This window comes from Telmatherina bonti, assembly GCF_933228915.1.
Source record: "Telmatherina bonti genome assembly, chromosome: 23".
NCBI lineage: Eukaryota > Metazoa > Chordata > Actinopteri > Atheriniformes > Telmatherinidae > Telmatherina > Telmatherina bonti.
Window position 1 is genome coordinate 22494260 of NC_136632.1, and position 72089 is coordinate 22566348.

The window sequence follows — 72089 nt, forward strand, 5'->3', positions numbered from 1 at the left end:
ATTCTGAAAAGGTCCCCCCACCCCACCCCCCAAAAAAAGAAGACAGGCCTTAAGCATCATCTGCAATTATATTATTCGTTGTCAAATATTTTTGCATATTTAATGTTAAAAAAAAAAAAAAAAAAAAGACCTGCTGGATGTGGCTTAATTTAAGCAGCCTCATAGGCGGCATGCAAACTCTACAACAATGTGCTGGAGAGAGATACCTTATTACCCTTATTATCATTATTCCTCCTGATCAGGCTCCTCCACCAGATTGTTGTCCTTCACCTAACTTTCCTCTTTATCGTGTATACACAGACCAAATACACTCAGCAGACGCCTGTGGCTTTCTGCTCGGTAAGAAAGTTGGTTGGTTCAGAAAATAAAAATGAGACCACTGATGCCAGGACTGACTGAGAGAGCGCGCTACGTTCTGACAGATGTGGTGTCATGTCAACCGAAAGGCAAAGATGTCTGGAATTAATGAAGCCAGGTGATGGAGGAAAAGTAGCAGAGCTGAAGCCAACTCTGTTGCCTGCAGTTTACTAGTGACCTGTGGTGCTTATTTAAATAACCGCCTTGATCTCACTGATCACTTGGCTAAAGGCTACTTAATTAAAACTAACAAGCAGTGCATTAACACCCTGACGGCACGCTGACTCTGTCAACCTGGTTGTGTGTAAGCAGCACCCCGGGGAGATGGGTGCTGTGTTCCGTATGCAGGTGAAGCAGACAGATGATTTAAAATGCCAAACAGAAAGATGGAAGGGTTTTTCAACCTTATTGAAAGCAAAAGCATTTCTCAGTGTTGTAGGGAGGAAAGTGTGTGTACATGTGTGTGTGTGTGTGTGTGTGTGTGTGTGTGTGTGTGTGTGTGTGTGTGAAGGCGGCCTCGAGCTTTATAGACGGGAGCTTTGATCAAAAAGGCTGGCTCACCTTCATCTTCTCATGTGGACGTCGTCACTGGAGACTGATGATGCTGTGCGCTGGATTCTCTATGGAGACACAAAAGATGGAAGGAAATGTTGTAGGTAAGCCTTGGTGTGTCACTTTCACCATGTCTAAACCTTTAACATCCAAATTTCCATCCGAAATATGCATTTCTCTTCCAGATGGATGAAGCTTTCAGAGCTTTATTACATAAATTTCTATTTTTGTCAAACATAACCTTCCTTTTATATATATATATATATATATATATATATATATATATATATATATATATATATATATATATATATATATATATAATGTTACATTTCTCAAAGAAAATAAAGGGAACACTTAAACAACACTATGTAATTCCAAGTCAACCAGACTTCTGTGAAATCAAACCATTTAGGAAGCAACACTGACTGACAATCAGTTCCACATGCTGTTGTGCAAATGGAACAGACAACAGTTGGAAATTAGAGGCAATTGGCAACACACACCCAATAAAGGAGTGGTTCTGCAGGTGGTGACCACAGACCACTTCTCAGTTCTGACGTTTCTGGCTGATGTTTTGGTCACTTTTGAATGCTGGTGGTGATTTCACTCTAGTGGTAGCATGAGACGGAGTCTACAACCCACACAAGTGGCTCAGGTAGTGCAGCTCATCCAGGATGGCACATCAATGCAAGCTGTGGCAAGAAGGTTTGCTGTGTCTGTCAGACAGACCAGTACATCAGGAGATGTGGAGGAGGCCGTGGGAGGGCAACAACCCAGCAGCAGGACCGCTACCTCCTCCTTTGTGCAAGGAGGAACAGGAGGAACGCTTTCAGAGCCCTGCATAATGAGCTGCAGCAGGCCACAAATGTGCATGTGTCTGCTCAGTCAGAAACAGACTCTGTGAGGGTGGTATGAGGGTCCGACATCCACGGGGGGGGTTGTGCTTACAGCCCAACACCGTGCAGGACGTTTGGCATTTGCCAGAGAACACCAAGATTGGCAAATTCACCACTAGCGCCCTGTGCTCTTCACAGATGAAAGCAGGTTCACACTGAGCACATGTGACAGACGTGACAGTCTGGAGAGGCTGTGGAGAACGTTCTGCTGCCTGCAACATCCTCCAACATGAGGGTGGGTCAGTAATGGTGTGGGGTGGCATTTCTTTGGAGGGCCACACAGCCCTCCATGTGCTCACCAGAGGTAGCCTGACTGCCATTAGGTACTGAGATGAGATCCTCAGACCCCTTGTGGGACCATATGCTGGTGCGATTGGCCCTGGGTTCCTCCTAATGCAAGACAATGCTAGACCTCATGTGGCTGGAGTGTGTCAGCAGTTCCTGCAACACGAAGGCACTGATGTTATGGACTGGCCCGCCCGTTCCCCAGACCTGAATCCAGCTGAGCACATCTGGGACATCATGTCTGTCTCCAAGTTGCACCACAGACTGCCCAGGAGTTGGCGGATGCTTTAGTCCAGGTCTGGGAGGAGATCCCTCAGGAGAACATCCACCGTCTCATCAGGAGCATGCCCAGGCATTGTAGGGAGGTCATACGGCACACGGAGGCCACACACACTATTGAGCCTCATTATGACTTGTTTCAAGGACATTACATCAAAGTTGGATCAGCCTGTAGTGTGTTTTTCCACTTTCATTTGGAGTATAACTCCAAATCCAGACCTCCATGGGTTGATACATTTGATTTTCATTGATAATTTTTGTGTGATTTTGTTGTCGGCACATTCAACTATGGAAAGAACAATGTATTTATGAAAAATATTTCACTCATTCAGATCTACAACTTGACACTTTAGTGTTCCCTTTATTGTCTTGAGCAGTGTGTATATTATACACACACATATATATATATATATATATATATATATATATATATATATGTATATGAAATTGTATCTAAAATATTTCTTGAAAAAAGAGACAGAAAGCTTGAGTGTAAAAGTACATCACTGATCCATCGGCTCATTTTGGAGAAAACAGTGAGTGAAACTCTGAAATAAGAACAGTATTTAACTGGACATCATGACTTACATCCCACAAGTCAAATAAATTACTCAAATACTGTTCATAAATATTAGTCTGAAGTAGTGTACTTATCATTTTCCCTCTTTCTGACTACGGATTTGATTTCTTTCTCTATTATATTAAAAAAAGCAAAGAATATTTAGTCAGTGTTTTTAAGCTGAAATAGGCAGAGCTGCTTGATAATGTGAATAAATGAGCTTTTTCTTGCTATGATTGTTTTGCATGTTGTCTTTGTTACTTTTTTTTTCTTTTTTTTTTTTTTTTAAATAACACTACTTTCATTTCTATATCATGTCAGTTAAAGGACACGGATTTGGTTGTTTACCGTTATAAAAAAAAAAAGTAGCTGTGTTTAAAATGTTTTTATCTAATTCATTTTAGGATTTCAAATTATGTACAGATTAATTATATTATTATTTAAATAAAGAGCATATAGTGAAGAAAATATTGAGATACATTTGGATGCCAAATAATTTGAATTTAACTTCACCTCAATGACCTGAAACAACAGACATACTTTGATGCATAATGATAAATATTCTATATATTTTCAATGCAGACCTTTTATTTGTCAGTGTTCCTTTAGGAAAATAATTAATGTAGTTAAAATGTGAATAAATGATTTTAAGATTTGTTGTGCTTTCTTGTTTTTTTTTTTGTTTTTTTTAGCATCATTTAAAAGTAAAGTATGGAGCTTTAAAACGTTCAACAGGTGTAGAAACTATCAAATTTTAATTTATAGAGACTAGAGCAGCCCACAGATGAAGATATTTAGGTTTTATTTAATAGGTTAAACTGATTTAGCTTTCTCTCAGCCACCTGAATCAGGGACATTAAATGCATCTTACTTGAAATAGTACTGACTTATTGAAGGAAACTGAATATTTTTCACTATGTATGTATGTACTAAGTTATTGCTTGTCCAGAGGGATGATTTGGCTTTAGTGGTTCCTGCTTTCACCCCAGAGCCTAAATGGTGTGAATACTTCCTCTGCAGGTATGAATAAAGGATAAAAGCAGTACTCCTGGAAGTAACGTGTAATTTTTTTCCCGTCTGAGTACCAGGGCCCCTCCGCTGTGTTTGTGAATGACTTTGTGACGACCTCTGTTGCAAATGCCCCCTCCTCTCTCTCCCTCTCTCCTTCATTCGCAGAAAATGGAAATGGCTTAGCACTATCACTGTTGCCCTGGCAACCATCTGAGTCCCCCATCTCGTGGTGGAGAAATGAGTTCTGAACAGGCTCGAGAGAGGCAGGGATTAAACATGATCCTGTGGACGGACTGTCAATCAAAATCACAACTCTCCAACCTCTTTCTGTTACCCCCCCCTCCAAAAAAAAAAAGACCTGAAACCTAAAAGGTGCAATTTATTTGGAGGCATCTGCTAGAAAGTTAAATAAATCGAGCAGATAATAGTGCTTTCTTTACTTTTCTCCTTTTTTTTTTTTGCCAGGCTATTAAAGCCAGGGACTCTCCTCATTTTAAAAACAAATTCCTTATCCTGCAGCAGATTTAGTGGTGGTCGTTATATTCCAGTGGCAAGAGGCGATGGATTAATTTAATTAGCCCAGAGAAGATTAATGACAATGCACAGGCCTCTTGTAGATAAGGCTGTACACTGTTAAAAGGATGTGCTATTTCCAAACACGACTGTGTGTCTAATCTGGGAAACTTTGGAGTGTAGCTGAAGGTAATCCCTGCTAAAATTAGTGCCCTAGACTTTAGATTTTATACTCTTCACTTTGCATTTATCAGTGTAGATTAAATCAGTATGCTTCCTGAAATGTGGAGCCTTTTGCAGATTTATGGTTTTCCTTTGTGGATTTTAAACCAACAGTTTTCCAATATGCAAAAATACAGAATATTTATGGATGCCATAATCATAATCAAATAATTATTATAAACAATGAAAATAATCCACCTATAAAGAACAAAATAATCTGAGATATTTCATAAATCCATCATTTTGTTTGTCTGGATATTTTATAAACTCCTCAGATTTTTCCAGTCCACCATGTTGTGTACAAACATAACAGAAATTATTAAATGGATTTTACTCAGTTGAGCTGAATTTAATCTTCTCTTTGTATGTTTGCTAACCCTAACCCTTGTAAACTGTGATGCAAATGAGGAAATGCACATTTCAGTGAGCCTTATGGTAACTTTGAAATTAAATATTATCCATTTTTCTTTGGTTTTATGGCCTGAGTACTTTTACTGAATCTCTAAACCAAATCAGAAATGCTGTAACATTACAGGACCTTCAGCCCACTGTTTATGTAACAGGAAACAAATCAATACAATCAACTCTGTTCATCCCAGTAAAACTTGAACTTTAATGGCATCTTACAAGTCATTTTCTTGTGCCTTTTACTTTTTAGGGATATTATGTTTCAAATAGGCTCAAATTGTGCTGCAAAGTCTGTGCATATCAGTTTCCCCACTGCTGACTGACAGGGAAATTATTAGTCAAGGATCAATAAACTATCATAAAAAAGTCGCGGATTTCCAGATAGTTTTTTGAATAATGTGACCTCTCAGTATTGATGTGACAGCTGCGTTCACACATGTGGAATAAAGAGCCAGTCCCCTGGAAGCCCCTTGGAGGAGTAGTAGCTAATCACGTTACAGTAACGCATTACTGGTGCCAGGCTGGCAGGGTGCGCTCAAAGAGCCAGGGAGGGCGGGGAGCCCCAGACCCCGTGCAATTCGATATTTGCCTCTTTGACAGTCATATGAAGGGGGGTGGGGGGTATGGAGAACCCGATAGCCGGGGACTTACAACCCCTCCAAAGGCTTTCGGGACACTTTAGCCCGGCTCGGCCCGGCCCCGCCGCGCCAGTGAGTCGCCAGGCAGGGTGTAAACGTTAAATGTTAACTATTTGTTCCATAGATTGCAAAGAAAACCAAGCCAGTCTTTCATTCATTCTTTTCCCTCCCCCCCCCCCCCCCCCCCCCTCTCTCCTCTGCTTTCTTTCCATCACCCCACAAACAGCCACTGACTGCAGCAGCTTAAGGGAGCCTCCTAATAACGAATTAAAACGCAGCAGAGAAGTTGGGAGAGTCAGAAGAGGAGGAGAAAGGGACATCTTTAGGAAATGTTGGAGACAAAGGAGTCCTGGCGCTGTGGAACAGGAGGCTATCTGCAATCCTTGCGGTTTCTTATCAGTGGATAAATATTTGTATATCATGGCCAAACGGGGGCTCTGCAGAGCCCCTGTTGTGATTGTTGCGGCGCAGGTGATCTACATGGGAGATAACTGCTGTGTGCGTCCTCTGCAGCGCAGCAGTGCGGCTGCATTGTGGGAGGTCGAGGCGCTCCTGCATGCGGAGCCATTTTCAATTATGAGGTTAAAAGAGTATGTGTGTGTGTGTGTGTGTGTGTGTGTGTGTGCGTGTGTGTTTAATAAACGACTGCTCATTAAAGAGGGAGTACATTCCCCTGCAGATAACAGGCAGGTTGCATTGTGCTGATGTCTCCTGGGAGGACTCCTGAATGGATGTTTGTCCCCCCCACCCTCCCAGAACTCCCCAGCCTTGCATCTCATTAAAGCTCATCTCCACATCTCTATCTTCCATATCTAGGCATCGCAGCCTCCACATCAGCCCTCATATGGCCTATTTCTGCACAAGCAAAAAGAAGAGTAAAAAAAAAAAAAGATTAAGATTTTCTTTCACGGGATTAAATCGGACCCCATTTAAGCAACAGCCAACGTGATCTGGCTGTTTTTACTCCTTTCATATGAAACCCTCACTGGACTCCCAGTGGCCAACCAGTCCAGGATTATTCCGCTCAGCCAGGAGGAGGAAGAGGAGGACGAGGTGGAGGGAGGGGAGGTGGAGAAGGTGGAGGCTTGCCTGGCAACTGCCTGTAAGTGTCCATCCTCGGTTTGTTTGACATGGCAGAGTCCCTGGGTATAAAACCCGATAAACATCTGGTGGCTCTGCCAGGACATTGGGAAATGAGGGACTGGGAGGGGGGGGGGGGGGGGGGGGCAAAAAGCAGAATGAGAAGAAAGATGGGCAGACAGGGAAATAGAGGGGAGACAGAGAGAGATGCTGATCAGCTAATTACAGCTGCAAATAAAATGCAAATTTATCCTGGCACAGTGAGCATGCCCGAGTTTAAACATAGCGCCATCCAAAAACTCAGAGCTGCACTGGCACCGCGCCAGTGATGACTTCCAAACAAAGGCTGATTATCCAATAATAATAAATCTCTATATTACTTTTCCATTTATTAGTGTTATACCTGGCTTCTGCAGACTGCATCCTGGTACTTTTCACACCAGACTACACGTCCAATCCTTCTTAAGAAAACTAAATGAAAAAAAAAGAAAAATACGTGGCATGCGTCCCATTACGCACGATGATGCGCACACGCGCACAATCCAACAATTACAGCTCCCCACGCTGTGGCCGCTATTCACAACAAGCCCCCCCCCCCCTCACCACCACCACCTCCACCATCTTATGTAGTGATTAATGATACATCACCACCCAAAGATTAATCATGGAAAATTAAAGAATGTTGGAGGTGCTCGTGGAGAACTGCAGCAGTGGCCAGATCAGGTGGGATGAAAACGAATTAGCTCCATCGAATCTTTTTAGATGCAAATATTTTGTTATCTCCACTTTGCTGCACAGTGTTTCAGTGTTTATGATTAATTATCTCTTCTTGGTGAAAAATAAATCATGCGAAATTAGGATCTAGCTGACTCCACCGGCGTAAGCAGAGATGGCAGGTCGATGTTGTTAATTCCAGGTTGAAATTGACACACTAATTATAGTGCAGAGTACTGCTGGAACACTAGCAGGCAAGATTATACCTCTGTGCTTCTATTTTTTCCTTTTTTTATATTATTATTATTATTATCAGATCCCCCCCCTTATATTTTACCAATTAAAAATCGTAAAGGCATTTCATTGCCCCAGGATAAAAAAAAAAGAAGGAAAAAAACAGACTCTTTCCTAACATGGCCATCACTTTCCCCCATCAGATTCATTGTGATGTATTAGATGCAATAAATTATCCCATGTAACAAAACATGGCGAGCTGAAAGGCTGATAATCTGCAGAGGGGAGATAAGGATTCATTATTCCAAATCATTATGAATCCAGCGTTGGCTGTGACTTCTTTCTTAATCAGCTTCTGTGATCCTGGATACGTGAAGGGAGCAGATAAGAGCAGAGTCGTTTATAATTCTCCCCACCTCGGCCTAATATTTTAAAATAAAATCGCAGGGAGAAGCCGCCGTGTTACACACACACAAAAAAAAAAAAAAAAAAAAAGAAAAGAAAGAAAGCACACATCCATACACACACACATGCACACACGCACACGCTGGCTTAACGCTTTGGAGGATGCACAGGATGAGAATAATAAAACACATTGAGAAAATAAAGAAGTGAATAGATACGTGCTCCCATCTACTTTTTTTTGGCGTTTTGTCTCAAATTAAGGTCATCTTATTTGACGTCTTCCAGCAAAGAATCGTGTAGGCAGTGAGGAAGGAGGGACATATCCTGCAAGCATTTATTTCACATTTGGAGTGGTAGGTGGGCCAATAAAATGTAGGCTCCGCCGTGAGGCTATAAAAGCGGGTGACCGTAAATGATTAGGTTTGCGCGCAAACGGCGCATTGGATGCGTCATTTTTGGCTTTTTTGACAGCTCAACATTTTGAGTTTGTTAAAAAACAAACAATAACAAAACAAACAAAAAAACCCAAAAAATTATATATATATATATATATATATATATATATATATATATGAAAAAAGGTGTATTCCATCTGCTGTGTTTAATCAGGTTTTAATGTCTCACTTTATTTTTGGGAGGTAGATTATAAACATCAGCTGGTTGCGCCAGAAAAAGGCCGCTTGTGCGCATGGCTCTGCTTGTCATTGTGGTCCAGTGTACCGGAGGAGGTGTGTGTGTGTGTGTGTGTGTGTGTGAGAGAGTAGGGAGTGAGGGTGGGTTGTGCTTCTAGCTGTTGTCAGCTTGTGCTGTCACGCGGGTTTGCTCGCGTCAAATTCTACATTAATCACGCGATTTTACGGTGGCGGATGCGCGCGAGAGGAAAGGAGAAGAGAGGAGAGGCGCGTGACTTTGGACTTGGGCATCACCATTAGAGACCACAACACAGCATGAAAGCACCTCCTAACGTGGCCTAGTAACGCCAAATAAATCCCCCACAACATCCGGGACATCTCCATCTCCGTTTACTGTTAATTAATGAGTGTTTTAATCACAAAACATACCTCCTCTTAGAAAACACACACTCACAAAAAAACAAAAACAAAACAAAACAAATAAAAACGAATGAAAAATGATTTCCTCCTTTATTTACTTGCGCATTATGGACTAAATTGATTCTCCTTATTTCCCCCCAATTAATCTTTTTTATTCCACCTTTAATATCCTTTAAGCATAAATGCAGCTTTAATCAGTGTATCTCATTATATCAAATCCATCAACGCGCGCGCTCGCTTTCACCTTTACATTGAAGTTGAAAGGCTAATAATTCCCTTCCCAAAAATAAGCACTTTATTTGCATCAGAAGCAGATTAATAAATCATTACTATCTGCATGTCTTCTTTTGTAATTGTATTTACTGAAATACTAATTCCCCAAATGAAAAGCTGCGCTCACCCCTGCATGGAAACACTGAATTATTCATTGCTTGGAAAAAAAAAAAAAAGATGCATTTGGCTGGAGTTGCGTTGGTAAGTTTCTACAACGCAGGTTTGCGCCAATTATCTGTAATTTATTACCTTAATTGAATTCCTTCCTCAAAGATAAATTTGGGGTGTGATCAGTTTACATTCTCCTTCTAAAGAGTCGAGGCGCAACATGAGAGATAGCAAAAGCCTGCAGCATCCTCCCCTCTTCTTCTTCCTCCTCTCTTCTCCTCAGTGCATTTCACAGAGAGAAGGATCGGATTTGCTTGCTGCTCCTTTCAATCAACCATGGTGTCAGTAAGCAGGCTAGTAGGCCTCTCTCTATATATATGTGTGTGTGTGTGCGTGCGCGCTCTGGGTTAGCGTTTTGGATGTACCCAACAGACCACAATGCGTAGCTGAGATCACATTATCACACGGTGAGAGATTTCAGATTCGTTTGCCCTACATGTGATTTCTTTTCCCTTTTCTTTTTGAAAACGTGCCTCTAATTTGCTGGGGAGTTTGGCGGCGCATCTTTTTTTTTTTTTTTTTTATGCTGTTGATTAGACACCAGCTATATGGCTTCATCTGTCCTTTGTGACAGAGGAGAGAAAGGGCTCCTCTTCCAAACACAAAAGGACGTGCAACATCCTCTGTCACCGTGAGAGCTTGTGATCTGCACTGAGCACAAACTGCTCAGGCACAACAGCAAAAAAAGGCGACATAATGCCCTTATACAGGAGACTGAAATGTGGATTGCTCAATCGCAAAAATACATCAGTGTTACAAAGAAATATTCACAATAAAATCGTTCAAAAAAACATATTTTTTTCTTCTTAAGGCCGCTAGAGAAAAACATAAAACAAGGCATAAGCATTTAAACTGGCTTACAGCAGGATTGTGATGAAGTGATGCATCTAAGCACATCAGATAAAAGCAACCAGAAGTTGTATGTGATGTTTCAGATGTTTCCAAATGAATGACAACCTGAAAGTGAAATGAATACATTACCTCTGTGTGTTAAGCCTGTAAAGTAGGCCTGTTTCCATTGGTTTACCTTTAGTTTGCTTTCTACTGACACCCGGAAGAGCTGGCAGTACAGTAAGTAAAGAGGCCGCCTTTGGTTGGCCCGTATGGCAGCCTATGTGCGCGCCTGTTTCTCCCTCACGGTGACCGAGGGCGGGCGCGCGCACCATCACCACCAGCACACGCGGTGAGTATGTATGGTGTGTTTTTTTTTTTTTCCTCCTCTTTCCGTCTGCAGCTCTCACTCTCTGTCTTTCTCCCTCCCTCCCTCTCAGCTTGTCTCTAAATGCCATCGGCGCCTCCATCTCTATGTCAGTCTTTCTTAACATCAGCAGCAGCAACGCCACCTCATCCAGCGTCCACTACAGGTCAGTAAATATTTAGATTCGCTGTTGGGGGGGGGGGGGGGGGGGGGGGGGGGGGGGTGAAAGAAAAAGCCCCGCTGCATCCTGAAGCGCTCCGTCCAATAGGCTGCCTCTTCTCTGCAGCCGCTTTGCATTTGATGTTGAGCTGTGAATGATGGGAAACTTTTGGGCTCTACAGCTTCAATGAAAATAAATAAAACAGAAACGAAAATATGAGATTTTTGTTCAAATAAATCAACCTTTTAAATTTGCGATTTTTTCCCACTGGAGTTGATCGGCTGCGCGCCCTTGCCTGTAGTATTGATAGTACATCCACAGCGACCGCCATTGTTGCCTGTGTGTGTGTGTGTTTGTTGCTGACCTGAACCTGATCATGGTCTAACATAAATTGTCTTTTTAATCCGCTGCTTTACGTCTCCTGCTCATCCACCATGCGCCATTTGGACTGAGATGTTTGGGGGAAAAACGTTTCTTTCCTAAAATATGACGCTACCTACCTCAAATCCGAGCCCCAAAATAGCAAAGATGAGGTTTTAAACGACCTATTACCCACCGTTCAGGTTGGTGGTGTGGGCAGAATCCCACGCGAGCGCGTGAAATTGATCTGATTACCTTGCCGGCGGCTCGTTTAAAAAGCAGGGAAAAAGGGAGTTGCTGAGGCTGCGCTTCTCCCTCCTTTATTAGTTTCTTCCATCTCCGGCCGTGGTCGATATGTGTTGATATGGCAGAGAAAGTGTCGCTGTTAGAATGATTAGGTGGCTAAATGAAGAGGCATTGCGCGCGCACTGACACACACCAAAAGGCTGAAACGGTTTTCTGCAGCAGACTTTCTCCTGATACCAGAGGCTATTTTACATCTCATTTATGTTTTCTTTCAACCACTCAAAATTAGCTCGTCTGTTTTTAGTTTTTTTTTTTAAATAAACAGTATGAAATTGTTATTATTATTATTTTTTTTTTTTTAGAAAGATTTAAGGTGGAATGGAAAACTACCACTGGCCCTGAGCAGTGGAAGAAGAAACAAGCAGGTATTTTCTTCACAATGCCACTGTCTGGGTTTCATGTGGTTTTCATGCTTATGGATTAATGTTGGGCTCAAAGTCTATTAATAGGAGATTTTTAAAAAATATTTTAAACTATGGTGAGGTGTTTGAATGGTTCCTGCTTGGAGATACACAGGCTGAAAAGGTGAAAAGGCCCCGCGCGTCAAATGACAGATTACATCAGCGCGTCTGGAGAGATAAGCATCACAAGTCAGTCAATTGTCACACCGTTTTTCTTTTTCTTTTCTTTTTTTTCTTTTCTCGTTTTTGTTGGGAAGAATGACACAGAATACATGGTACAGCTTTTTAAAAACTCTCGAAGAAAAAATTTGTTCTCATTTCAAAATCATTCTTGGAAATCCAGTCGTGTTTTCAAGTTTCGCGGCAGTTGAGCAGAATCTGACGCCCTCGTTTTGTTCTAAGAAGCCGACTTGGTTCACATGCTGAGAGACAGAGCTTCTTTTTCTTGAAAAGACTAGAAAGATGACAAATGACTCAGTGTTGTAACAAACAGCTTATCTGCGGTGCTTTGGCAGTTTCTAAATGTCTATGTAAAAAAAAAAAAAAAACGAGCTTGTACCCAGTAAAATATTGACACCATGTGTCACTGGGCATCTGGCTTTTTCTCTTTTAACTCCACATTAAGCAACAAAAGCGTTTACTCTTTTGAAAATCATTTCAATTTAATGCTACATGTATTTTTTTTAAAAAAAATATATATTTAACGGTGTTATTAATTTGAAGATTAATATTAAGGCGGCATTTGTGTCAGTGTGTTGTGAAAAAAAGAGAAAACATATGACACATTATAAACCCAAATATCAAAGGATTTGATGAAACAGACCTGAATGAAAAGCCAGACACCCACATTTATTTTTTTCCCTTTGCACCTCATGTCTCTTCTATTTATTTCTGGAAATTTATTGTAGCTTTAGGGGGTAAAAAAAAAGAAAGAAAGATAATAAAACAATTCCCCCCCTGATCATTATTTCTATAATTATCATCACTCGTGATGCCATTTGACCAGTCTAATCTATAAAGTCTGAATATTCCTGTCGTGAGATTTTAACTCTCTGACCTGATTAATGAGCTGACGGAAGGAAATTTTATATTTACGAGGGGAAAACAATGATTGCAGTTCCTGATGAGCACACAGGATGTGAAGGGGCAAACACACACACACACACACACACACGCTCAAAGCAAGCACTCACGCAAGCGAGACGTTATCTAAAATATTTGATCCCCCACATTGGCAACAGAATAATCCGTTCACGTCTTTAAATTCTCAGCTGCAGTGTAGAAAGAGAAACTGTGCCATGTCCTGATTTTAATCACAGCCTGGGCTGACATAATCACTCAGAAATTATCTCTGCCATCAAAAGAGCGACTGGACCCTCGCCTGCTTTTATGAATCAACCTTTACGCACAGCAGCGTTGCTGTTTGTCAGCTATTAACCTCCAAAATAGACTACTGGAGGCTGGATTTGCACACACACACACACACACACACACACACACACACACACACACTTTATTTCTCCCTCACATTCACACACACTGAGCGAGTAAAAGCTGAAGCCGCCATTTCTCCCACGGTGACGACAGTTTTTGGATTATAAATGACTTTTTTTTTTTTTAGGAGAGACAGTCTTATTCCATGCTGAATAAGCTCCGGCGTTATTGACACCGAGGCTTGAGAATCAAGCCATGGGATGGCTTCCATGTCCCATTCTCTAAGCTTCCATACATCCAAGTCAAGAGACAAAAAAAACCTAATCGGGATTTTTAGGCTACATTTACCATCATGTGTTGCCTTCCAGCACCTATAACGGCTACTTTGTGGATAATGGTTGCGCGATACTTTTCAAGAGGATAATTACACGAGTCCGCTGACAGCTTGACAATGGCAGCTACAGCAGTTTGCATCCAAGTTCAGGCTCAGGTTTGCCAGTGAGAGACGCTCCCTCCTTTTTCTGTCTCCCTCTCCAGGTAGGGTCTCTCCAGGAGAACAGAAAGTGCGCCACTTTGCCAACTTCCACCTTCAAGTGTGCGCTCCTATATGCGCGCAGGCTGCAGCCTGAATGTGGGGGGTTGGAGGGGTGGAAATTAGGGACGCAGGTGCTGATGGAGACATCACCTCAGGCTGAGGCAATGTTTAAAAACTCACATAAGTGTCTGACTGGTGATCCTGCCAGTTATCACTGGCAGCCAATGGTGCGTTCTTGGTTTCTTCCATGACCGTGGAGGCCCAACATATCAGGCTCACCAGGATAATCCTGATACCTACGTGGTGCAAGGGCGTGCGCGCTCCCGCTAACCAACCTCTGGTGAGAAGGTTCATTTCCTGACTAGTTACACATCACTGACGTCACATCCAGTGGCTTCGACCGCGCTGTCCCCGCCACGCTCGCGCATAAAACCTGATCTGCTATTGTCAATATGAAAGAAAATTCTTCTTCTTCTTCTTCTTATTATTATTATTATTATTATTAATAATAATAATAATAATAATAATATTATTTTCACTTAAAATATGTTTATTCGGTGCATTTGGGCGGTTCTACATGCACGTAACTGGCATATTTTGGAACAAAAAAAAAAAACAACAAATAAACAAATGATTAAAAATGACATTTTTTTTCTATTCTTTAAATATTATTCTATTTTGGAAACAAAATGTGAGATGTCGCGATTGCTTTAAGAAGGCAGTCAGCACAAAAAAAATCACTGAGTTAGGTAACCGAATAACAAAACATGCTTTAAAAGGCCAAAGAAAAAGAAGAGAAAGAAATAGAGAGAAAATGAAGAAGCCCAGGACCCGTGCGTCCTTGTCCGTGCTCGCTTCACTGTGAGGAAACCGGCTGGGTTTGGTTGTGCCATGAGAATGATGTGCCTGTCACCGCGAGAGGACGCACTGTCACAATTTTAAGAGCATAAAATGTCCCACAGTCTGCCATTTGCCCAGAGCAACAGGCAGCGCCGCAGCTTCTCACTCAATCTCTCGTTCAATGTGCTCAAAAAGTACAACTAAACACACAGTAAGAAATCCTTTCATCTGGATTATTACTGCAGGTTATTTTTGGAAATTTCCTTAACTTGAAATTTGATATTTAAACTGTTTTTTGTTTTTTTTTAAAATTATATATATATATATATATATATATATATATATATACTTTTTTTTATTTTATTTTTTTTAAATCAAGATCAAGTTAAGGAAATATCTAAAATAATCTACATATATTTAAGGTGAAACAGGAGCTTTTTGCCTCATTGTGGGGCTTTTAACCTTTTTTAAAATAAAACATTTAGCATTTATTTATCCAGCCAGGAAGAAGATTTAAAAATCTTGCAGTACTTCTGCATGTCTCCTGACCCAAGTTAATTTCAATTAGGGCAGGCCCCTCCCCTTAACTGATGACACTGACAGACCCTCCTTAAGTTGCGTCGCGCCACAGCTGTCTGCAAGCATTGAGCTGCCTGGCGCCATCCTGAAAGAATGCCTTCACTGTAAAAAAAAAAAAAAAAAAAAAACAGAAAGAAAAGAAAAAAGGACTAGAGTGAGTGAGAGAGAGCAAAAGAGAGGTAGAACAAGGGTGAGTGCGCACGAGCCGCACAGCACGACGGGGTGAAGAGAGAGAGAGTTAGAGAGAGAGAGAGAGAGAGGGGAGCGGAGTTAATGGAGAGGGCTACACAACTGCGCACAAACAGATTTGATCAGTGACTTTAACTTGCTGTTGCTGGTCAGTGCGCAGTGAAGTCGCCCCGTGCGCCGACCTCAAACCTTCACCTTCTTTCTCTCTTTCTGAAAGGAAGAAGTTCAGGAACTCTGCGAGGGACTGGATTCCATTTTGGACGTATTTCTGTGACAACACCTTTGTTGCATGTGTAATGCAGGGTATGTGTCGTGTTTAAATCTCTCTCGTTCTAAAAAAATAATAATAATAATAATAATAATAAAAAAAATCCAGAGATCAATACAGTAAAACCGTGACGCCACCAGCTTCTTTTCCTTCTGCTTGTTCTGCTTTTAAAGGTGCTGCATGTAAACTCAGCTGAGAAAACCAAGACATTAAATTCTCCTTTCTGTCTCCAGGTGATCGGAAGCAAGCGCGGAACCTGTGGATTTAACGCAAACGGATTTGGGACTGATTATTTCTTATCTTTTGACTTGTGCCGCTTTGCTTCGGCGTGCATGAACATTTGTTAAAAGAGAAAAAAAACTAAAAGCAAAGCGATGGAAGTAAGTCCGGATCAGCCACGATGGATGAGCCATCATCCCGCGGTGTTGAACGAGCAGCATCCCGGCTCACATCACCCGGGCCTCGGTCACTCGTACATGGACCCTTCGCAGTACCCCCTGCCCGAAGATGTGGATGTACTCTTTAATATCGATGGACAGGGGAACCACGTCTCTCCATACTATGGAAACTCTGTCCGAGCCGTCCAGAGGTACCCTCCTCCTCCACACAGTAAGTAAACGGCCTCTTTAGGCCTTTTATTTAATAATGTGCACTTTATCCTCTTCAGATGCCCGCGCGTAATTTCAGACTACAGGGAAGACTCCATTACTCTTGTTGTTCCTGGAATTATTTGGAGACAGGCTTTCAGTTTTGTCCCGATTTGTGTGAAACAGCAGATATATGTTGTAAAGGAACACCGTACAGAAGTAGAATATACCTCCACAGTTTATTTGGGCTTCTCTGTGTCGCTCACTTCGCAGCCAGTTCCCGTCTGAACCCAACCACGAGCTGACTCATATGTCACAGAAGTTTTCTTTTAACAAGAAAGAGACATGTTGCATTATTTATTTTCTGCATCACTCTCGTGTTTCGTGTCATATTAAAACAAATGTCTACGATGGCAGAGGATTAATGGACGCAGCTGTATTTTTTTTCAGTGACAATCTTTGTTTTTACTTCTGGTTGTGTGAGCATTTAGATTTATTCTAATTAGGCTGCGCCTGGTTTCCTATGTTACATGGTAACTTCCTGAAAAAGCCAATCCATACAGCCTAAATGTTCTATAAGGCTGTTTGAGTCTTATCAAGGCCTGTTTGAAGGGGAAGGTGAAGGCTAAAATGATTCACGTGCGCGCTGACATGAAACCTGCTTCTTTACGCACAGCAAAGGAGTGAAACTGCTCCGGCGTGGTGACGGCATCTCTGAAGCTAAATTTGCCAGTAATCAGGATAACGATTTGATGATTTTTTTTCCTCATATATATATATTTAAATATGTTTGAAGGAAAATACCAGTAGAATTATTTAGTGAGGTGTGTATGAACTAGTTCCATCATGTTTAGGCCTAACCGTGACGCCAGGTTGTAATCTTGTTTTGTTTTTCCTCAGGTAGCCAGGTGTGCCGTCCTTCCTTACTGCACGGCTCTCTGCCCTGGCTGGAGGGGAGCAAAGGCATCACCCCACACCACAGCAGCTCTCCGTGGAACCTGAGCCCCTTCCCCAAGAACCCCCTGCACCACGGCTCTCCAGCCGGTCTGTCCGTCTACCCCCCTGCTTCCTCCACCTCCCTGTCCACCGGTCACTCCAGTCCTCACCTCTTCACGTTCCCCCCGACCCCTCCAAAAGACGTCTCTCCGGATCCGGGCATATCCACCCCGGGCTCCAGCAGCTCCGGGCGGCAGGAGGATAAAGAGTGTATAAAGTACCAGGTGACCCTGGCCGACAGTATGAAACTTGAATCAGCTCACAGCCGGAGCGTGGCATCAATCGGAGCAGGGTCAACCTCTGCCCACCACCCCATCGCCACATACCCACCCTATGAATACGGCCCAGGCCTCTTCCCACCAAGTAGCCTGATAGGTGGGTCATCTTCTAGTTATGGTTCCAAAACAAGACCAAAAACAAGGTCCTGTTCAGGTAGGCGTGCGCTTTATTACATTCCCTTTTGATCTAACATTATTCCCCAGATTTGCAGCCTTAATGATCAGCCATGTGGAATCTCACTGTCTAAACAAACAAATAAAACAAATAAATAAAGCCCACAATCAAAACATTTATCCCACACATTAAAATAAAGACCAGACAGATTGAAAACAATTAGTCAAATTCTAAACAGGCACACCGAAGCGCCCCAAAAACCGCTTCCTCCCTCAACATAATAATAATAATAATAATAATAATAATAATAATAATAATAATACATTTTAAACATTTAATTGCTGGAAAAAAAACTGGATTTAAAAAAAATTCAGACCAAATAAAATCGTTAGTTCAGAATTTTTTGGATTAATTCAGGTCTACCCCCCATTCTTATCTTCTACACTAGAGAGGGGGCAGCCAGACCGAGCTGAAGCCAGCTCCATGGGCTGTGTCGCCCCATTTATATGTTTAAGATAATCCCATTACTGTCAGACCAGTGCACGCCACAGTTGCGTTGTTTACCCAGCAGTAGCGCACCGGATGCTGCGCGTTCATTCACGGGGAAGAAGCGGCTGTACCACCGCCGTGGCAGCCTGCATGAACCATGGAGGGGAGGGGAGGGGAGGGGAGGAGAAAGTAACCGAGTAAAGAGGAGAGGGAGATTTCGAAATTATGAAAGGGGGTGTAATTATTTGAAAAGGTTATTGCAGCGCAGCTGAAAAGCAGTTTTCTGTAATGAGATTAATATCTGCGTCTTTGACGGGAGGATAGAAAACAGTGGATTAGTTGATACATATCACCGGGATTATTCAGCATCATAAAGCAAATAAAAGATTTTTAATTCGAGGATCATGTGAGATAATGTGCATTTAAAGATATTTCGTGATTTGAAGAGTATTCCGATTTTTTTTAATGAGGTTATCAGAGCAACGCGCTTCATCCGAACTCAGCAGTAAAAGCTGTGCAGCGCGCGCCGTGCGCTGCAGAGGCCTGCTCTTTTTCTTCTCTGCTCATATGCACTGGATCCGACGCAGTTCCTGTTTGATTTCAGCAAACTCTTCTCATGCCAAAAGAGAAACACACACACACACACACACACACACACACACACACACACACACACACACACACACACACACACACACACTTTCCCAGGTGCATGTCACACATCTAAACAACCCGGCTTGTCTCTCTCTCTCTCCGCGAACACGTCGAGCTCTCTGTGTTTCTTTTGCAGAATGAAAAAAGGGGAAGTGTGGCTGCATGAGAAAGCAAAAGGTTCTCGTTGTTGTTCAGAAAACCCTGCGTAAATCTGCTTTCAAACAATTTGAAAGAGACTGAAGCTCCCTTGTTTCAGTTTCAGGCGTCTCACCTGTCGGTGTCACTAACGTGCCAGTCAAAGCTGAACACCCCCCCCCCCCAATCAGAGAAAAACAAAAGGATACACCCTGTTTCAAACCCATTCCCCTCCATGTGCAGATTAATTACTTTTTAATTTTAGAAATACGACCAATTATTATTAGATGAGAGATTTGTTACCCTGTTTTTTTCCATAATGAGCCAAAGTGTGAGAAATGTATCCAGGGACTCTAGCTGGAGGACTGAGTGGTTTTAATGGACCTTAACACACTGAAATGTTTAATGTATGTGGATGTGATAAATACACTGTGCTAATGTTTTATTTTTCATTGTTAATATTTGTTTTAACATGAACCCTGCAGCTTTTTTTTTTTTTTTTTTTTTTTTTTTTTTAATAATATACATTTTAAACTAAAAACAAATCTTGTAACCATTTTCTTTCAGCACTAAATAAATTCATCAGTTTTTCCATTTTGACATTTTAAGGACCTACTGACCCGGACTCTGTCTCCATGTTTTGTGTGCGTGTGTGTGCATGCATGCGTGTGTTTGTGTGTGTGTTGGCGTTGCTTTTTGCAGAAGGTAGAGAGTGTGTGAACTGCGGGGCCACGTCGACTCCGCTGTGGAGGCGGGACGGTACGGGCCACTATCTGTGTAACGCCTGCGGACTCTATCACAAGATGAACGGGCAGAATCGCCCTCTCATCAAACCCAAGCGGCGGCTGGTACGTCTCCACCACATTTCTCTGTTGATGACATTTCCGTCTCTCTCTCTGTTTTTCCCCTATCCAGGAAGAAGTAGGCCTATTAGCTGCAGGAAATTGACTCGACAAGTGCAGGTCTCTGTTTTCAGATACTACCATAGAAAAAAAAACTGCACCGTTTTTTTTCCCTCATTAAAAAAAAATGCAATGACATGCTATTCTCTTAATTTGCTAAATTTGTCATTGATTCAGAGGATTCTGTTTGAAATGCCTCCTTTAAAGAGCTTCTGCTCCAGCTTGTTAAAGCAGCTGCAGCAATGAGTTCCTTAACAACAACAAAAAAAGCATTGTTGCAGTTGCATTGTTAGCCTTTTTTTTTGCAACTGGAGCTATTTTTTGCAGTTATTTCAGGGAAAATCCCCTCTCATCAAAGCATCCTGAGCTTTAGAGGAGTTCCCCTTGGCTTTGGGAGAAAAAAAAGATCTTTCGAGGCAAAGATGGCCGTCCAGTCTGGTTCTGTTTGTGCTCTCTGGACTTCTTGCCTGTAATGTGAAAAGCCGACATCTCAGGAAAGGGCTGCCGGATGTCTGAGCAGCGCAGATAAGTCTGCTTTTAACAACACAATCCCGCTTCCCAGTCAAAACATGCAGGCTGCGGCGCAGTCAGGCCAGGACCAGGGCCAGGACCAGGGCCAGGGCCAGCACAGGAGTCACGGCTTGAGATTGTTTAGTCAGAATCTTCCAGGATGGTCAAGTCTGGCCACATTCAACTTTTAGTTTTATTTTATTTATTTGCTAATCTATGTAGGCCAAAGATCGGGAGGAACTGCTGGCCTATGATTGGTCAGATCTGATCCCACGGAGCATGCGTTGCTTCCATTAATAAAGTTCTGGATTAAGAATTTGGGGAGTCAGTTTAAAAAAAATGAAGGTGAAAAAGGTGAGAAAACATTTAAACATCCCTTTATCCTGATTGGTTATTCACAGCAGGCAGCAGTAGGGGTTATTAGGCCACCGCATGTGTATAATTGGAAATCCCTCCGCGAGATAATGTAGTCCTTTACGTTAGCGTGTCCTCTGCGGTCACCTGTCTATTGATTGTTTTTAGAGATTAGAACATCAATGTCAAGCGGCGGCAGCAAAGTGAGCTGTGGGGCAGGAAGGCAGCTAAAATCCACTGGAAGACATGACTGTGATGATTTAAGTGTGTTAGCAGCCTGCAGCGGAGCCAGAAAGACCTTCTATCTTCACTTTGCTCTAAGTGACGTGCCATTATTGCCATATGGTTTGATTTCACCACATCATATTTTTTTTTTTTTAATCCAAAGTGCATATACTGGGGAAAAAAAATCTAAAGCATATACTCATACTCTAAAAGATTTTTTTCTCAGTTTAATCAATGCCAAATCTGTATTTGCTTCCCCTCTTTGCGTCTCAATTGTTTGACGTCAGGAGGTCGACATTTAAAACAAGGCTTCGTGACACAAACATGCACTTTAAGGGGAAATTTAATCAGATTTAATAGCTCTCCCGTTTCAAGGCACTGCTTTTATGTCCTCTGTAAATATTTATTCTCTCCGAGGTATGCGCTCCATGACGCTATTTTTAACCTCGACTGAAAGCTCTGTTTTTTTTTCGTTTGTTTTTTTTTTTTCATTTCTGGCTCTATTTTTAAACTTTAAGTTGTACAAAATGTAAAGAAAAAAAAAGAATTCCATTGGGTGGAGATTATATATATATATATATATATATATATATATATATATATATATACACGTATACACACTGAACATGAAGCTGTTTAAACTGTAAATTACTGTTCCCAGTTTCTTCTGTAATTAAACAGAATTGCAGTCATGAAAATGTGAACTACTATTAAATTCTAGATATTTTTATGCTGACATAGTTTTCTGTCCTTTACATTGCAGATTCTTTACTTCTTCTTTTAAAATGTATCCAAGGCTTGCCTTGGGGCCTTTATGTCTCGCATAAGAAATCTTCCTGTTGATTGGTCATTATGGGTCATATGACTTAATTTTCTTTTCTCTCTTTTGCCCTCCCTCCCCCCCTCCCCTCTTCTTTATGTACATTTTTGTTTGTTTGATGGCGCAGTCCGCCGCCAGGCGCGCGGGAACGTCATGCGCGAACTGTCAAACGACAACGACGACGCTGTGGCGAAGAAATGCCAACGGGGACCCGGTGTGCAACGCCTGCGGCCTCTACTTTAAACTGCACAATGTAAGTAATAAACCTTCACATGATATCACCCCAAAACCATCTAGATCATATCATATATATATATATATATATATATATATATATATATATATATATATATATATATATATATATATATGCTGGCATATGTATGAATATGATGTGTGTTTGGGTCCCCATCTTTACAGTCATCATGTCCTGCTTGGCAACCCCCCTCCCAATATTTCTATCTGACTTGTCCCTGCAGAGAATTTCCGGGGCCACTGCGATAACAAATACTGTAGAATTAATATGATTTATTGGCAGTCAGTGTGAATCTAAAATGTAGAAGACCTAAGTGAACTAAGCCCGCAGCTGCTTTGCTGCAGAATATTAAAGAAGGAGGCTTAATTAAAATTCGATTAATTTCAGGCCGTTTTTTTTTTCTTGGTATTTCTAGCCTTTTGGTTCCACACGCGCCAGGGACTTGGAGTCCCCCCTCTGACCACCAATCCGTCTGATTCGTTTTGGGTTGGTTAGTGCCTCGCCACATCATTTCACATCCTCAATCTGAAAACCCCAGGGACTCGTTTATCTCCCCTTCTCTCTCCTCTCCTGTGCACAAAGCTGTCACTTTTAATCAAACAGCCATTGTAGCTCAAACTAATAATAATAATCAGCGGGCTAACTGCTCTCAGGCCACATGTAGGTAATTTCTCCCCCTCCTCTCCGAGACAACAGATGGAAGGAGAAGAGTATCCTGCTCTGCTGCCCTGCTTGTCACGCAAGCGAGCTCTGTTAAATCATTTTCCCATGTTACTTTTGGCAGATAGTTCGGTGCTGTGGAGACAGATCCAGATCAAGGTTAAATGGAGAGAAGAATAATATTGTTTAGTTACATGTTACCATCTGAACTGACCCTCACCTGGGTGTAATTGTCAAATTAGTGTACTTTGGTAAATCCAGACTTCTGTTGAGGCTCGCTCCCTCTGAATCTAATCTACATTCTTCATGGAGAGTTCAGCAGAGTTCCTGCTGGCCGGCATGTGCTCCCACTGTCCCAAACACACCTGATGGCAGCGCTTTGTTGTCCCGTAAGCTTCAGCTCGGATAAGAAGCTTGTGAACACGGAGAGGTTGCCACAAAACATGAGACTGTGTTAAAACCCAAAACATAGACGACCTCTTTTGAGTAATCGGGGGTTTTTCTCAGTGTGCTGAGCGCTGACACCTCCGTTCGCAGACTGAGGTTTCAGGTGATTATTGGAAGGATGTGAGATGTGCTGTGTAGACTGCGGTGGTCATTGATTGAGAGGTTTTGCCTCTAATTTTGTTTGATGTTGTGGGGTGGCAGCGGAGTACAGGTCAGAGCCCGAGGCTTCTTCTGCTAAACATCTCAGCATCAAAGAGCACACGCCTGACTGACTTATGGTGGGCGTAGCAACATCTCTGAGCTGGAGAAAGTCACCCAGTGTAGAGCAACAGCTTAGAGAATAAAACCACATCACTGAGGGTGAGAACAGATCTCTGCCCTCCGTTAATCATCCAGTTCTCTCTGTTTAGTCAGCAGAAAACAGTCTATGACAGCTTGAGAGAAAAAGGAAGGAATCCCTGTTCTCGTTTCTGCGGGAAGTCGAGATCAGAAAGCCAGTCGGCTTCATCCACCTCCTCTCATAATCCGGCCCGTAGCCGGCATTCCATCATCCTGCTCTCATTCCCAGCTAAACCTATGCTGGAAAATGGCAGCTGGGACCATTTTGGCCAAGAGATGGCCACACGGTTGTGGAGGAGGGTGGAGAGAAGGACTTGGCCGACGCCAACGGTCGTCATGGCCATGAGTCTCTGTGGTCGACAGGCTGAGCATCAGCTGCCAGGACTTCTCTGTCTCAGCTTCCATTCCCTCCATCTCACTCCATCTTTCTTTTCTTTTTGGCACTCTTCACATGCAGTCCAGCTTAAAGGAATCAAAATTTTAAATCCAGACACACAGTGAATGTATAAACAATCTTCTGTTTGGAAAAAGAGACAGTCAGATTTTCCTCCTAATGGGACACCATTCCGGATCTTCATGTCCGTCCAAACGGCAAACTTAAAAGCTCCATGTGAGCCGCATTCTTCCCATTTTAAAACTTGGGTACACTCCTCGCTTAAAACTTGCTTTTTATTTGACGCATGAACATTTTCATGATGCAACTGATCCATTCTGAGTTTTCTATCTTCTGCAAACAAAATACTAATCTGCCGTCTTCTCTGTGTCCTTTCGAGAGCAGATCAACCGACCTCTGACCATGAAGAAGGAAGGCATCCAGACCAGGAACAGGAAGATGTCCAGCAAGTCCAAGAAGAGCAAAAAGTCCCAAGACAGCATGGATGACTTCTCCAAGAGTCTGATGGACAAGAGCAGCTCGTTCAGCCCGGCCGCCCTGTCCCGCCACATGACCTCCTTCCCTCCCTTCTCGCACTCCAGTCACATGCTGACCACCCCCACACCCATGCATCCTTCTTCGAGTCTCCCCTTTGCCCCCCACCACCCTTCCAGTATGGTGACGGCGATGGGTTAAGGCCCCTTTACGTCGGCATGGAGCACCACTCCTGAACCCTTTGGCCTCGCCACCACCACACCCCTTCGGTACCTCTGCTGACCTGCTTCCTCACCCCAAAAGACAAACAGACTGCTCCTCAGTTTTATCTCCAGCTCCTCTGTCTCCCCGCCGAGCCATGACATGAGAGTGGCAGGCTCCTTTTCCCCTCGGTTGTCTCTTTATTTTTATAAAATCGAAGCGTACCTCTGCGACGTGCTCTGCAGACTGTGACTTGACTTTGGCACACTGACCTCCAGGGGGAAAAGTTTTCCTTCCCCCCCCTCCAACCCAGGAGAGCGAGAACATTTCTCCCCGAGTCGCCACCACTTTGAGGCTGTCCTCCCAGCCAATCCACACAACAAGGAGCTCCATTTGTGTACAAAAAGCCATTTTCCACTCATACCATCACCAAAAACAGATACTACAAGAACCTTTACGGTACCCTCTCCCATACAAACCCGCCTCTCTTCACCTTTCACCTGTATAACAGGAACCCTTTGCTCCCCTTCTTCTGCCGAAGATGAGGGGAGGCTGAATATATTTGTACAAATTGTATGAAATACAGTACATTTAATGAAGACTTTTTAATTAAGTAAGAAAAAAAAAAAGGAGACATGCCCATGGGGCAGCTACACGACGAGAAGGGTACGAGTCGCAGCAGGTGGAGAGACTCGCCGCGGGAGGAGAGGAGAAGATGCCTCCGAGCTGGGAGGAAAGAAAAGAGTGGAGGAAGAAGAGGTGAGAAGACGAGAGGGAAAGACTTTTGAGAAACGGCAGGCCTCCAATTTTGCCTGCATGAATTTTGTTGCATTAAGTTTGCAGAGAGTCAACATCTCCAGCCGCTGGTGGCTCTCTTCAGTTTTTTTTTTTTGTTAGTTTTTTTCCTGTTTATTTTTTTTTTCTCCCGTTTCTTTTGGATGTGCTATAGGTCTCGGGCAGTTGGTTTCTATTGAAGCAAACACACACTTACACACACACACACACACACACACACACACACACACACGCACACACAAACGCATCCATACACATTCGATCTCCTGAAAGACTTTCTTCTTGCCCACAGATTATATGCATTGTGAAAAAAAAAAGTTCCTGTATTTGTTATTTGTATGTATAAATCAGAGTACCAAAAATACGAAAGAAACAAAGATGTAGAATTATTTCTTTATGTTATGCAGACTGAATGGTTGTAAAAATTTAATAATAATCACTAGTGTAAAATATGACTGCTTTTTTGTTTCGTAATTTTTTTTCCTCTTTGAAAATAATAAACTAGTTTAATCTCTGTTGACATGTTAGCGCTGTGGTCGAGAGCCATCTCTTCTGTCTGTTTCTGAACCCACTGATCTCTGCCACTTTGCACATACACCCCCACCCTTTTACTCACCCACAATAACCACAAACAGTGATGTGCCGTTTCTCTCGTTTTCTCTTTTTTTGTACTTGTTTTATTTTTTGGGCAGTTTTTAACCTGGATTCTTGGGAACAGCTCGGCAGCAGAGCACTAACAGGAAGAGAAGAATTAAAGAGTAGCAATGGAGGAACAAATCAAAGAGCAGGGTCAGGCAGGTCAGGTCACACCAGGTGCAGTTGAAGGGCTTTTTATCCTGTCATTTTTATTTAAAAAAAAAAAAAAAAAAAAGACACCAAAATCAATCTGCAAATATGTATCATTCATTAGGAAAGGATTTAGTTATTTCTTTTATCTGATCACTGCAAGAATCATATAAAACATTGTCCTGGCATTGAGGTGTAAGCTAATAAATACTGAAAATACACAACAAACAGTCAAGTTTTTGCATGATTTAAAAAAAAAAAAAAAAAAAAAAAAAGAAAAATTATCATTCTGTCACCCATTCACATTGTAGAAAAACAAGAGGTATTATTTGCTGGTTTGACCACCAGTTGAACACATTTTGCAGCCGAGAAGTTATCAGCTTAGCTCAAAGTTCTCCGTCTCCGCAGGTCAAATGCATCCAGGTTTTCATAATTCAAAACAAAAAACCGTGGAGAATATTCTGCATCTGTGATGCAAGACGGGAGAAGGGAAAATGAGTAAATCAGCAGTTGAAACACAATATAATCGGTGAACACGGTTAGAACAGCCCTGCAAATACTGTTTAAATAAAATCTAAAAACGCAGTCCTTATTTGATTCAAATTCATTCTTCGAAATTCTTGCTCTAACCTTTCATGACTAAAACACAGTATCACCTCCTGCTGCCCCCAGAAACCAGAATTCAAGCGCTAAAACCACTGTAACCTTTTGACATCATTATCATTCCAGGAATTCACACACAACGCCTTCTGTGCATTAAAGTACAAACAGTTTCTCACACAAACATGGCCATCAGACTCGTCTCGGTTTTCTGTGCTAGCTCGCAGGTCAGCTCATAACCTCAATGGTTTTAATCAAACCCTGCTGTGTGTGGGGTTTGAATGGGAGTTCAGTTCACAAGGCTTTACAGGTGACTGTAGAATGGTGATGGAAGACCACCAAAAATGTAGATTTACTACCATAGTAGGTGACAAAATGTAAAAATAACGGGGGAAAAAAACCAAATAAAATCAAGTATTTAGCAAGAAGACATGTATTTGAACACAAGGAAAAGTTCCTTTTTCCTCACAATCACTTCGACCTCAGACTGTTGCGTACTCCTTCCATTTATCATGTGTGTACATCTCCTGTGAAGGACTAACAAGACATGCACTAAAAGCTTGTGCATGCCTTTGTGCATCTCACTTAAACTTTTTCTGAAATTCAACTGTGTGGCTTTGTAGGCTGCCATCACATGCCTTCAACCTCATCAACTGTTTTCTTTAAATCTGCTAATAACCACAAAAACAAGAGAGAACTAACACTCATGTAGATCTGTGTGATCCTTAACATCCTGGTAAATACTAACGAATCTCTAATAACATACAAAAGCTGCATAATTTTCTCTGGCTTGAAGCTTCTTTTATGTTCATTAAAAGTGATGTTAGATTCAGTGCCCTCATATGCACAACATACCACCTCAAATAAATCCCTCCCTCCTGAAAATGTTTGCAAACCACATTTCCTATATTGGAATATATTTGGTGGAATGTCAAACGCAGCGGCTGCACCCCTCTCATGCCTTCCTGCAGAAAAGGCCATACAGGAGTCAGGTATTTGGCAACATTTGTTTCTGAGCCAGTGTGACCAATGGGGAGATTTGCTACTGTGTTTTAATAGTGAGGTCAAAGGAGCATTTGGAATGAGAATGGGAATACGGTATGTGTGTGTGAGATCGTGTGTTAAGGGATTGAGGAGAACTTTGCCCCGTGGTAGGACCCCATGGCCTCTGGCTGACCTTTTCTCCCGGGTGTTTGGCTGTGGACGTCGGCCAAGGGTGACTGGAGTCGCATCCACAGGCTCAGGTGAGGATGGAACTCTCTATGATCTCTTCTTGAACTCCTCATCGTTGTCACGAACCACTTATTTCTGGCCCGTTCTCCCTCCGTCTCCCTCTCTTCCTGTGTCTGCCTCTCGTCTTTCAGGTGAGGATGATGATAGATTTGTGGGTGTAATCGGCTCTCAGGAATAGTCCATCTTCATCAGGCCTGGGCTGCTGTCATCGTCAGCAGAGGTCAGGTCAAGCTTGGGGTCACAATTGTCAAGGAATTTTGGGATGCAAAGCTCATTGACAAGATATGGAAATGCAAACTTTGTTGCATGAAATCAAACGGTGATGCTGATTCTCAAAATATAAAGTGAAGAAAAATCTTCCCAGAGCTAAAAAGGATCAACTTCACACCACAGGAAGTAGGAGCTTATTTGTACAGGAGGTGTTAGCTGTTGCATTGCACCTTTCTGACAATTTCAGGCAGTACGGTTTCAGTAAAACCTTTGATCTCATGTTTTACGAGCACTGCTTTCTTTTCATGTACAAAATGCAGTCTTGCATCAGTAATTTTGGTTTGATGGGGCAGTGGGACAGTCTGTGTCAATGTGGTCACACGTGATGAAGCAGGTCGTGTGTTGTGGCCAAATGATTCCCCTTCTGTCCCACATTTCAAACAAATACTAAATCATAAGTCACATAATGTGTGTCTATATCAGACTTTTTCCTGATTTGATGTGGTGGTCTGAAACCAAATAGCTCTATCATTTTTATTTTATATTTTCACCATTTCTCACCTAATTTTTTAAATTTTTAGCAAATTTGGTTAAAAGTAAGTCAAATCTGTAGAGAAATAATCAAATTAGAACCATTGGAAGATAACTTCTTTTCTAGGAAGAACAACAGATTTAAAATTTTCACCCCATGGCCTCTGGCTGACCTTTTCTCCCCAGTGTTTGGCTGTGACGTCGGCCAAGGGTGACTGGAGTCGCATCCACAGGCTCAGGTGAGGATGGAACTCTCTATGATCTCTTCTTGAACTCCTCATCGTTGTCACGAACCACTTATTTCTGGCCAGTTCTAAATTACTGAGCATATCTAACGCAAACCTATGTTTGAAAAGGTGACATAAACATAAGATGTACCTGTCACTTTGTTTTAGGAGCCGATATGAACTTCATCTAAAACCCAGACAGAGGAAGAAAAGAAACTTGTCCCAAATATGACTAAAATGTGTGGTTTTTTTTTTCCTTTTTGCAAATTTTGGCCTAGACTGATGACGTTAGCTGAATGTGAGTGCGGCTGCCAAAACCCAGCCACATGACCACCACATGTGGCCCACAAGGAATTTGTCATAATCTATGTTCAGGCAGGTTTCCTGTGTTTGGACCAATTGTGGCCCACAAAACTCTTGCTGTAATCCACATCTAGGCCAACAGTGAACATCTGGACCACATGTGGTTCACACGACACTTACTATGATTACATTACACGATCCACATTCGTCAAATTCGTAATAACGGTGTTCATTTAACCCCTTAATGTTCCTGCGGTCCTGCAGGAACACTGAAATTGTCTTGTTGTGACCAAGTGGAATACAGAAGGCAAATGATATAAATAAATACTTTACTAAAAGAAACAATGGATTGTATCAAATATTATCTTCGATCTAATCCCCCATCCTGATCATGAGCAGGGTGGTGGGCGACAGAAGAGATGAAAAACTGGTGGATTTAAACAGTAGAATCAGACTCAGGTTGAGCAGCCATCGGCCTCAGCTGGGTTTGCTTCGACAGTTGCACAAATCTGAGTCATTAAATAAGATTCCTCCACAGCTGCCGCTTTAGTGGCCTATTCATCACTGGGATTCAACTTGTGGAATATACTAACATAAATAATGTATATAGATACTGGGAATGGCAACACTCAAGGCCAAGCAGAAAACATGTCCTCTCAATACTTCCCAGGTCAATCATCCCAATCACAAGAAGAAGAGGGTTTTTCCAATCTCATGATATACTGACATTTTCTTTGAGATAATTTCTTGAATTTTAACTAACATATTTACAGTCTTCATCAAACTACTTTATTGTCCGACCCAATCAGTTGCATTGCCTAAACCTAAACCAGTAAGCGAGAGAAGGATAAAACTGTAGCGCTAGTTTCAATCCACACCCCCACAAACTTGGGTCTCTTTTGCAAAGTCTGCGAAACTATAGCATGACTTTTCTTTTATCTTGATATTTTAAATAAAACTTTAAACTCCACCTACTTACACATGTTTAAATGATCCTATCCCAGTATAAAGCTGAAGTTAGCCACAACTGCTACCAGTATGATAGACTTTTGGCCAACAATGAGATTTAGTTTATTTTCCTTTATTGGCCAAAACAGATGACATGGTGATTTCATTGTCCATCTCAAGGGCACTCATCACTACTTTTGGTCTAATAAGTCTTGCACATTGTCCTATTGACTGTTAAAAGAAAAGTGAAACGTCTTTGTGGTTTCCAGGACTGTAAAATGACCACATTGTTTCCACCCAAATGATGGACTTACAGAGTTGGGCCTCCTTAACTGACAGGTGAACTAACTTATGTTTATCCATGGTGCCTTAGTTTAGTAACCATCTTTTTGGATCCAAAAAGCAAAGATAGATGCTTTACTTGAGGCTTCAAAGTGAAAGGAAAAAAAATAACATCACTATAATAATGAGTTTTGGACACAGTTTGTGGTTGACATGAAAGGCTAGACTTACGTTTAATATCTATCTATATACTGCATCACACTCTTTATTGAATACTATAAACTGACAACAAATTTACTTGATGCACTTTTAAAATCCAATATGACTGAAGATAACAGAGCTACCGCGTGTTCTACTTTTGCTAAATGTTTTGTACTTTTAGGTTTTCTTACAGTTTTTGAAAGTTGATCATCTACTTTATGATTATTACAGAAGTCCTGCTGTTCTTGTTGTTCCAACTAATATTTTGCCCCAGCAATGTTAGCAGTATAAAAACTATCAAATACTGTCAGAATTATGCTGAAAATCCACTGTTGCAATGCAAATAACATATAAAAACTTCTCTTTTCATCACAGATCAGTGTGAAACCCCTACAAGATATGCAGTCTACTGCATCGTGTCATCGGAATGTTGTTATAGGATTTGTATAGTGATTTTTTTCAAAGTAAAATGCTCTTGTTCTTTTTTTCCTTTTGTTTGCAAAGACCTCAAGCCTAAACATGAAGGATGAGCTTTTGTGACATTGTGGGAGTTCTCTCACATGTTCGAGACCCCCTCGCCACTTTCAAAAGAGCAGCCCCGTGTCGTATTGTCTCCTTAACAATCGTAAATTTGAACCATAATCTCCCGTCACAACATAGCAGATAAAAGATAATTATCTCTTTTACTGAGTTACCCTGGGGCTTCTTGGACGGCCCTAGCAGACAACATGCCTAAACCCTCATCCCACACACACACACACACACACACACACACACACACACACACACACACACACACACACACACACACACACACACACACACACACACACACACACACACACACATATAAACACTCACAGTGAAGGAAACCATTCTCCCTCATGCACACATTTGCAACAGGCTTTGGAGCTTGTTGCAACTGTGTTGAAAATCACCAATAAAATGCACAAAATGAAGTCTTTATGAGCTGTATGCACATAAAGACCTTCTTCACTGGCTTAGAATAAACTGTCTAATTTATACAAACTGCTTGGGGGAAAAATGCAGGGGGGGTTTCCACCATTTTAAATTCAGAAATGGATTTTACTTCATGAAGAGGCACTGGAGTTCACCGTTTTATTTAGGAGGAAGCTAACATGGTCAGTCTCGTCTGCAGCAGAGTCAGAGGGAATGAATTATGACTTGAGAGGGCAGAAACAAGTCAGAGGTGAAATGTTTTGAGGAAAAGTTGGGGTGCGGCATGAAGAATTTGGGTTAAACAGAGGTGGAGAGGAGAATGTTCGTTTTAGGGATGGTTGCATATTTGAAATATTGCATCACCAGAGTAGATCCAATCTCCTTGATTACTGTAGGTGTAAAAACATTGGAAAAACTATAGAACTAAAGTTTTTTTCTTTTTTTTCTTTTTTAACCTTCAGTTTGTTACATAACAGTTTCTGGAGATGAAAAATGCCTTAAACAGCCTGAGCTTATCTCACTTCACTTAATGTTGTGAAGTATTTGCATTTTATGCATCGTAACTACTTAGGGATTATAGTTAAATGCCTCAAAAATGGAATAACTGGGTTTCATGCCTGCCTTTTTTTTTAGCCAATCAGCTGACCTGATTAGAGCAGACTTTCTGTCATTGACATTAGAAGGGGTGAAAGATTAAACAATAACAAGAATAAAACAAACAATGGTTAAACTTGGCTATGATTGCTTGAATTATTGTTATACATTGTTGCAAGAGTGAACATTTGGCGTACACCAGTTCATAAAACCCACTCGACTGAGCAGATATACACATCGGAAGTCTCTGCCGACTTAACATCACACGTCAACCAAAAAATTGGCAAGGTCAAAGTGGTGTTCGGCATTGAGGGCCCCTGTCCTGCAGGATTTCAACACACCTGCCTCACTATAAATGGATCTAACAGCCTATCAAGTTCTGCACAATAACTGATTAATATGAGTCAGGTGTGTTGGAGCAGGTGTAAGGCAAGGCAAGTTTATTTATATGCCACAATCCAACAACAGGGTGATTCAAAGGGCTTTACAGAGATGAAATAACATTAGAAAATATGAAATTAAAACTATAAAGTAAGGAAAATGAAATAGCATTCAGTGAAGACCATTAGAATCATGATCAGTTCTCGCTTTACAGAAACGTGCAGATTTGCACTTAAAATAAAGTCAAAACAGCTTTGAATAAAAACTACTGAAAAGCAGCAGAGAACTGGACGGTCTTTAACATAGATTTAAATCAAATCAAAAGTGTTTCAGCTGGTCTGAGGCTTTCTCTGAGTTTGTTCCAGACATGTAGAGCATAGAAGCTGAATGCAGCTTCTCCATGTCTCATTTGGACTCTGGGACCTGATCCAGATGACCTGAGGAGTCTGATAGGTTCATAATGGGACAGGAGGTCTCTGATGTACTTTGGTCCTAAACCATTCAGAGCTTTACAGACCAGCAACAGAACTTTAAAGTCTATTCTCTGATGGACAGGCAGCCAGTGTAAAGACCTCAGAACTGGATTAACTACTGGAGCTGGGGTACATAGAAAACCTGCAGGATTGTGGCCATTGAAGACCGGAACTGGGCACCCCTTGTCAAAGGTAACTGAATGATCTCATTTGTACTGATTTATTGCTAAAGTTCACAAACTTCTGGCATGGTTTAAAGGCCAAACTTAATTGCAAATAAGGTGTCAGACTATTTTAATAAGATTAAAAATTGATGTCAAAAGATGCATTTTTCGTGTGCTGTTTAGTTATCAATCTTGACTTTTTTTTTTTCCCAAATTAAAAGTAGAAATGGTCAATTTTAAAAAGTTTGTTTAAACATGCAGTAAATGAATGTTTGTTACATCTAACTGAATCAGTTAGCATTAAACCGAAAAGTTCACTTTAACAATGGCTCATCTCCTAACCGTGTCAAACCCAGCTTATACATGTCAAGATATTTACACTCCAAGAAGGTACCATTTCAATTCAACAATGATAAAACAATACAAACCTTTACTTTTAAAGAGAAAGGGAGACTGATATTAACGTTGAAATTGAACAGAATACAGATAAATAGATGGTTTCACAGATCCCAAAAGACATTTACTTCAAATGTGTAAGTTAGCTTAGCTTAGCACAAGTTAAACAAATGGAAAAGGTTTCGAGCATCTGACAGGATTACAAATTGGAGAAGAGGAGGAGCTACAGCAGGGTCCAGGTTTTCATTGGCTGATTTGTTTGGGGAGAGCAAGTCTACACAAAACAGAAATGTGTCTTTGTTTATTTTACCTGTTTTCTGAGAAAGGGGCTGTAAAGATTTAACAGTTACCCTCAATTTTACCTGTCATGTCAGAATTTTTCCACCAGCTTCCCCCATCAACATGTTTCAACTGCATTTCCATGCATTCTGCTGACCTCTGAGGCCTGGAGGACATGTTTTACAGCCCTATCCACTGCCTGGCATGTAACGGACAGCCGTCTCTCCCAACCCTCAGGCAAAACTGAACGTCACCTGTTAAAACCTCTGTGGTGGCAGCACATTTGCATGGGCCTGCATCCACTAACTGTCAACTGGGTTTACCCAACCCAGTATGAAGCCTTCTCTGCTCCTCACAGAGAACAAACACACAGCCAAATCACCTGAGCTGTGAGACAACAAACTGATAGCTGACTGGCACATCTTAGCTGCATCACAAATCCACAGAAAAGTGGAGCAGACAGGTGTTTGTATTCTGTTCATTTGGATCCAGTGTCAGGGGACATGCATTAGCTAAGCTAAGCTTGATGACAAGATCTTGGCACCATCCGCAAAGGACTGCTGGAAGAGCATGTGCTGAATACCTTTCAGTTTATATCTGGGCCTTGTCATGCACTAATCACCTTTTAATAAACTGGCTAAGAAGTTGATATCTCAGGACAGATGAAGCAGCTTTACATCTGTAAATACTTTTTAAAGTGAAGTTTCTATTAATGTAGTTTAATTTCAAAGCAGTAATTTACTAGTTTCTTCTACTTTTACAAAACTAAGTTCAGCAGTGTCTTGGCACAAAAAATCCAATCTGAAGATGCAGAATTTTACAACAAGACATTTTTCTTTCTGTGTACTTTATGTTACAGACAACTTTCCTGAACATATCATATGCTTTGTAAAACATTACAAGCACTAAAAGGGAAAAGAGTCACAATCAAAAATGCAAAGTCATGAATACTTATGTTGAACTTGTGGATAAGATTTGGTTTAATATGTAGGGGAAAAAATTGTATTTAACGTATGAAAAAAAAACTGTTAGAGATGTGACGTCCATTCGGTTTTAAGCAGCGACCAAAAAGCATGAAGAAAAAACTCATGAATCTGAAACAGATTCAAATGTAGGCAAAACACAGCTTGGATAGGAGTTGGTAGCAAAGCCATTAGCTCTGCAGGTGTATCAGCTGTGCAAGTTTTGAGACAAAAAAAGAAAAAAAAAAAAAGAAACAATGAATCAAATGACATTAGAGATACAAACAGCAATACTCCAGTGTTTCCCTTTTAGTGTCAACATTTGATCATTTCCAAGGCATCAAATATCAGGGTAATACCCATAGTATCCAAACAAGATGATTATGCTTCAGTGCCCCTGTGCATGGGCCACAGAAACATTAGTCAAACATTAGTCAGAAATAAAACCTCACTTCAAAAACAACAAGGTGCTCACAAGATGGCTGGAAAAGGGGTGTAAAAAAGCCACAAGCACTCAGAGCACAAGACAAGAGCAGGAGATATCTGTTGAAAACATTATTTTGTATTTGGTGGTGTTGGTTTGTCTGTTAGCTTCATAAACCAAAAGGTTATGGTTGGAGTTCGATTAAATTTAAGAGAAATCTGACAAATGGAAGAAGGAAGAAGTGATTACGCCATTTAAGCTAAGAAGCCATTTAAGCTTCAGCTTTGGCTTGGGGGAAGTTTTTCACTTTCTGAGTGTTTCTAGATTTTCCAGTGAAACGGTTTGTTTAGGAACCAAAAGTACTACATTAAGTTTCTGTCTGGTTTAAATTATGGAATCTTAATCCATAATGCCAGTATAAAGGCCATATTAATGTTTATAACTGCAACCTCAAACTAAAGGACATCTTCTGCTCAAAATCAATTACACCATAATCTGGAAACCAATAATGTCCAAACAGGACAATGTACTAACTGATTCACTCGGTAGAAAGTTTACTGAAGATATAAAGTATGAGCTCATTCTTATTACCTCCGCCATCCTCGTTACTTTTCCAGTGTTTAACTGTTTGTTTGTTTGTGTTCAGGATAATTAAAAAAATTATGGACAGATTTTTGTGACATTTTCAGGAGTTGTTGGAAATGTGAAAAGGAAGAACTGATTTAATTTTGGTGATGATCCAGATCACATATTTGAATCCAGGAATATTTTAGAACTATGGCCCTTGGCGGTGGTTTGCGCTCTCCGAGTGCTTTTCTAGTTCCCAGTGCATCTTGATGATATAAACAAGGTTCTCTTTCATTTACATTTTAACCATGATCAGTAAAAGTTATGAAGAGTCTGGGTCATTCTCCAAGATACCAAGGTAAGACTGCAAAGCTGTCATCTAATTGCAACGTCCATAAGTAGCATGCCTATGTGGGCACTTTTCACATAATATATAAACATTTGATGCTTTTGACAAGTGATTTTCTTTAATTAAAATGACACATAACATAGCAAGTGTTAGGCGTTAGGTTAGGGTAAAGGCACAGAGCTGGATGTCATTGTCTCACAGCTTGAAATGCTACCAAACTGTGCCCTAACACCACCTGACTTGACTTGACTCCACACAAAAGGCAACCTTGTGTTAATAGTTAAACAGCAACATATAATTCCCATTGACAGAAAAAAACTTTGATAAGGTGCAACTACATGAAACATAAGTATCTCCTGCATTTTCTGAATGGATTAAACTTTAGAATTTCTTTTCTCTGTGATAACTTCGCAAGTCTTCTTTGTCTTCCCTGTTTTGTAAATGAAGTAGTTTCTTGGAGATGAATCGGGGGTTGTAGCTTTGATTGCAATACATAGCTAACTATGACATGAAGAATCTTGAATCTTTCCGGCACCAAAGTGAATGAACTCCTGATACTGGTCACCTTTTAATAAAAAGTTGCATACTGATACAGGTGAGTGATCACTGGCCGATTTGCCCCAAAAACTCTGGTTCCACAATAGACAGCAAAACCTAATTTAAGTCCAACTCTAACTGCAACCAGTGAGTGTGTGATCATGCATGAGTCAACAGCCAATAGTTAGAGGAGCTACCTAAATAACAAAGGGACTGCTGTGTTGAGCTATCCAGGGCCCTGGGGCTGTTTATACATGCCATTGTCTCCTGTGGGCCAATCAGACAAGCCTTATTAGGCAAAAGCTTGTAGCAGCCAATCACTGGCAAACACAGCAGGATCTGGGCTGGTTATCTACAGCACCCCAGGAAGTGGTTGAAATGATGAGGGAAATAACAAAGCACATTAATGCAACTTCCTAACTCCTCCCCTTCGACTATCTACCTCATATCTTGTTAAAGGCTTAATTCAAGTAGCTGTCTCTGTTCCGATTGGGTAGGTGATATCTCTGCTCGCTCATTGTCTGTGGCCGATGGATTTCATAGAGCACTTTAATTACCACTGATAATAAATAAACTGTTTGGAGTAGGGGGACATTTCCAGATTTCCAGAAGCGTTTACCAACACAGAAAAGTTTAATTTGAGTATGGTTTGATGTCAGCTACACAGAGGCCAAGCTGACATTTGCATTAGGTGTTTGCAAGCATTGTTGTGAACTTCCAAAATGTGGGTTGGCTGATGAATATCGTTGCTTTTACAAGCCACTGTATTTTGCCAAAAGCCTTAATGCAAAAGCCAACAGATAAACACATGTCCTGCGGCTTGGAAAAAGCAATTAAATACTATTTCTTTGTGTTTAACAGGCTACTAACATGACATAGAGGTAAAGTTAAAGGTATTTGACCATGTTTTTGCAAATAAAAACGATGGGATGTGTTTGCGGTACTTATTGTCATGAGTTAGATCTGTTGCATCCATGGCATAAATTATAAATGTTTGGTAACCTGAAATTGGAATGATTTATATGGAACATTAAAATATTGTGTCAAGTCTGATAAAACTAAAAACAAAACAAAACCAAGGAGTTCCACCACATTTACCAAGAAGTTGAGTAACCAGGCAGCTGTTGTGGTGAAGATCCCACGCCATTGCATCTAGTTAATTTCCTTGTTACTGCACCTGTGTTCTTTTGCATTGTCCTATAAAAAAACAAAAAAAACCAAGATTAAGTATGACACACTACACTGAAATGAATCCGAAACTATGAGATCATTTGACCTAGTAGCCTTACTTTCTGTTATCATTGTATTCAGGTTCAATCAATCCTTCTACAAGTTTCCAAAGTGTTCAGAAATACTAATCTGACTCTCCTAATCATTCAGCGATATGAGAAAAAAATGTGATCAGAAGTTTGATAATGACGAAGAAAAGTTTGCTTAATTTTTGACAAAGATGTTTGTTTTCCAGTCAGCTGCTTCCAGCAGTTATGTTCGTCAGCTAAAGCCAGAGGGTTGCCAAAGACGCAAAATTACTGCCTGGGTCTGATTAGAATGTACAGATGGAGATATTAAAGTGCTATATGAGCCTTTTACAAATTTTTAGTCAGCCACAGTAGTTGGATCATCAGCCATGTTTCCTGCAAAGCATACTGGAGGAATCTACACTCTTCTGAATGGAACTGTCCCCATGTCGCTGCTCCCAGCCCCCCCCAGCCCCTCTCTACCCCCTCTGCCACCCAACCTCCCTCTGGGAGCCCTGGGACTGTTTGTACTGGAGGCAGCCAGAGGAGACGGCGGGTGTTGTCATAGCAAAATCTCTTTCCTGAGGTAATGCTGGCCTGAGTTGACCACTGCAACACGTACAGACACGCAGCAGCTAAGGCAAGAGGTCACGGATGGCCTGCGATCACATACGCATGCAGCTTTAAAGTTTCATGTTTATCAACTGATATTTGGCTATGACTTGACTTCACAAGCATGTCTGTACACACAGATTTATTGGCTGGAGATGCATGACAATATGAAACCATTGTGAGTCCAAAACATGAAAGAAAAGTTTTTATTATTACACAAAGTTGTGTTTAGGTCTGATTTAAGCAATGAATGATTCATTGTGGTTCTACTGACAGTTGTAAAATAGATGGCCCATCTGCAAACAATAAACAACCCTGACATAATAATTTATAGATTTATAATTGAGAGACTGTTTAGCCTCCCTCAGTGTATTGTTGCCTGAAGCAGCCTCAAATATTTCAGTCTGTCAGTCTTACCTTCAGCATTGGCAGGCTACACAAGTCATGTTAGCACGTGAACTTAAGTCAGTTAAAAACAATCACTCTACACTCAAAGAACAAAGCTTTGTTGGGACACATGCAAAAGCAAAGCAGAAAGACTGAAAGTCTCACTTTGGGTACATTTTTGGGTTAAAAAGTTTTTAGCTGCTATTAGTTGTAACTTTTTAAAGCTAATTCAAAAGCTACCTGAGCAGTTTCATCTGTTTGTTATAAACAGGTTTAGTTTTAAAATGTCCAAATACCCAACAACACAGCTTAACAACATCAAGAGATGAAAGCAGAAGGGAAGTCTGTCCATGTTTTTACTGCTGCTATTTTGGTTTGTATATTTTTAGTTTTTCTCTAATTTAGTAGTTATTATGCTAAGGGTAATATTTTATATTTTTGAGAATTTTCCTGGTAGGAACCTTTGTTCGCTAGGTGAGTTCCATAGGTGCGCTAATAATGATGCATGCCCCAGCACAAGTAAAGCGTGGCCGCTGAGAGGTCAGCTAAAAGTATAAGTTTAAAGATATAAAACGTTTCATTTCTGCCTCAAAGTGTGGTCAATCAGCGAGGTACGTTTTTGTTTATGTCTGTCTTTATTTTTATGCATTATTTGTACTTTATTGTATTTTATTTGTGCCTTTTAGTTTGACGGTGGCTAAGGTGGCTATTGTGATAAATGGCAATGGTGAAATCGATGGCAACAAGTGCCTCATAAAGTCATGTCATGTCAAGTCAAGTCCAAAATTAAAGTCCAAGTATGCCATCAGTGAAAGAACTCTTTTATTGACTAAATCAAACAAGACGGAGGTAGAAGTGATACATGTGATTAATAGATATCAGGACAAAACAATGACAGAATATCTGACATTTCCTCCAGACTGTAACTGCCATGGAGGAACAAAAACTGAGACATGTTAAGGTATATGAGAGGATTTATTGGTAAATCCTAGCCTAGTGTAGGCTTGGTTGGAAGTACCATGTACTACTAAGTTTTTAAAGCAGAGCTACATATAAAGTGTCACACTTGTAGATTTTACACATGATGTTTTCCAATTACTGCTTTTGGAACAGCGTCTGTAGATGAATAAAAGTAACATACAGCATCAGGAAGTGTTGCTGAATGGGTTAGGGTATGTACAAGGTCAATGTGAGAATGCATTGACTGATCATGTACTGATCTTTTGAATGTATTTTTCTTCAGAGTTGACTGAACCAAATGATCACAATGAATTAGCTTGAATTGTTTCTGTAAGGTAGCCTGAGATTACTTTGTTGTAAATTGGCACGATACAAATATAGTTGAGGTAAAATATTAAATACATGCAACAAAGTTCTGTAAAATGTTACCAGAATTGTTTGATTGAAACAGAAGCACATTTGAATTAAAAATCAAGACGACATAGCCATAGCCCACCCACCTCACCACCATGTTTTGACATGTTTCAGACTTGCAGATATCACAAGTATATTTGAATAAAATCACATTACAATGTTGACCAGCTCAGATCCATTCATCACAACAACTTCATCAATGAATCCAAACTGGACCAGAGCTTCCTTCATCTTAACCTGAGCTGGACGGGTCAAACTTTGGCTCACTTTGATACTGCTAAATCAAATAAATGAGCCACAAATCAAATACAGTATGCTGCTGGGTTTTCTTCTATCCTCAGCCATAGAGTGCATTTTCTGCAAACCAGTTCAATAGAAAGGTTGAGGGGGATAAATTTAGCTAAAGGAGGAGTAAGTCTGTCCACCAAGGCCTCTAATTTGTGTAAGTGCAGTCTAAACGGTGAGGAAGAGATAAGAATGCCGCTAATAGACCTTGACCTCTAATGACAGTCACACAAAGCAAGCAGACAATAAAACCTCTATAAGTTCTTCTGACGATGTATCTTCTCAATGTATCTTCTCCAGATTAAATTGGGGACAGAAAACATGAGCCTTCCTTGGGACTACTCTTTAAACATTCTTTAAAGTCATTAGTGATTTTGATTTGTAGGCTCTCCAGGGCCCTCAGGCTCTAATCCCTTTGATGATTCACCTTAGCTACCTTGATGTTTACTCAGTTCAGAGAAAAATCTTCCATCAGGGCCTTTTTCACAATATAACAGTAGGTGTGGTTTATATATATCAACATTTAATCTCATTCCACTAAATAGTGCCTTCAGAAGCAACGTTTAAAAGGCAGAATAAGACTCTCACACATGCTTTAGGAGCAGTGAGGGAGAACAGCCTGTCATAAAAGCATTGCAGTGTGCCTGTGCAGTTTGGAGTTGTGTAAGAGAAGGAGATGAAAAGTCGGAATGTCTTGCTGTCAACACCTGAACCAAACGAGACAGTTTGTTTATCTGAACGCCTCCTGATCACCGGTGAGGAACCAGGAAGAAGCAGGTGCCTCGCTCCAACGGCAGGCCCTGTATTGTTGACAGTGGATAAACAGGTTGGGAACAGGATGAGGTAGTTAAAGAGAAAGAGGAAAGGGGTTAGTGTGGGGGTTGGTGTTTTCCCCCTAAACACTGGAGTAGGAATTAGCTCTGACTAGTTCAGTGTAAAATTCAAAAGTGTAAGCTATTTGTTGTTTTCCCCCAGCTGGCGTTTATTAGTGTTGTCTTATTGCGGCTCTGCTGAACAAGCCTGGCCTGCGTAGTCGTCTGGCAGGGGCGACAGTGGGATAAAACAGCCAGCGAGGGGAGATGGCTGGCACTGGGGGAAGGAGAGTCTCCATTGTGTTTCCATTGTGGCTCTGTCACTCTCTACTGCCCTGGCTGGATGTCCCCTTTAAGCAGCCCGTCCATGTCAGCAGAAATGAGCTTTTTCCTCCTCATTCATCCCGTCCCTTTTCTTTTCTTTCTCTGCTATTCACTCGGCTGTTTCTTCAACTGTCTCAGAAAAAAAAAAAAAAAGAGGAAAAAGGAAAAGACGATCAAACAGTCTTAGCACATTAACACATCTGCAGCTTAACCTTGAGAGCTAGCCTGCTGTTGCAAAGCGTCAAGAGCGGCGGGACAAACAAAACTTTGGATTGTCTAAGGCATACATGGCTTCACTTTGGAACAATGTTGCTGTAATTCCTTGAGAAAACAAAGTTTTTTCATATAGAACTTTGGCTCAACAGTACAGGCATTGTTTTATGTAATGTTTCATCTGTGCAGAATGCTGTGTAGCACTCTGGTGGGTTTTCTCTCTTCTTACTCATTGCGCCAGATGGAGGGGGAGGTTTGCCTCAGGGCAGGTGAGCAAAAGGGGAGATGGAGGTGGGGTAAGATGAAGGGGAGGACTCGGGTGACCAGTTTTACCTGGGCCTGACTCGAGCCCGTCCGGACATGCAAGAGAGAGATCTGCCTGAAGGAAAGAAAGAGCGAGAGACTAAAGAAAAGGGCAGCAAGTGAGTCTTGACAAAAAGGAAATCACCTCCTTTCTTTTTTTTTTTGTTTGGCTTCAGTGATTTTTTTCCCCTTGCTTGTCTTTATCGTATCGATCTCCATCACTCCAATAGATTGCCGCTCCACCCAAAAGTAGGGCTTTTCCTCTCCAGACATGCTTCTCCATAATGCACTCCTTTTTGAGCTGTTTCTTTGAAATTCCAAAGAAATGAAAATGTTCCTGGTATTGTTGGCCCATGAGAAAGAACCAGAAAAAAATCCCACATACCAAGAGAAGTCTGATAAATAGAGCTGTGAAAAGGGAGATGTTTTAAAAAGCAATGTCGTTGCCCTGTCTGGGCACAGCGGCAGGCTGTTTATTAACGTCTCTGTTTTTCCACACTTGGCATTTAATCAAGTTTTCGAGCTGAGTGGTTCGACAATATCAGTCAATGAAACATAATTCTGATAAACCAAACCTGACGTAGCCTGTGGGGGCTATTGTCTTGAAATGAGAACTGTTTCTCTAATCTTCTCAAGCAAAAATGTGTTGAGTTTGGACTGTATCTCACTTCTGAACTTCATTCTTAGCAGCTATTTAAGTGCACATTAATGGTAAAACATCTATAAAGGATTTTTTGTCTTATCCGGTGTAGTTAGCCAAAGCCGAAGTCACTGACAGGTTTGTATAGAAAAGTTGTTTTGAAACAGTTGTTCATTTCTGCCATCACCACTTACTTAACTAATGCTTTTCAAGTGATTAACAAAAAAGAGAAAAATTTCCCACTTTTTACCTAAAACTAGCATAAATTCAGTTCTAATTCAGATGCAAAACAATAAAATCACAATGCGCAGCAACTTTTCAACTTTCCAAATCCTCTGATCAAGACAAACTTTGAGACAAGTCATAATGGTACTCTGAGAAACGTCACTTCTGCGAGTTGCAGGTTGGAACACAAATGATCATCAACAGTTTCTTTTAGGAAAGAAGAGGAGAGGTAAAGGACGTGCAGGGCATTCAATCCATCTGAGACCAACACATTTGGTGGTGTTTGACGGTTCAGTTCATAAGACAACACAAAGAACATTGCAAAATCTTGGAATGCATGGCAACGGGATTGGTTTTGCTTCCCACTGTTGCCATTGAATTAACATCCGGGGAGTTTGGAGGCCAGTTGGTCCTGTTGGGGCAGACTGTTACTGTAGGGGAATGTGGTGGCAACACTGGTAAGTATTGGGGTGGGTGAGACTGGTCTGCAAACATGTTTAGGTTGGTGGGAAGTGTCAGCTACAATGTGTGTGTCAGCATGCAAGTTTTCTCAGCAAAATTTTGTAACAAAATGAGCAGTGTTACTTTACCTGTCAGTGCTCATAGTGTTATAGCTGATCAGTGCAAGTCCATGCAGGTATTGTAAGAGGACCACTCATGCAAATGCCAAGCAGAGGAAAGGATAGGAAGGTGTCCTAAAACACCACTAATATATACTGGAAGTTACAGCAGTCATATTAATTTAAAAAAGGTTCAAAATGCTTCACTTTGATGGTTAGTAATATTTTTCATTATAAATTTTGAATAACATCGATTCTATCAACCTTTTTAATGCAATTTATTTATGTTTATATTTATTTGTGAAAGGTACCAATTAATGCAATTCCAGAAAATCTCAGAAATTTGACATTATGTTTAAGTTATTCCTGACTAATGAGGCTTTGAGCCTCAAATTTTATTTTGCTAAATAGAAAAGATCTGGGTTTTTTTTTTAAGCTAATTTATTATCATACTTAAAGTTTTTTTCTGTCATGTTCACTCAGTACTTTAACTTTTAATGGTTAATTGTTTTATTGTATAAAGAAACTTAACTCAAACCATATACCTTCTCGTCAGACCAGTTTTAAGAGACATTTTTCACTGGGTTTACCTGAGAAAGATGACATGAAAAAGAAGTAATAACAGATCCCTGTAGTTTGTTTGATGAGAAAGCCTATCGACTGTCCTTCGGTGCATGCACTGATTAAATCTATACAAGATGTTTGCATTCCATGTGCAGCGTGTGTTTTCCTTGCATGCTGTAAGAAAAGGAAAAAGAGCCCATCTGAACTTTCCTTCACCCGGACATTGATGCCTTGTGGCAAATATCCTGGTGACGACTGAAAAAGGATGGGTTGGGATATTTATGGCTTATTAACACATGTCATACAGGAACTGTACTAGAGGTGTTCTCCCACTAGAATCCCTGCAGATCTTTCTTACAGTCATTCCACCTCTTAAAAACTATTTCTGATTTAGTCTTTTCTCTTGTTTACTGCTCTGAAGCATGTTGAGCATTCACCAACACTCAGTCACACTTTAACTGAACGCTGTCAGAGGTTATGGTAATTACAGGCCTGTCAACAGAAACTCTGGTCAGTTCTTTCCCTCCAGTTTCTGTTTTCAGTACCACCCTTGTTCTTTACTTTAATATTCCATAAAACAAGGAAGTTAAAGGACAATGGGACTAGATGATGTTCCGCGTTGCCTGATAATAAGAATGAACTCCAGCAACCTCTAACAAAAGCAACAAACTTTGCTTTCCTTTCCTTAAAATCCACTTTTTTAGATGAAGAAGTGGTTGAAACAACATTCAGTTCCAAGTCCCAATTTCATTTTTTAAGAAATAAAATTCCCACCTCAAAGCTGCTGCTTTGACTACCTGCTAATGTTACCTAATTAAAAACAAACAAACAAATCCAACAAAGACAAAACAAAAGACTTCGCCTCCATTTGATTTGTTTGTCATGTAAGTTTTTCTGATAATTAGAAACTCTTACACAAACAGTTCAAATCGAGCCACTGGTGTGCACATGCAGGTCTGTATTTGTCTTATGCGGAACAAAATGTTGCAACATCATAACCAGCTCCATTCCACCTGCTCCCCCTCCCTTCAGGTGAATGACAGTTGCTAAAGTGTGCCTTTCAATAGAAACATTACTCAATCCCAGCCGACTGAACACCCTCAGTGTTTTAACTATCTAACTGCTCTCTCCAGATTCACACAAACCTGATGGACCACTTACCCTGAAATGTGGATGAAACTACTTTAAGAGTGGTTCTGGGAAACTTCATGCCCAAACAACTATATTAGATGTTTTCTTTTTTTCTTTTTTTTTTTTTTAAAGCAGGATACATTTTTCTTTCTTTTCTGTGTTTGTCCCACTTTCTTGGACTAATATTTTTTTTTTTACATTTTTATTTTTTTATTTGCCATTTGAAGCTTTCAAGCAGCAACCCTGCTTGCTCTAACTTGTCCTGCCACTTGTAAAACATACAAGGCCTCTATGACCATACGCAGATGGTAATGGCCTCTCAAATCAGTGTCAGCGCATGTTTAGATTTAATTAGTGGCCTTAGAACAGGTTCTCTGTATGAGAGCATCCACTTAGAGGCCCCTCATTGGATTTTCACATTCACAATGGAGAGACTAAAGCATCAATTCTAGTAATCCTATATCTGCACTTGCTCTCCTGTCCCTTGAGGGCAATGCAAGCGCAGTGCTCTCTGTGTGCTGTGTGTTTTTCATTCATTTGTCATAAAACATATTTGTTGCATTTAAATGTGCCTTAAGTGTGTGTGAGTCTTAGCGTGCGTGTCTGCTTGCACAGCGGTTAGATTGATTGAGCAGTGAATTGTGAGTCCCCTGGGTGTTTTTTGAGCAGCTTGTTGTTTCTGTTTTGTGGCTTCACAATGGGCCTGTGTGTATTGGGGAGGGATTTGTATGCATGTGGGTGGGAAGTGCGTGAGTTTCTGAATGTATACGTGTGTACGTGTGCGTGATGAATGGTTGGTATGAAAATGTAGCATGCTCAAGCACTGCCAAGCTCTTGTGCAACCTGGAATCAAAAGTATATTCTTGTTCCTCTACCTCTGCTTTGGGTAATTCCTGTTGTAGTGTAGTGAAAGAAAAGCAGAATGACGTAGCGGGCACAACGGTATATTTTGAAGTACCATGGAAGTGGTACTCTCGTTTTACTTGAAGACATATTGCAAAACATCTATACATGCCGGGAACTTGGACATACATTCCTGACATCTTTTCCAAACTTCCAGGTATGTCTTAACTTCTATGGAAAGCCCACTCAAGATATGAGCTCTATTAAGATAAAAAATAAGATTTAAATCCTCTCTATGAAACACCACTGCTCGAATTCCCTCTCTCTCTGCTTGACCAACCCAGTGTGACTCAAAGGTCTGGGCCAGTGGAGGGTTGAGGTGGATCTGGGATGAAAGCTGGGATTGTTGCAGGGTGGGACAGTTTCCCCGGCAGCACCTGGCCATCTGGACATTACATCCCCCTGAGCCGTAATGGATGCCCTCCTCCCCTCCTGGCTGAAGACCCATAATGGACGCCCCGCCAACCCTTAAGGGGATCCCCTCTGGGACTTCAGTTTGGGAGGTTCAGCAACTGAATAATGGGATTCATTTAAAGCTCCATTCATGGCAAGAACATAGACGGCTCCGAGGAGCTGTGAACTGCAGTGGAGGGGTCAGTAGGGGTTACGACAAGGTTCACAAGGCCTCGACCACCAGCCGAAGGTTAAAATTCTATCGCTGCTGACAGCTCATACCATTACTTGCACTTCTGCTGCTGTGGCAGCAGGTGTAAAGGGGAGGAGCTTATGGTACAGGTGTGTGAGCCTGCTTCGGGTTACTTGTACAGCCATGGTAAGCAGTAGTGATATCCATATGAAAACCTGAGTAAACATGATTAAATCTAAGGGCCAACGCATTCAGCTGAACAAGGAAAAGGAAATTAGCCGTGGTATGTTATGACCTCTTTTGTAGAGCAACAGAAAGACAGGAACACCTGGTAAGGCTCAAGACAGGTGTGTGTATTATGTGTGCAGAAGTGAGACTGCACTAGAGAATCCTGAAATACTTCTGTTCATTAACAGAGAAGTCAGTTGATTTTGGTTACTTCACTCTTGTGAAACATGTGACATTACGATTGTTTATTTCCAGTGTGAAGTCACAGCAACACACACACACAACATGTGCACATGTTCAGACTACCTGAAAGGCGAGACACTGGTTATAATTCATACTGAAAGGTGAAAAGAAGTGTGTGAGAGATTTATAGCTTTTGACAGTTAAAAAAAAAAGAGCTTTACATTACAATTCATTTGTTTCTTTATACCATTAAGTGTGTTCTTTTTGACAATGTGTCTTTAAAGTGTTTCAGCTGAGATTTCAGTAGTTAAACTACCGAATCTTGGGTTGAAAATCTTAAAATGTGTCATTCACATTCCTCAAATAAAAAAAACACGAAGTAAGATTTGACATGAAAGGTTGAGAATGTGGCTTGTTCTGTCTCCAAATAAAAGCTACTTTACTTAATACATTTTTGACACTCTTCTACATCCAAGTCTGTGAAAAAGAAGCAAGGAGAGATTTTCTGCAGTTGCCTGTTGTCTATGGGTGTCATCACACCACCACTTGCTCACAGACAAAAATAGGTTGGGTGCAGTTGGACAGGTGAGAAAGATATTCTAATTAGACTTAAAGTATTAGAATAAAGTTTCCCCCTTATTTCATTTCATTACATGGCAGCACTTCTGAGTGACGCTGACAGGAAAGCAGCTGGATGGAAGGCTTTGTTTAATGGGGCCTTGGCTAAGAAGATGGAATGCACCACAACACAGCCTGAAGTGAAGTTGGAGCCTTTCAGGAAAACCTTTCAGCTTCAATCATTTTCAGGTTGAATGACATTTTTAAAATCTCATTATGTTTAATGTAATGAATGAGGATTGGGCAGTAAAATGTTGCTATAGTGTACTGTACTCACATCATTTATGGTGAACACTCATAAACTGCAGTCAGATGAGACGAGACGAGAGACGAGAGATGAGAGATGAGATGCTTATATTGTCTTTTTCTTATACTGACTTGATACCCGACCTCTGAATCTGTCCATGAATGAACTACAGCTCTTACAGCCCATGGTTCCAATCACATCTCCTGACTCCATAAAGCTTTTTGGGCCAAATGTCCCACATTTACTTCTGAATTCAAATACAGAAATACCCAACATATGTCAAGAATGAACTAGCCATTTGCTCTCTGGAGAAGTTACCACCCAGGAGAAAAACATTTGTCTCCTCATTGCCGAACTAATATAAAACCTCTGAGCAATAAAAAATAAATTGCATGAACAGAAGCAGACAATGTAAAATATGAGAAAAAATTGGCTCTCCATGGCTAATGCAAAGATTTCTCATGTTAAGAGTTCACAGATTTGACCTTGTCTGTGCATGGGGGCATTAAGGTTTGGAGGTCAGGTAGTTAGCTTGATTTTAGTGATGAAGTCCTGGCCTATGTGTGTGTAGGTGTGTACCAAAACCTATGCAGAAAAAGTGGTTAGTATTTTAAGGACAAGAAAATCATTATCCTAAGATATTGTTGCTAATTGCAGATGTAGAGTACTACATTATATCAGAACTGAATGTTCTCAGTGACTAAACACACCTTCTACAGGTTCAAACTTTTCAGCCAATTGATGCAAATTTATTCTGCAAGCACAGTTAAGTGGTCTTGGTAATCTTTAATCGCAGTGCAGGGCAGTCAAGGTGTCTTATTCTTGGTTGTTACAGGTCAGAACTGGTTTCTGTTTTAATGAATGAACTTCTAATTATTTTTCATCAAAACTTTGTTGTAGCTTTTCTAAGTTTGCCCCTTCATGCATTTGCTAATTTCAACTTTTCCTCTCAAAGAGTCTTGGGTTTTTCTCAAACACCACTGAGATTTATGCTGTGGATATACAAACACTCCCCATAATTGTTTCCCAAAACTTACTGAATCCTCATGTGAGCCCAGGCCTACCATTACCAGCATGCTGAGATAAACAATACAATTTCAAACATAGTGCGTAAAAATGGAAATCTGTTTCACAAGAGATGATTGAACATGCCATAAATGCAACTACAAGACTTTTACAGGTTTAATTTCATCAAAAAATAATATGCAAAGCATGCACATTTTATTCATAGGAGGAATTGCGAAATTAATGGCAGTTATTTATCACAATTCTGTTTCATAACAACAAACTTCTATTTCCTTGCAAAAGAGAATGAAAAAAGGAAGAAAAAAAGAGAATGTAACAACTCCAAGGCGAGATTCATTATCAGTCCAGCTGTAGAAGAACCATTAAGCTACTTCCTTCAAACAGTCTAGCATGACATGTTGCCATGTTTTTTTCAAAACTCCCAGAGTATGCTTTGATAGTTTTTCCCAACATATTTTGTCGACCTTTTCTGGGGCAAGGTGATGCTATCAGCACAAGGGATCTTATCAGCTGTGTAATGTGTAATAAGTGGTAATGTAACTGATGGAGATGTGTGTGTGTGTGTGTGTGTGTGTGTCTTCTTGTACGCTGGGTCGGGCAGATGTGTGGTGATGCGATGGTGATGTAGATAAGTGTGATAAACGTGCCGATGTGCCAGTCATTTCTGATACACCTGGTGGCCTGGGGGAGGGGGAAGAGGGGATGCAGAGAGGAGAAGATGGACTGTATTTGATAAATATGTGAGAGATTCCATCTGCAAACAAGCAAAACGTTAGATATGTGATTAGGTTTACATGTCTGACGGCTGCTCTGAGTTTGGAGAACTGAGATTTGTGATTCTTGCTTCGTGACAACTCTGTCAAGCAGCAGAGATAGTGAGAACAGGAAGTTGGTTTTATAACGGGTATTAGCAAGTGGGCACTAAGATGGAGATGTAGCGTGCGTGATAACGTATGCAAAATATTCACAAGCAAGTTGCAGAAGCAGAGCTTGGCTATGTGGCATGTAAGCAGCGCTGTCTTCTCCACACCCCCTGTTCCTCTCTGTTAATGTGGGACCACGTGGAATGTTTCTCTACCTGCATCAACAGGTTGTGCAGCTCTTCTTCTCTACCTGTCAAACCCGCAGGGCTCGGTCAGAACTCAATTTATGTCTCACAGGCCTTCATGTGCACGTGTGATGGGGCTGATGGGTGTGTTTTGAGGGGGCTTCTCGCGTTTACTGGACAACCCAAAGACTATGTGTAAGTGTGGCAATGTGTGTGTCCGATTTCTGCTCCGTGCAAACTCATTTCTACAGTTACTAAGCTTTTATTTGGCAAAACGTGACCAAACATGCTGTCATTTATGATTATTCAATACATTGCATCAGAAACAGAAAGTAACACTCTTCTAAGATATTTAAAGTATCCTGCAGAGTAATTTTCTTTTCAGTGTGTGTGGGTTTAAAACTACTAACGCTACCAGTGTATTGTCACCAAGATGGTGGAACGGCAATGAAAAATATAAGTTGGAGAGATTCACAGAAGCATAAAATCTCAGGAATCAGAGCCATAGGAAGTGAGAAAATTATGATCAACAACTGCAATGCTTTAATACAGTTTAAATTATTATCATAATCTGCCAACAACATTATGAGAATGAGCTCTAGATAAACAAACCTCTTAACGGTTAACGGTTACAAAGTGGGATGTAATGCCATCTCTTTTAGAGAAAGCTGCCAAGGTGTAGCACAGAATTCTGGGCATGACATGCAAAACATTGTTGGGAAATATGAAGATGTGATCAGCAAACTTTTCTCATCTTATAAGACAAAGATAATAAATATAAGATTAACCTCCAAAGAGCAAAATGGCTTCTCTGACCATCGACCGTACTCAGCACTGTTCCTCTTCTTCCTCTCCGTTTCTTCACTTCACTGTTCTTCACTTGCATCTTCATATTTCACTCTCTGCTACAAAGAAGACAGACCCCAAGCTACATACAAACAAGCATGAACTACAACAAACTAAAAAGATACTAGATGTAAGTGTTACTGAGATTCTTTCATCTGAACCAGCTGCAGATGGCTGATTGTAAACTGAATAACTTTGTTACCTATATTTAACCACCTTGTCTCAGATCTTCATCTGGACTTATGACTGAGACTGAGCACCATGTGGTTCACTATGTTAACCTTTGTTTATACTGACATATTGCAAAGTTTAAGTGGTTAGAAAAGGTTCGAGATATCTTTATCTTATACAATGAACCATTTACTATGTTATAATGATAAACTCACATCATGATTTGTAACGTATTTCTGGTCTGACTGTATCTTTTTACTCTGTATCCTGTAACATGCAGGCTGGACAGCTCCCTTATTTTCTTGTATTTGAACTGAATGCAGTAATTAAGTAATTTTTTTAAGACAGAAAGTTTTCAAGTTCAGATGTTTGTAAAAGATGTTACATCTGACTCAAGAGCATCAATAGTAGGTGGCTTAATTTTTAGATTGTCTTATTTATAGTTTATTGCAGTCTTTTGTGGCCTAATTTCCCTCGTTTATTAATTTTTAAAAATAATTCAGACATTTTGATGGATCATTTCTTATCAACTTTACAGATTTTCCGATCTTTTGCATGCTAGTGGCATCTCAACAATCCTGAAATGACAAGACATCCATTCCAAATATGTCATGATTAATCACTGGGGATGGGCTAAAATGTCATCACACAGTTGAACTGTGAGGTCTATGAACATCAAATGATTTGTGGTAATAATTTGAATAATTTTCAGACAGTAATTAATCTGTGTTGTCCCAAAATAAATCCTGACATGCTGCCTTCATTCAAGACGCATGCTGCTGGCACCAGCTCCAACTGTTCATTTGGGTGCTACTCACCTCTGTTCCCACACTTCAGCTTCTTACCCTGTTTTTTCTCTCCTTTTCCTGATAACAAGACTTCACTTTCTTCTAGATATACAAGACTTTCTCTTCTGGCTGTATAGCTGCATTGTATGTAATACTCTGCTGAACTGACCGGTGCAAACTAAACCCTTTTGCACAATTTTAGACTGATAAGGTCCTCAAAGAACATCTGTTATTATTGTTTATGTAACGTTCATTCTCTCTGCACTATCATTTAGGCAAAATTACTTTGATTTTTATATCAATTATTTAGAAATTTTAAAATTACAAAGCAAAATATTTTCATTCCAAGATTTTCATGGGCCTTCATCCTACCTTTCACTACACACCCACCCCCCCCGACTGACACCACTGGACAGCTGTTTGTCAATGTCTGAGACTAACTGTTATCTGTCCCCACCTACCAACTCCTAATACTTATCAATGGACAAGGATCGTGTAGAATAAATACAGTGCAAAAAATGAAATCTAAATAAGATTAAAAATCTTAAATTGAGTACACATGTGCTTATTTTTTTTTTTTATCAAAGGTAAGATAATTCTTAGTTGTTATGCCAGAGAATTCCTCTTGTTTTAAGAGTATTTTTTACTTGTTTTAGGAAGTCTTGACAAGCCAAATTTTCTTGTTCTGTTGGCAGATAATTTATCTTATTTTAAGCAACATTTACTTAATTTTTTTAAAAATAATTTTTTCTTGTTTTTTTAAGGCTGAGTTTTTGCAGTGTATGATCTCATGACAAATTTGTAAAATGCATGCCTTGGTTTCAGGAAACATATCAAGCATTTTCACAAAATAAGATTTTAATATGTCATGTACCTTTACTTTCTTTGTGCAGTTGTTGACTGCAGTACTGCTCCTGTTCTACAAGTGAGATGTTTCAACATGTTCTTGTCTCAGACATGACATTAATGTGGGAACTTTCTGGAGTCCTGCCCTTCATCGCATTTCCCTCAATCTGTTCACTTTATTAACTTTCCCCAACTAATGACTACTGTTAGGAGTAGGGGAAAAACATGGTTGCTGTTTGTAAAATACACACTAGCATGACTACAAAGTTTCATACTCATGGGTTGCACTTTCATTCACATTATATGGTGCTATCCTCTACAAACGTCACCTCACAACTTTGACGCCTAGAATGTGAAACTACTATGTTTCTATTATGTAGAAAACCATTAATGTTTGACACTTTCTGGTGAGACAAGGCCGATAGATTACATTTAATGACACTTTCACAAATTTCCTTAAGACTATAGTTTTCATAGATGAAGTTGTACGTGCCTATGTGTGAGTAGGGGTGTTCAGATGGGCATGGTAACCAAGGAAACGGGGCTGCAACCTGAAAAGGACTGTTACTTTTATGGTTTCCGATATGCATCCAAAGGTTATGTTTTGTAGACAGTTTGAGAGAAAATAAGGAGAGCTTATTAAAGGAAGCTTGACAAGCCCAAATAAGCATCTAAACTTTAGAAAATATGCTCAAAAACCTGCACCCCGCATCTGACAATTATTAAAAGTGACTTTATAGACAAAGCCGAAAGTTGTTTATAATAAGCTGACATGGCAACGCTGGTACTGACATGGCCATAAAAGGTAGAGCTTGACACACTTCTGTTTGTTGGTTGGTTGAAAGAATCGCTGCTTCCTGTGTGAGTCAGCAATAAGAACAAAGTGGGAACAGGAATTTTTTTGTTATTTAAAGCCACATGCCAAACAGAACACAAACTGATGGATGTCTATCGTTCTTGTCCACAGTTTATGGGTCATAGATGGCTGTAGAAAAGCGACAGAAATCAGAGTTTACTCTTCCAAAATCCACCAACCTGTTCTGTCCCGACTTGGATCTGTTGGTGGAAAAAGGGTTTATGCTATCTGATGCTATCTGACTGTTTCTGAGAGAAAGTTTTTTTTTTTACTCTTCTTCTGAGTATCAGGAGTATATTAGATCAGTGTATCAATATGGAAATATGAACAGTTTGGACAAAACAGTATAAAAAGAGATACAGAGCCCTCTCAGTTGGTAACACCAATGACAACTTAATGCTAAAAGACAATAAAAAGGTTTAATATAAAGTAAGTTACATGTAAAACGCTGGGCCGCAATTTAAGCGGCGGAGACTCCATTTGATAAAGGCTTAAAAACCTGACAAAACACACAAATTCAGCCATTATCTCCCATTATGGTTAAAACAAACCACTATAAGGATGTATGCATACTTGATTGCACACAGTAGGATAATAACATGCTATGCTAGCCAGTAATGCTATTAGCTTTGAGCACAGTGACAGGTAGAGAGTGAGCACAGAAGGGGTAGAAATTAGATTTCTAATTCTGCTTCAACCACCCTGCGTTTTGGAGTGTTTTTCTTTCAGGGATACTGTGTCGCTTGCTCTATGGAGGGCCTTGTTCCTGGGCCTGTATTGTTTTACCGGATCGCCCATTGTGCTCACAGACAGAGCAGGGACAGGGATGGGGGGTGGCCCAGTGCCAGTCATGGCTACACTGGCTGCCAGCCTCCTGCTAGCACACACACTGACGGAGAGGAATTGAGAAGCCCTGGATGCGAATGCGGGCCATGGATGGATCAGAACCAATAAGACCCGGCCAGGGATCTGTTACACATGCATTCAAGGACACACACATCTATGTGTACACACACACACACACACAACACAGCATTGGGTACAAGCTTGCAGGGCTGTCCAAAATGCAAAAAGCTAAAGATTCAAAATTGTATTTTATTTTTTTTAAGCCAAAATGTAAAACAGCATTGTTAAGCAGAAAACTGAATCAATCAAGTCATAAGGGAATTCATATCTTTTGCAACTAAATCAGTTGCTTTTGATTGAGCTACATACAGTATTTTGGCTTTTAGAAGTGCTCTTATTGATAGTAAAGAGGCTGTTACTCATTTCCTGTACACCACAAATAGAAAAAAAGAACATCTTGGAGTTCATAGCTGCTGATGACTATTTTTAGAATGTGGTTAGTAAATTTTGCATCCAAAGACACTTCGCTGGGTGCAGCACTGTGTTTACTGTTAAAGGAAGTTCATCGACAGCTCTGTTATGATGGATACATTAAACAAGTTCTTAGGAACTGTTTCAAACTCCTTATCTCTTCTAAAAGTTCACAGCAAACATGTTTTCATAAGATATCAAGCTAATGCTAAGATTTATAAGTGGCAGAGTGGTGACTTTGAAATTTTACACCTTTTGACCTTTTATTCATGAGCTCATTTACATAAACGTTATTAAATTTTTCAATTATGCGCCTCTTCGAACTTTTATTAGGATGACACTGCAGTGTGAGCATACTGAAATATTCTATACATTAATGTCTGCGAGAACCGCTTTATTTATATTTAAATAAAATAAATAAATTGTTTCTGATCAAAAAGCTAGATAACCTGCACAAGCATTAAGGAGGAGTATGAAACGTGGTATTGTGTTAAAACTATTAGCAGGAAAGGTGAGAGAGAACAGTTTTGTTGCTGCTTTTATCTTTATAGTTTTAAATGTTTGCATGTTTTTACAGTTTCACGTCATTGCAAATCAAATGTTTAGTTTGTTTTAGCCATTTCATGAAACTTTTAATAATTCAGTGTACAAATGGCAATGTAAAAATAGCAAACACATACAATCTAAAAGACATGAACTAGTTGCTACAAGTATCACATATACAGACCGTATAATCCAAACAAAACAGCTGGTTCTAGTTTGATTGACTTTCACTTGAAGAATGATAGATTATGTGTCTGGCTGGATGTGTGGGAGGTCTGACTCATCCAATCACACTTGCCAGGTTTCATTAGGATTAATGAAGATATAATGATAGTCCTCCTGTGATTGTAAAATACACGGACTTGGAAATGCTCCAAGTCTGACAAATTATTGTTGAGTTACAGGCAGCAATCTGTCTGTCCTCCCTCTACAAACTATTTTTTTTTCCTCCAAAGGACTTTGATCTGCCTGTCATTCTATCTTTAAGATTACTGTCTCAGGATGACGGCATCAGCTTAACCAGACTGGATGGTGATTAGATTTTGCAAAAACTCAAGAGAAGCCATGAATGAGTTCTGTGTGTTACTTCTGCTTTTCACCCTTTTCTTTATGACTTTTGCTCTTTTCTCTCTCTATTCTCAACATCAAACCAAAGCAAAGCGTTTTTATACTTAACAGCTCCATTTTAGCACCAGAATATGTTACTATAGGTGATCGTAGCTCTGATGGTGCTCTTTGCACATGCCTTTTTTTTCATTTTAGTAAAAGTACTTCAACAGAGATGCAAATAAATCTGTCTAGATAGATCAAACCTGACCGCAGAAACAAGCTCGGGCTGGCTGTTTTCTTTTGAGGTGACTAAATGTTCTGATGATGTTGAAATATTACAACCTGCAAAAGAAAATGTCAGAGGAGAACTGAAACCTCAAGTGTGAATGTGTGCTTAAATGGAAGCTAAAGTTGGCATAGTTAAAATAGTCTGTGTATGAGGGTAGTGCTGCGGAAACAACGTCGACAGTTGCAGATGATGAATGACAACACTGCACTTTTAATTTAAGCAACAACTTAAACCAAGAAAGAAATTTAACTTCAAACAACTGACTATTAAATATGAAGTTCAAATGAGCCACTACTTTATTTAAATCCAAGTCTTTTTTTCTGAGCCTTGTCTTCTTCGCCTCAGTCAAACTTAGAATATGATGATCACGACTAATGGAAATTCATACTTTAACCCCTGAACTAGTGGGGCCTGCGCCTGGACGAAGACAATGACGCAGTTTTTGTGCTAAAAAATGTTTTTTTCCCCTGTTTGTCTGTTTTAAAGACCCAGAATAGAAGTCTCTCCCTGCCCTTGAGGATAATGAACATATTGATACCTTCCCAGATACATTGGCCTACCAGTGATACCATCTTTCTTTTAATACTACCAACAGTTGTCTTGAAATATGAAACGTCTATCAGATTGTACAATTTTTAAAACAAAAATATATAAAAATGGTCCAGGGGCCGGGCTGCTGGTTAAGGGGTTAAACATAATACTCATCTCAAGGCCCACTTTTATTCTTTAGCTTTTAACACTGTGAGAGTTGTGTGGACCTCTGTGTCTTTTATTTGTTTTATTGTTCCTTTTAATTATTTTATTGGGTATTTATTTATTTATAATTCTTTTACCTGTTTTTATTATTTTAACAACATTAATATTTTGTGTTATTTTTACATTGTGATATTCAACTTTGTGCAGCACTTTGGCGACATTGTTTTTAAAATGTGCTTTATAAATAAAGTGGATTGGATTGGATAATACATACGTCTGAAGCCAAGAATATGTTTTTTTTTTTATAAATGATAAATGGACTTGTACTTATACAACACTTACCCAGTGATGTTGACCACTCAAAGCACTTTTCAATACATTCGCCCTTTCACACACACACATATACCCTGATAGGGCACAATGAACACTTTGGCATGTAGTCAGGGGAAACCTGGAATTGATCTCCTGGTGGAAAGATGGCTGCTCTTCCTTGTTGCTGCGTCAACATAGATTGTTTTCATTTTTACCATTTTTGCTAAAATACCAACATTCCAGTCACGTTTCTAAATCTGCATCTTGCATATCCAAAATGCAACTTTTCTCATGTGCTTCTATTGCAAATTCAGTGTCACCATTTTGCTTTTCAATGCAAACACTGCAAAACAGCTGGGCTGTTTGATTTGACTGGGACAAAGAGCCATCAGTGAGAACATGTCTACACCTTAAGGGCTGTGTAAGATTAAGGACGACACCTTAAGCTCATCTTTTTCAGGAACATGCAGCATTTAAGCTGGACATTTTCAAATTAGCTGTAACCTGTAGCTGTTAACAGCATTTACTTGGGTACTGCAGGCATTTCACAAACAACATCGTTGTGCTGGTTTTGTGTATCTCCTTTGGTGGTAAACTACAGTGGTAATGAAGAAATCTCCTCTCTAATGCCTGAGAACCGAGTGAATGGTTTCTGAGTGGGACAATAAACATGTGAAATGCCTGCACAATAAAGGACGTCTAAATCTGCGCTTGGGGGCAATGAGGAGGTGCAAGAAGCTTGGCAGACTCTTCTTATGTCTCATCTTTCCCACTTCTTCCGTCTCCCTCTCCTCTCTCTTCATACGAAGTAGGGGTGATAGATGAGCCTGAACAGAGAACGTAGCCCTCTTATAAAAAACACATGGGGGGTGAGCACCCTGGAAAGGTTTGCAAGTCCCTGTGCATATGTTATGTGCTTTACTGTGTCAATAATATCCCATATGGAGAGGACTTTCACTTCATTCACATTTCATGTTGGCCTTTATTCATTGCTATATTGACAAGGTTTGAATTCCTTGCAAAATTACTGAAATTTTAGTTTTTTCCCTTTAACATTTAGCTTAAGTTCAGTGTAGGCAAAATTAAATAGAAAAAAAAACGAAGCAAACAAAACAAACAAATAAATGAAAAAAAAAAACAAAACAACATTAACAAAGCCTTATTGATTCAAAGGAGAGGGGAAAAAAAGTCACGGTTCAACTTAATACTCCCTTTGCCATGTTAAACATGCATGTTGAAGAATTTACTGATACATGAGCCAGTGTGTTACAGTCACAACTACGCTCTTTTTGGTAATACAAGCTAGCTATGTGACCACAACAATTAGCAAACCCGAATGGTTTTCCAACGTTAACTGGAACTTTATCAACTTGGCTGTGGGGTTGCTCCTATATGTGAATTCTGAATACTTGACATACAAAATTAGGCAAACGTTTATTGAATAAGGGTCAAGATATGATTAGTCAGGACTGAGATTGTTATTTTTTTAATTTTACATAACCTGGTTGAGATTTGTATGAACTGAAATAGTTCTCTTCAGTATTTACGGACTGATTCAATGTCTCCTCGCTAGCTAAAGGGCTACTTTTTCATCTCTTTCTGGTCATTAAATTTCTGCCATAAAAAGCAACATGCTTTAAAACAACTATCCTAAATATTTTTCTTGATCTGGGTTCAAAGTGATCAAATTAAAACATGCCCACAAGCACACATTCAAACACACAGACAACTACATGGTTTCTTGGCATTCACTGCCTGATGCCAGAATGGCTAATTACAGGTGTGGATGTTTAAGTGATTGGTGTGCATTTCTCCCGGAGAGTTTGTGAGTGAGGGATCAGCCTGACACTTAAGCACTCTTGTTGCCTTTCACCCATCCTCTTTGATGATCCAGCAGGCCCAAATGCCTAAAACTGTCACTCAGTAACCATCAAATGCACCAAACGGTTTCAATTGTTCCTTGTGCAAAAGCATTTCAAGTCATTTAGATCTTGTCTTTGTTTTATAGCTCAAATAACAGATATATAAAGTGAAAAAATAAAATAAAATGAGAAAATACACAGATTTGGAGCCATTTTTTAATAGATTTTGGTGTTTTAAAGCTGACTGCTTAAGCCATGAATCAGTGTGCATTCATTCCTCAGCCCTTTGTTGTGAATGACCCATGGTGTCAGCTTCCATAAACAGTACCTGGCTTTAAGACTCAAGCAGGCTTCTCTGTGTGGTAACACAACACAACCTAATCATACCAGCCTTCACCAGCTCTAACAATATAGATCATTCCTGTAGACCCATTATATAATTTATTAACAAGCCTCCCGCTATGAAAGGCCTACATGCTTGTGTGTGATGGAGAGAAGAGAGAATGGTCTCCTCTCAAATAACTGTTTGTTTATGCTGGCTAATCTCAAAGGTTTAATGATTGTGGATAGAGTCATTGTGTTCACTTGAGGGAAAAAAAAAAAAAAAAGGGGCACTCAATGTAAATGAATGGGGGAATCAGGGTTAACCCCTCTAGGGAGAGTTAGAGAATGTGGTGTATATGACTGCATGTGTCTGTGAATCTACTTCAGCCATCTTAATCCAGCACCCAGACTCTTGGCTCCTTGGCTCATCAAAGTGAGAGGCCAGCAGTAGCCAGCCCAGATTTAATCTCTGTGTGTTTGTTTGTATGAGCATGTGTGTTTGTTAGGGTGCTGTGCATTGTGGCCCCTTCATACGCTCAAGGGCTTTGTGGTGTGATCGCAGAGCTAAGCTAATGTTTGCATCATTTCTATCTCTTGGTCAACTGCAAGCCGAGATACATCCATTGTTGCATGCATGTACTGGGAGCTGTACAGACGGCGCGATGCTGTCAGCGGAAGATAATCTGAAATATGTCTAAGTTTGCGCCTCTCAGTGAGAGCAAACACGTGGTGTGTGTCAGAAGTAAAGAGGGTTGGACAGTTTTTTAATCAGCAGGGAAATCTCAGTTTAATCAACATCATTCAGCAAAGACAAATAATGAAGTTTATCTGTAGGGTTTAGAAACTGGCAAATAGAGCTGCTATAAAGGATGCCTTCCTTGTTTGGCAACTTATTGGCCTTTTTTTTGGGTTAAATTTATTGATTAACTTTTCGATAAAGGTTTTTCATGAATTTGAAGATCTTTCAGATGCATCATAAATCTCTTTAGTCTTTTCTGTTTTACTATTTTGATGTATTTTATCAGTTTTGCATGTTTTCCGGTGTTTCCTGAGAGGGAGTTCTCTGCTTCAGGTGTCATGTTGGTCATGGCTGCAGGGGAGACTTTCACGGCAGTGGTCTTTTGACTTGCGCCCATGTTGCTATGGTCAGGTCGACTCCTGGTGCAGAGGGCTCCTGTGACAGTGTTTCCTTACGGGGCTCCTCTGTGCTCAGCAACATATTACCCCAGCTGTATATGTGATGATTAAGATGGGCGTTGGAAACTGGTGTTGGGTTTCTGTGTGTGTCTAAAGAAAGAGGGATGATTGGTTTTTTATTTTATTGTATGAAAAGTGCTTCATAAATAAAGTTTAATTTGATATGATTTTAAAGCAAAAGCTGAACATAGAAGATATTACTAATTTGCAGGTGCATGCCGTGACCTCTAGGGGTTAGGTAAGCACTGTGCCGGATATGTATATGATCATTTAAATGTGCAGGCAGTTAGGTGTCTGCTTAATCTAACGCAATAAAAATCAGAAGAAACCATTAAAACAGACTTGCAAAGCGAGCTAAATTATTCAATAGCAGTCTTACTAGCAGACTATTTAACTATATATGTTATGTATGTTGACGTTTTTCCTCCAAAGAAAGACCTGAAGCGAAGCGTCACTACTACTTTTGAACATACGTAGACTATTGGCATAGTGCAGTAATGTAAAAAGGCACATTGCGACTTGCCTTCTTACGTGATTTTATACGGGAAAAAGGATTGCGCAAACACACAATGTTGCTACGATATGAGAGGAAAAGACAAAGCAGCGCCAATATGCTCGACCGTACAGCACAAGAGTGAGTAGTGCAGCTTCTCTGCATGGCCAGGAGGAGGTGCTGTTGAGTCATTGGGCTATAAAAAGCACTAAATATCATCAGTTTTAAATCGACAAGTAGCCTATTACAGGCTAAAGCCTATTAAAGATATGAATTATAAAAGAAAGTGAAAATATATAAACTAATTATTAAAATGGAATGATTACATTTGTTTTCTTTCTACCTTGGGTGTGCGCTGCCCGCCCTTCCGACCTGGACTGCACACCACTGCTAATTTGATGCATTTTAATACAGAAACCATCAACCAGCCGCTGTGTTTGTGGTTGACAAAAACTTTGAGACACAAGTTTCAGTGAAGGTAAAACTGTTAAATTTCAAGAAACAGACTGGAGAATTTTAACTTATTTTTCACAATCAGTGTTAAATATTTCTTGTGTTATTGTAGTGTTTTTATTCCCTAATTATTTATAAATTATATGTAGCTAATTAAGGACTTAATAATTTCCAGTCAGCCAAAATTTAGATTTTTTAAAATAGCATTTAAAAATATCTTCACTGATAAAATAGTAAACTTAATTTTCTGACATTTTTCAAGTTTTAAGTTTCAGAAGATAAAGGGGTAATTTGTGGATTCTGTTCACCGCTGTAATAAAGCACCTACATGAAAAAAAAACTTCCATTGCACAAATAATGGAGTGTTTAGACGTTTTATATGACATGGGGCATCATGGGGGCTGCACAGCGGTGTGATGATGAATTATATATATATATATATATATATATATATATATATATATATATATATATATATATATATACATACATACACACACACACACACACGCATACACAGTATATGTGTATACACACACCATTGGATCAAAATGTATGATAAGAAGCTTCTGTTTTGGAGTTTATGGACAGTGTACAGAAACAAAAACACTTCTTAAGAATTTTTTAAAAATACTTTAGCTGATCTAGATGCTAACACTGATGCAGCTGTTTGCCTTTTTTAAATGACAGAATTAAATAAGTCTGAACCTGATTAAAGTATTATTCTTAAAAATGAAAAATCCATCTTTAGTCCAACCTGGCTGAGGTGACATCTCCATATGAAAAGAGCAGTAAAACAGACACTTTATCGACATTTTGTTACAGGAACAGTTTTTATTTTTCCTACCTGCTGCTCTAATATTTATCACTGTGCTGAAATATAGACTTTTATATTCCAAAGAAATTACAATACTGGAAGTATTTAACATGACTGCAGTTTCTGATACCTGCTAATTCGCTCTATGACTTCAGTGAGTTTCAGGAGTTGGACGGTTAATATTAATATTTATAGGAGTGCAAAGATTTGTGTTGTGGATGATCATATACGAACTCTCTTTCGACACAATCTCTTATTCTGCTTTGCCATTACTGAATTAGAAAGACTGCTATTTGTCCATAATAAGCCCAAACTTCACAGCATCGCAGGATAGTAAGGATATGCAGTGACTTCTGCTTTTAGTCACGTTTCTTTAAAGTACATGTCATTTTAAAATGACATGTTAAGCTCTGTTGCTTAAAAACACTGCAACCAACTTGGATTTCTATGCAATGTTCAATCAGCTCACAAAAAGAAAAGCTCAAAAGCAGCATATGTATCTTGCCTAAGTTACAGCTTAGGCTCTAGGTTGATTTAATACAGGTATAGGAAAAGAAACAAAATCAATCCTGAAATACTGAATATGCATTTTATAAGTAAATCTATTTTTTCATGAGCTGGGAAATATCTGCAAATCTCAATACAGCTGTTTATTAAAGAGCATGGCCTTGCAGGTGTGCAGCCCAGCATTCATGGAGATTAGATTGGTAAAAAAGGACATTAATGCATTTGCACGTGATCTTTCTTTACTTTCATACGTTACCACACAGATTAATTTAGTTTATGCATATTTACTACTTCGTATCTATGTAACACGGCAAAATATTTATGTAGAACAATCAAACATGAAACTCACAAACACTGACAAAACTCCTTTGCAGTAGTTACTTTCTTCATTATGAAGCCACAGGAACCCAGAGATGTGGGAATGGAAATCTTCCTCCTTACATCAACACTTTCATCATAACAAGTTGCTGCCAAGATACATAGATCACTAAATATTAAAATGCCTTCAACTAACTTGACACACTGCTGTAAATCAGGGAGTGAAAGGAGAGTTATTCTGCTGACGTCCCTTTCTGAGTCACTTTTCTTCCTTCAGTGAATTAAATGTCTTTTTGCTGATATTCAGGATATTCCTGGAGTAGTTTTCACATTGCAGCCGCCGAGTCTTTAAAGGTCGAACCACTTAACAGTTTCCATTATCCTTTCTAATAGTTTTGTTTTTGGCTTGATTGCGGCTGAGTTCCTTCTCTGACAGATCCTGTCAGCCTTTTTTTTTCTGGAAATAATTATGTATAAATGATTCAGGCCAAAATATGCTCTGTTAATTCCAAAGCATTCCTTAAGGTGTTATTCAGCCATGTGTCTGTGTTCCGATCAGCACGGCTTTTCGCCTCATTAAGACATGGGCCAAATGGGTTAAGGCCTGATGAACATTTCCAGGGAGGAGAGTCCATGCTTCCTCATCGTCGTATCTACAGCTCACAGTTTTTCCTGAGCTGACGCATTCACTGATGATGTGGCAAAAGAGAAAGTACTTATACAACTTTCCCACTCAATTACATTTCACATCTTGCAAGTTGTTGGTTTTATGACACTTCATTATATTGTGTTGGAATGGGCGTTATTAAATGACAACTTGTTTAGGAAATGGCAACATAAAAAACAACCATTCAAAGATATTCCCAGATTAAAGTATTGGGTATAATTAAAACAGCTATACCCAATGTAGTTTTTTATTGATAGTTTCATTTTCTAAATTAGATAGATGACATTCTTCATGCCCCAACAGCACAGCAGCATCATGATGCAGCCAAAACACTAAATACTGGAGATCACCGCTAGGGACAGTACACAGCGTTTAGACTGAAACACTAAAACGGCTAATTTACTGTTCAGATTGTATTTCCCAAACATTTTTGGTAAGTCTCAGCATCAACCATTAAATACTTCCAACTTTTAAGGGAAAAATATTCTGAATTTTCCTGCAATAGGGAGGAAAAATCAAAAAGACACCGGTAGATGAGGATAGATCCAAGAGGCACTCTTCAAATCTATCCTGTGTTTATCGCTGCCTTCGTGTTCATGCTCTTTTTCGCATGAGCGCCCTCAGTGTTCAAGTCAAGACTGTAACTCACGCATGCAGCACATTATGTCTTGTCAATGCAAGTTCTCTACATGCCAACAGAGTGCAAGGAAGGCGTGGCAGCCGTGATACACATGCAGAGCCCCTGCAAACAGCAAATACATGCCCTTTTAAGGCCTGAAGGCCCATTTATGCTCCCTTACATAAATTATGTGCATGTCCGCTATTGCACCATTTGCTGCATTAGGGTTGGACCCAGCAAAACCCCTGAAACACACCAATTACACAAATAAATGGATGACGGAGACAAAGTGTCCGTCTGTCTGGGTATAAGGCTTCAGTATCAAGTATAAATAGGACTTAGGCCAGATTCCATGTGTGCAGGATGTATCCAGAGTGTATTGTTGTTAGATCTTTTTATTCCACCTTGTAATAGCCCATTAACCCTTTCATGCATGAATTAATAATAATTTAAAAAAAAAAGCAATGCAACTTTAAAAAAAAAAAATTAAAATACAGTATTTTATCTCTTCAGATATATGCAATAATACTTTTTGTTTACGAGTGATATTTAGAATTTATCATGATTTATTATTTATTTGAATATATTCTATAAAATCTTTATAAAATAATATATAATCACGATTATATTGTGTTAATCTTCTATAAAATATAGCTGCATCATTTTCTTTTCCTATTTATTGCAAAGGCAAACTTGCGTAATTACATTATGTTCAATTATACCATGTATTTATTTATTTATCCTCCACTGAGTGAAAATCTATTGTATGACTCAGTAACATCCACTGAAGTGGTTTATTTGCAAAAATACCATCCTCACTCATGAATATACAAGAAAAAGTGTGTAAATAGGTGTCCACTATGTGGCCACTATGCATGAAAGGGTAAAGAAACAACTGACATGGGAGAAAGGAAAAAAGTAAAAGCTTCTTCCAATTCTGTTTAATCAGGACAAAATGTTTATCATCATAAAACTTCTTCAGTTCACTGAAGTTTGCAACATTTATTTATTCATAGCACTATGAAACTTTCTGATGTTAGAAATAAGCTTTTCTGCCTCATTTTGATGGCAGAGTGACAGTTATTGTGCACGTTCCTGGAGCTGCCATCGCCAAGCAGCGTCCTGTTTTCTTTTTCGTCATAGTTGCAAAACAAGCCCATATCATCACTTTTCCACCTCCATGCTTGACAGTTGGAGGTGATTGTGCTGGTATGATGTGTCTTATTTTGATTAAACTTACCAAACAAAATGAAGCATGTAGTGTCAGACAGGTAACTGTTGAGTTATTTGTCAGTTTCCCTGGAACATTAAACAGCCTAACCTTGGTGTGAACTTCCTTTCTTAAATACTTTTTGTGAATAATTTTTTCTTACTGTTGAATGACAGAGTCCACGCTGCATGGAAACAGTTGTATAACTTTTTCCAGACATGCAGGAAGAATTATGACACTGTTACTCAGGGTTTTAAGAGCATTAAGTTGGGGTTATATGAGAAGCAAAAGGGCAAAACGTCTGCTTCTTTACAAGTGTTGGCACTTGCTGATGGCCAAATAATGAAGTCCATTTGATTAGCAGCTGCTGGACACAACTATTATTCTTAATTCTTGTGAAAGTAAGAATGTACTTTTGTTGTTAGATAAGCTGTATGTTTTTACACACACAGCTTCTCTGTTGTTGGCTAAATTCGTTAATAACACGTGTAATAAGTCACACTCATTCTTACTTTACCATTTTATTATTTCTTATTTAATTTATCTCCTCATTATATTTATGTCATCATGATCTGGACCCAAGTACCGGATTTCATACCAGTTCATGAGAAAACATGTGGCATGGAAAAACAAAGGGCTTGAATCAAGGAATGATATTCCAAAGAAGTCTGTGGAGCTGTAAGTCCTATTTGTTCAGTTTGCAGTTGTTTACATTTTGATGCACCATGAAAAGTCATACTGCTGCCTAAGCAAAACCCTGTTTACACTATTACACTGGATGTGCAAAAAAAAACCCAAAACAAACAAACAAAAAAACTAAGGCGATGAAGGCGGTGGTGTCGTGACCAGTTTAAGGTGATGGCAGATGGCTGCAAATACTAACGTGCATGCATTTCACAATTTGCTTTGGGATCAGTTTCCTACATTTTACATAGAACTCAAAAACGTTGAATAAGCAAACAGCATGAAGAGTATTTAACTACTGTCCCTGTCAGATAATTCCCACAGTTGGTGCCTTCTGTTCTTTTGTTTCCTCTGCTCCCCTCAATATCTGCAACTGATGACACTTATGTGGTCCTTATCGTCCGGACCAGGTTGGTTTTTCTTCTAATTAAGGGAGACTGGGACACAAAGGGCTTGCTGCTATCTGTGATGCCCACCTCTACGCATCCAGCTGTTTTTGAAAGGGTCATTGCCTTCATCATCGAACCTGTTGTCACACTCTTTCCCCTTTCTCCAGAGAACCGTTTGGGGGTCCTGGTTCCCAGCGCTTTGGGCTCTCTCAGGAGACCAATATGGACTGATTGCCAGATAGCATCATTGCTCTGCTGAAGAGGGGAGGGGTTAGAAGGACGGAGGGGATGGTGGACGAGTAAATGAGAATAATGAAGGCAAGAGGAGGGTAAAAAGGTGCAAAAAGAGTGTAAGAGGTTTGATGTGGGATAGTTAACTTTTTTGGAACTGGTCAGCTCTCTGGTTAGTGTTTAACTTAGCAGTCTGACCTCTTCTTAGTAACTTTCACACAAGATCAACATCAGCAAAACATTAATGGCCAGGAAGCACAAGCTACTGTGTGCATTTGGGAGCGTGTGTGTGTGTGTGTGTGTGTGTATAGAGAAAGTGCACTTTTACAGCCAAATTTCAAGCTTTTACAGAGACCTGTTGCCAGTCTTTTCTTTCAGCACAAGCTAAGAACTAAAACAAAACGGATTCTGCCAAACTTCCCAAAACAGTGCTTGAAGTGAGGTCTCAAGAGTAAAATAACCTGGAAATTCCCTGCCTGACATGAAAACTGATTTAATGTAATGAAAGGTATAGTAATTCATAAATCAGTGAATAATTTTCATTCTGTTTTGCATTCCCCTTTTGTCTGTTAGTTCAGTTGAGTAGCAGACCCACAGATGAGAAGTCCAAGTAGAAAATGGTCTAATTTGATGTGTTTGTCTCACACAGGTTTGCTATCAGACAGAGGAGCTTCCAAAGGTAAAATGAAGTTGCCATTAGTTATTGTTTTCTGTTTTTTTTAATGATATGACAGTGTATGAGCAGTATGTGAGTTGTGAAAATGGCATATATTAAGTAACCTTCTAAAACTAATGTATTTTAGTGCTATACAGAATGATTTTCCAGCTCTAACAAGCAAATCTGTTTCCTAACACCACCCAAGAGCAGTTACTGGCTAAAACCAACCAGGAAGAAATTTTTCCACTGTAACATCTTGTGTTTACATCCAAGCAAAGCAATCAGCCAAGCTGCATCCACGAGTGTGACTTTTGCATTGTAAAGCAAATAAATAACCATGATTTTACTTGACTTTTTCCAATGTTTTTAATATGTATGTTTCGTTGTATTCTATTTCTGGTTTTCATGCCTTGTTTTGGACCAGTTCTGGTTATGAAACTGCTTATAAATAAAGTTTGCATTGTGTGGTATGACCTTTTTTGGCTTCTATGACCTTAACTTAAACAGAAATTGACAAAAGTGTTTTAGTTTAATAAACTAAATGTACTGTTTAGAATTTATATAATGAGCTCATGGCCAATTGAAAGCCATGGGAACTATCATCCCACATGCTTCTGCCTCCTTGTGAGGATTTGCTGGCTGAATGGAAAGCACTAAAATGAGTTGTAGTTTTCTCTCTTGCTGCCTGGTCACACACAGGACATAATCTTTAATATGAACAAGAAACCTATGTGACTGACTAAATTGGGGGACTTGTTGTAAATATCTGTGACTATAAAATGAGCCCACCGACTATGCATGCATCTGTATGTAATACAGCTTTAGCACAGCTGATATGCAAAGAAGAAAATGTCCAACCAGGTCAAGAACATGGATGCTCAAAGCATCAAAGTCACCAACAAGTGCTACAGGTTTAACTTGTAGCAAAACTACACAATTCATGTAATTTTCTTCCTCCGTGTGGTTAATTTATTACCACGTTAAATAATGTAATCTCTATGCAGTTTGCAGGTTCCACAATCTGTGTCCGAGTATTGGTTGAGGAGAAAAGGGTCACATTGTTGCATCCTCTGCAGGCTAAGTGACAACTCAGAATGAGAGAGGCATGAATTAGATTGAAAGGACACCATCAGTGAGATGATAGCCTCCCCGGGGATATCAGCAGCATCGCTTGTACATAAATAATCTGTGATTTCTCTTATGTGTGACAGATGAAAGCTTCAGATCCCAGTTTCCTTGGAGTAAATAAGTAGGTCACCTCTACAAGTCATTAGCCTCATCAGTTTCCATTACATATTCATGGAGGAAAATGAGTTTACATGTGGATCGCCCCCACCTCACCCTTCATCAGTGTGCAAGAAAGCCGGGGCATAAACGGGCATCCTTGTTGAGATGATTGTGCATCTCCCCTGTGGTCCTGGTTTGTATCAGAGAGCATTCAGAGCTCCCAGAGGACTGCCTCCTTTGTTGGAGCTCGGAGGAGTTAAATCGTATATAAAACAAATTAATTGCCCCTGTTAGATCACTCAAGCGCTCACCCAGGGGAACATGTGCTTATCACACATCCACGGCTGCATGCGCACACACACTCTCTGCGTTTAGCGTTCCTGTGCTTGCCAGTCTCAGCCCTCTATGGTATTGGGATGGGAGGGAGGGTTACTCCTCTCCATCTGTTGGTCTCCTCAGAGTCCTGACTCCTGTTTTAATCGCTTACACCCATCCCTACCTAACACATCACTGCTCTCCATCTGTCCCAGTCAACTCAAATGTGGCTGATAGGGACCCTCGTTTTGTTTATGGGGCCAATCCTTGAGGCTCTTTAAAACAGGCTACAGTGCTGATGGGGGGATTTTACAGCCCCTTCATTCAGCTTGATTCTGTACTGTAGAGGTCACTCTGATTGCAACCTTTATGGCTAATGCTAACGGCTGTCATGGCAGACAGCACAGCAGGCCTGATAGCTGCTGTTTATGGCCTAAAGAATGTGTCTGTGTGCGCATGTGCTATAGGTTGCCTCGAGGCATTTATTACCTCGTAAGAGTGTGTGTTGAACAGGATGAAACTGATAAATTGTACGCTGACATGTGGAGAAGCAGACGTACATTTGTTCAAGTAAAATGATAATGTATTTACAAACAACTTTATCCTTTTGTGCAACAGATTAAAAGATAAACAGCACTTGTTACAGAGCTTTATTACTTGTACACTTATTAGTTAAAACCACACAAAATGTGGCTGTTATAAAATATCTGAGTAAAACTACATTTTTGGTCGAGTTTGGAATGAAACCAAATGTGAACAATGGCGCTTACTTCAGTCAATGGGATAAAAAAAAAAAGTCTTTTTTCAGGCCCAGTTATGCCCTCTTATATATGGAAATGTAAATTTGTCATATATCACTGGATTCATACCTCAACATGTCTTTTTATGTTTTTCAGAAATTAATTGTAAATAAAAACAAAATGCAATAATCTGCAAGTGCCATATTTTATTCCCAATAAAACACAAACTTATCAGATGTTGAAATTACCACTTTTTACCATTTCATCAGAAACTTTAGTTCATTTTGAATGTGATGACAGTAAAAGTCGTTCCAGGCTGATGAGCATTCACCCAACAGAAACGTTGGGGAAATGAGGAGTCCAATGTTGACCCATTCTGGTCTGATGCAGGATTCTAGCTGCTCAAATGCACCAAATGTTTTCTACTGGTAGCAAATTGGGACTGCAGGCCGGCCAGTTCAGCACCACAACTCTCCTCCTGTGAAATGAGGAGCTGTTGTGACGGCTGTGGTATGTTAGTATGTGGTTTGGCATTATTGTGCTGAAATATGCAAAGAGAAGTTGTCTAGATGGGGACATATGGTGCTCTAAAAGCTCCAAAAGTTATAATGATTGCTCACAGATGTCACTGTATTTAAATAAATACTAACATGTTTAATTAATTAGCTGTCAAAAACTCTGACAAGTCGTTTTTCCAACTACTTTCCAACCTTTTACTGTTCTAGTTCCAACTTTTTTAGTTGTGTTGCTCCCATCATATTCAGAATGAAGTTATATTTTCAATAAATTGATAAAATATCTTAGTTTGAACATCTGATATCGAACACAATAATTTACATTCATATAAAAATCACAAAAATATGTTTTTATTCTTGTGCTCTGGTACTTAAATTATTCAATAAACTGAAAACACACTGCCAGGGGAACTCAAAATTCAGCTGTTTTTACTAAATAAGTGTGTTTGATAAGATGTTATTGTATTGATCTGTGAACGATGTTTGTATTTTGAAACAATGTCATTGGCTCATTGACCACCCGATCAATATATTTCTATGTAGATCAATGTATTGTTAATCGAATCAAAGATACTTTATTCATCCCGGAGGGGAAATTCAAAGTTCAAGCCAGCTCGTCCAAAGTTTGACGTACAGACATGTAACATTAATGACAAAAGAATAATACAGAACCAAGCTGAGAACTATCGGCTCAGCAGCCAGTTTTACCGGCACCACCTTATAACAGATAAGAACAGAGGTACATTATGTTACACTCCTGTAATAACCATTATATTTTTGTTCTTATTTGTTCATTTCACTGGTTGCATGTTCACTGTACTGCCCAACACTATCTCTGTGGTTTTTGGTGGTCAAGAAAAGCATCTGCTAGAACTCAATAAACAAATTATATATTTAAATGACGAAGACGGACAAAATGCTCCGTATCCGTCTTGTGCGTGTGTGTTAGCCTTAACCACAGCACAACTGTGCTACAATAGTGCAGTGAAAACTGATTCCTCAGAAATGTATGGAAGTTTAAATGGTGTATAAAAAAACCTCAATTAAATTTCAATTTTACTTTAAACTGAAATGTTTTGCATGTGCTTCTGATGCTAGTTTTAGTTTTACTTGCTACATAATGATTTCTGAATGCTGTGGATGTGGGGCCTTGTGTAAGAGCATCGGTGTACACCCCTGAACTTTC

At 39.9% G+C, this 72089-nt stretch overlaps 1 protein-coding gene across 1 annotated transcript; it reads left to right on the forward strand.

Moving 5' to 3' along the window:
• The first annotated feature begins 15818 nt into the window (after window positions 1-15818).
• On the forward strand, window positions 15819-25936 carry gata3 (GATA binding protein 3). Its single transcript, XM_079262908.1, has 6 exons — window positions 15819-15954; window positions 16153-16528; window positions 17407-17934; window positions 19876-20021; window positions 22112-22237; window positions 24465-25936. Exons 2-6 carry the CDS (start codon window positions 16294-16296, stop codon window positions 24753-24755), a joined length of 1326 nt encoding a protein of 441 aa, XP_079119034.1. The 5' UTR covers window positions 15819-15954; window positions 16153-16293; the 3' UTR covers window positions 24756-25936.
• Window positions 25937-72089: the final 46153 nt, after the last annotated feature.

Excerpts from the sequence above, each read along its gene's own strand:
- gata3 (XM_079262908.1), top strand. The coding sequence starts at position 16,294 with ATGGAAGTAAGTCCGGATCAGCCACGATGGATGAGCCATCATCCCGCG. Across the intron at positions 20,022-22,111 it reads TCAAACCCAAGCGGCGGCTG|TCCGCCGCCAGGCGCGCGGG; the intron begins GTACGTCTCCAC and ends TTGATGGCGCAG. Across the intron at positions 22,238-24,464 it reads TCTACTTTAAACTGCACAAT|ATCAACCGACCTCTGACCAT; the intron begins GTAAGTAATAAA and ends TTTCGAGAGCAG.